The following is a 72,089-nucleotide window of genomic DNA, read 5'->3' as shown; positions in this document are numbered from 1 at the left end:
TCGCAGAGCCTCTTGTCTGAAGGCCCAAAGACCTCGCCGTAGCCCGGCTGTCCTTGAATCTCTCCAGGGCTACGTCAGCTTTCTTACCAAAGAGGCCTGTCCCATCAAATGGCAAGTCCAGCAAGGTAGACTGAACATCAGAAGAAAAATCGGAAGACTTAAGCCATGCGGCCCTTCTTGTTGCAACAGTAGAGCCCATAATCCTGGCAACAGAGTCCACCGTGTCCATACCACTCTGTATAACCATACGAGCTGCAGCCTGAGTATCAGAGACCACTTCGTTAAAGTTCTTCCTATCGTCCTCTGGAAGCTTAGATGAAAGTTGTTTCACAGAGTCCATCAACGCATGAACATATCTCCCCAATAGGCAAGTAGCATTGGTGGATTTCAAGGCCATGCTACCCGAGGAGAAAATCTTTTTAGCAGACTGGTCCAATTTTTTAGAGTCCTTGTCTGCCGGCACATGAGGGAAAGAGCCCGCAGCCCTGCTGGAACAGGCGGCCTGCACTACCAGACTCTCCGGAGCAGGATGCGAGGAAAGAAAATCAGGGTCATCAGGAGCCACCCTGTAACGCCTTGCCACTGACCTGGAAACCGCAGGAGCAGTCAAAGGTCTCTTCCAAACCTCCTTTATCGGCTCAGTCAACGCATCAGTAAAAGGAAGTGTAGGCTCCACAATAGAAGAAGGCGAATGCAAAACTTCCGTAAGGATGTTGGGCTTGTATTCAACTGTGGGCAAGGTCAAGCCTAGCAAATCAGCAGCCTTCCTAATAACAACGTGATAGGGTGCTATGTCCTTAAATGGAGTATCTGAAACGGATGGCAAACCCCACTCAGGAGAAAGTTCCAGGCCACTTGCGCTTTGGAGGTCCTCAAAACAATCACCCTGATCTTGCAACTCTCCTTCCTCAACCTCGGAGTCCATATACTCCTTCTCCTCCAAGAGGCGTTGTGCTCTGCGCCTCGACCATTCCATGCGGACCGAAGTCGACGGATCCGGCAACGACTCCGACGGTGCCGGAGCCGACGTCGAGCGAGGAACTTGAGGACGGGAAGCACCACGATCCGAATCACCACGAAGCCGATCCGGAGTCGGCGAAGCCGCAATGCGAAGTCGACGACCTCGGCGGCGCCGTACCCAGCCAAGGAGTACAAGGCGTCGGCATAAACGGCATAAAGGGGGCCGGGGCATAAGCCTGGGGCACACCTAAATTAAAAGACAAAGGACCCATGGGACCAACAGGCGCACCAGTGGGGTGCATAGCCCTCGAATAAACACCAAACATGGCATTTAAGAACTGCGAGGGATCCTGACCTGGACCTGGAAAGGGAGGGTACGAGCCCAACGGCCGCTCCGAAGGAGGCTGATCCGGCAAAGGTGCACCCTGGCCTTCCTGATCTTCAGCCTCCTCAACTGGAGTCGGTGCTCGAGGAACCTCTTCTTCATGCACCGAAGAGTGGTGCGACTCCAGATCCTGTTCCTGCTCTTGAACTGGAGAACCCACATGAGACTGAGCTGGAGAAGGAGACACGAAGTCCTTGTGATGTTTACGTGACTTCTTCCTCGAATCCGAAGACTCCTTGCCAGAGTGATGTCTGGAGTGATGTTTACTCCTCTTATGCTTCTTTCTCGAGGAGCTCGAAGCATGGCCCGAGGCCGACTTGGATCCGGACCTCGACCGCCCTCTGGACCTCGACCTCTCTCTGGACCTCGATCTCTCACCGGACCTCGACCTCGCCTTGGTCCTCGAAGCCGACCTCGACTTCGACTGCGACAACTGCCTCGACTTCGAGCGTCTGGACACCGACCTCGAAGACCTTCCGGCTTCTCTTTCCTTCACCTTCGCGAGTAGAAGCTTCGCCTCCCGCTCTCGCAAAGCTTTGGGGTTCATCTTGAAACAGGAACAACAGTTCTTAACATCGTGATCCGATCCAAGACACCACAGACAGTCGGAATGCGGATCGGTGATCGACATCATACGGGTACAGGAACCACATTGTTTGAAACCCGTCTTCCTCGACGACATCCTCGGCGAAGAAGTAAATCTCAACAGAGAAACTGTAACAGCTAAACAGTGATAAGATACAAAAGTATCGCAGAAGATCCCAGAAACCGTTAGCGTCGACGACGCGGAAAAAAGGGAACTGACGTCATCACGCCGACGTGGGCCTTATGAGGAGTCGGTGACGTCAGACGGAGTCGCGCGCGATGCCGTGCTCCTATGACGTCGTCCACGCCGGCGTGCCACGAAGAATTTTCCGAACGTTGCTGGCGCAAGGGGGATATTCACAAGGTGAGGAATCCACACGGCAGATGTATCTATCAGAAAAATAAAAACAGATGCACACATGCATATATGCATGCACACACATGCACAACGCGGAGAGAACCACAGATGGCCATTAGCACACTTAGGTAGACACAGACATACTTGCACAGGTACACACACCCACAGGCACAGGCAGAAAGAACACATAAAGATACACACAACAAACATACTGGTACACACATACCCCAAATAGCCCCTTCCACACAGAGATACCCATAGACACGTCTTCAAGGTAGTGTGCCGGCGCTGGGGTGGCACCTCAGCTGGAGAGCTAAACATAAAAAAAACATGCAAAGACAGTAGCAGTGCATTGAAGGCGCGGAACGGCATTGCATACAGTCAGTAGCAGTGCAGCGAGAGCATGGAATTACGTTTCTGAGCTAATTCTAATTTCCTAAATGTTCGTTATTTATGAAGAAGCTTTTAGGTCACGTTGATTAGTCATGCAAATGGACATATTTGTATGTATTCTGATATACGCCTGGTAAATCACTGGCTGCAAATGAATTCTCAGTGCTGCGAAGCCATCCTAATAATCCATACAAAAAAACTATCAACATAACATGATATCAACAATTAGGACTAAAAATACTTACAAACCAATGAAGAGAATATGAAAAACAGCAATTTATAGGGAAAACATACCAGATATGGCACTATGCAGAGTATAGTGATGAAGGCTGTGTAGTGTGGTCCCTAAGCCACTTTTGGGTTCTTACGACAGGTGTGGAAAATGTGCGTAGTTCGTTTTTGAATAATTACATGAAATTTTGAAATTTCGAGCTGAATATCGTTTAAAAAAACACACACAAATGCTGTCAACAACCAACCTCTTGTGCCCCTGCGTATTGTTCCTGTGCGCCTGTCATAGGAATTTTTTTCCAGAACAGGCTAAGACTTACACATGTTGCATAATGACACAATTTTAGGAATTTTGCGTAACAAATGTAACCAAATATGGAAATGTAAGCAAGATTAAACTGGTGTAACAAATATTTTACTCAGGACAAATTCCTACTGATTTAGCAGACAAATATTTCTACCAGATATTGCCTTGTGTTCTTAGTTCTGAAATGCATCTTTCTAAATATTCAACTGGGACAAGTAGGGCACTGTGCAGGAGGACATTTTCAACAATAACTAACACTGAACTTAAAAACACCTGCATATATATAACACTATGGTATAATAAAATTAACGATTGTGACAGGCATATGCACGGCGTTGGCCGTACACACAAAATAGCTCATCGAAGTAAAGCCGGGAGCTCCTATTCAATATGTTCCTTTGAGCGGAATAACATCCTGCAGCTGTAACAAAGATAGCGAAATAAACACTTCTCACGCGACCCCTCGAAAGTGGGGGCTAATGCGAGCTAATCCGGGTCACTTCGCACTCCATTACCACAAAGTACTATTTTCGTGACCGTGAGGCTAACACGACCAGAGGATTTGCTGTTTTTGATGCTTTTCTCGACTCAGGAACAAACAATACACAGCACCTTGTATCTAAAAGTTCCAGTGCAGAGTACATGGCAGTGGTTACCCCCTGGCACCGAACACTGCTTTTCCATTTCTGCTGGTAAAGGCCAACCTGTGCTCGGGTACGAATCACGGCAGTAGCGGGCCAAAGAAATTCACTCAGTCTTTCCAGCAAGAGGCTATTTAATTTCAAAAACACTCACAATATTCAGGAGAGAATTAGCTGCGCAGACTTCAATGCCTTCCAGCTCATACAATTGTCACTTGGGAGCACGTGCAAGTGTCACACGCTGTCCACAAACACAGCATTGTGTTGTATCACAATATTTCAGAGGAAGTCGGAACTGGAAGCCAGCCTTTTGGCTCTCAGGCACCTATTAGCTGTTTCCAATTGGGTTGTTTAATGGATACAACCAGCCAGTGAGGTTCCAAGTTCTTATTCAGGAATAGGAGAACAAGCATTGGCTGCGCGTCTGGGCCGCAAAATAAAATATTAATTAAAAAAAAAATTAGAGTTGTGCGCATGCGCACGCACGACGAAAAAAGTGCTGTGCACGTCGTGCGCGTGCTTGTGCACGTGCAGGTAAGCTGATCGCCGCTTTGGAAGCACTTCCAAAAGCCAGCTACTAAATATCTCGCTGACAGCGTATGCACGCTGGATCAGCGATACCTAAAATGGCAAGGTTGGATACAAGGTATATAAGGGAATATAATGGGTTTCAACCCTTCCGAGCAGATACATAGGGGCAGTGCTGTAAATGGGAGAAAATAGGTGCAGTTACTCAACAAATTAGGCTGCTGGTGTGGGGGTGCGGCAGGTGGGTGTGGCTAGGAGACGGAGCTAGGGGCAAACATCTAATGAGATCCACATGAATTAAAAATGTTTCAAGTCTGAAAATATGTATTAGACATTGTAAGATCTGTAGTGGTTTTTAGTATTTTCATGTAATCTCTTTCTCCATTGTACATCATTTTATTGTGGGACACATGCATCATTTTTCTCCTCTCTGATAGCCTTAATTTCTCACATTATCTCAATCTTAGTGGCAGACTTTTAGCTCTCACATTATCTCCATCTATGTGACAGTCTTGATTCACCTTCTCTTCACCCTGCCCTCTCACATGCACAAACATGTACATGTTCACTCTCTCTTCTCACTTATAAATGCAAATTTTTCTTTTCCTGTTGACAACATTTCATCTGCTGTATGCCTCCTACACACACTTACCTACAGAATCATAATTAAAATTGCCACATATGGAACTATTGCTCTGTACACTCCGCTGAGAGGCCAAGGATTGGATGTGCATGTTGTCTGAACACCTTTGTGACCCACTGGCAGGCACAATTAGACTCTCACACTTCCTTTATCAAGTCCAAATGCTCCTGAGGATGCGCGCCATTCTCTCATCTTACTCTGCTTTCTATAAGTCTTTTGTTCCCTGCCCTTAATTTACCTGTTTTCACTTTATCCCCCACTCCTCACCTCCAAACTAAGAAAAGGCAGGTCCTCCTTTAGCGTGGGAGCCACCTCCAGTGGACATGAATATAGGGCCCCCTATTGAACCCATTTCAGGCCCCTCAAACCCCTGGCCACACAGGATTTGGAGGAATCGTTGTGTGCATTGTACATTTCAAGGCTATGTCAATAAGGGTTGCCACCAGGCTGATTTTTTACTGTCAGGGCCAATGCCTAGCCAGTGCAAACATTATGAAACTCGCTTAAAGTCGATATTTTACCCTTTTACCATTGCATGCTTAAAACAGAAAATAAAGAAAGCTTTTTAAAGCTTGTGCTCGAACTGTATTAGCTATCCTTTACTGATATATATGGGGCGGGAAACAGAAAAGACATTTTAAAAATGAATTCGGGCAAGTAGAGCCCTAATTTTAAATATCATGAGCAGGCTTTTGCAGATTCTTAAAATATAAACCCATGTCCAGTATTTGTGTCTCTGTCCTGTCTGGCGCTCAATGGAAGGCAGATTCCGCTGCTGGCTGCCTTATGGTGGCCTTTTTTAGCTGGGTCCTCGATCTGGCTGTGGTACTGCAGGGTACAACGACGATAGTCTTTTATGTCCCTTTCTGGGCTTAGCAAGATGTATATGGTCCTCTTCGTTTTGTGGCGGTTTGGGTGCTCACAGCTGCAGTGGAAAAGAATGAAGGGAACGCCATTTGAAACCGCTTCCTTTGAAGGGATTCTGTGGGTTTGCATCCCATCCTCGTCGCCATTGTAAGGATCCACTAGATACCAAAAGTATTATGGATAAAATACTGTATTCAAGCTGGACTTGTCACCCCAGCATGCTAGTCTCAGGTGTGGCACTGGCTTCAATGTAACTGCTACTCCAATCAAATACATACATTCCACAGTAAACCTTGGTAACTACTAAGTTCCAGCATTCTGATGTCACAGCTGTGATGCTGAAGCAGGATCATCAGAGCCACAACACAATGACTAAAGTAACATAACAAACATAAGATACAGAATACCACACATTCCCTTCCTTCCTGCCACACTAACATCTAGGAAGATGCACGTGAGCCATGTTAAATAGAGAAAGTTTGTGAGTACCCATGGTCTAGAGAATTCCGGTTGACGTAATTTATAAGCAAGCAATCTCGCAGCTTTCTCACCACATTCATAATAACGTTGACAAATCCGAAAAATAATATTTCTTGGCATGGGAAGCGTAATGGTTATTGAGAGAAAATTTAGCTGAAAGCAGATTTTTCAATTCTACAGGGGACAACAATTGCGAATATGCGGTCGTAAGAGTTCAAATGTCCTCTTGAGATTGGTTCGAGCAGTGTTTATATGTTTTTTTAGTAAAGGCGGTATCTCTCATTAAAAGACCCCACAAAAGAACAATTGTTACTTACCTGTAAACAGTGGTTCTCCAGTATTGGTGTCTTTCATAGATTCACATGCTTGAATATTCCCCGTCGTCAAAGTGGGAGCCCCAAGGTAAATAAAATAGCAATAAAACCAATAATATATGTTTATAAAAACATAATTACATACATTCCAAAACCATAAATACTTATAAGTACCAAGGTTAGCATTAACACATAGGAATACATTAGAAGAAAAAGAACACTTTTATAGCATATCCATGTCATTATGTTAGTCCAAACTACAGCTAATCAGGCGCAAGCACTCCCCTAGAACCTTCTCCTCAGAGGCTCAGGCCCTCAGATTTTCATAGCACAAGAGTGACAAAACAGTCTAGAAGGAGAAGCGGGCCTCTGAGTGGAGGTGGGTGGGTCGCTTGTGAGAACCACCATTTACAGGTAAGTAACAATTGTTCTTCTCCAGTATTGGGGTGTCTTTCATAGATTCACATGCTTGAATAGAATAGTGAGCAGTAATAGCTAGCCGCAAGAAAAAATAGCAGTGCATTAGCATGAAAATGCAATGAAATTACATAAAGCGGTCAGACAGATAATAGTAGAAAGCATACGGGCGGAGGGAAGGAAAGAGGCTCACCTTATTTAAAAAGATTGCGAAGCACCGCTTGGCCTACTGCTGTATCAGCTTCGTTGATCGTCTCAAGGCAGTAGTGCTTTGTGAAAGTGTGTCTGCTGGACCACGTGGCTGCTCGACATATTTGGTGAATCGGCATACCAGCAAACAGGGCAGTAGAGGATGGCATCGCCCTGGTGGAATGAGCTCTCACTGAAGATCGAAGAGGCTTGCCGGCCTTCTGATGACAGAATGAAATTGTTGAGGAAATCCAACGTGCAATAGTTGGCTTGGTAACAGAACGCCCCTTGCGCATGCGTCCGTAAGCAACGAACAGTTGATCAGACCTACGAAAGGACGCTGTCCTGTCGATGTAGAATTTAAGGCATCTTTTAACGTCCAATGAATGCAAACGTTGCTCCGCCGGAGATTGGGGATTAGGGAAGAAAGTCTTTAAGAATACTGGTTCATTGAGGTGAAAATCAGTTGGCACCTTAGGCATGAATGCCGGGTTGGTGCGAAGTACAACACAGTCCGATTTGAATTGAAGGAAAGGAGGCTGAATGGTAAAGGCGTCGATATCACTCACGCGGCGTGAGGAGACCAAAGCAGGAAGAAGGGCCACCTTCCAGGTCAAACATTTCAAATCCGCTTTGTGGATGGGCTCAAAAGGCGCCTTCATCAAGTGCTCCAAAACAACATTGAGATGCCAGGTAGGAGCAGGACGCCGAATGGGCGGGAACATCCTGAACTGCCCCTTGAAAAACTGTCGAATGACTCTGGAAGAGTAGAGAGAGGAAGACCCATCCTGCCGAAAACAAGATATTGCCGCTAGGAAGACCTTCAAAGTGGAGTGGGAAAGTCCTGATTGAGCCAACTGCAGAAAGAATGGCAGAAGCTGAGCAGGAGAGGAGTGCACGGGATGGATGTTGGCAGATGCACACCAGTGACAGAACCTTTTACACTTTAGCTTGTAAGTCTTTACTGTGGACGGAGCTCTCGCATTGGCAAGAACATCTCTACATGCTGGCGAAATATTCAAGTGGGAAAATTCAAGGTGCTCAGGTTCCAGGCCGACAATTTGAGAGAGGAGGGGTCCGGGTTACAGATCTGACCCTTGTCCATTGTGAGGAGATCCGCTCGAGGACAAAGGAGGATGGGTTCACACTGTGAGAGAAGCAGCAGTTCGGAGAACCACGCTTGTCGAGGCCATCTGGGAGCGATCAGGAGAATGTGGCATGGCTGTCTCTGCATTTTCCACAACACTCGAGAAACCAACGGAATCGGCAAAAAAGCGTAGGCAAATAGATTGCACCAGTCCATCAAAAGGGCATTCCGGCATGACCCTTGATGGGGAAGCCATCTTGCATAAGACTGGCATTTCCGGTTCACAGGGCTCGCAAAAAGATCCATGTCAGGGCGACCCCACAGCCGAAAGATGAAGTCCAGAGTCGGCTGATGCAACTCCAACTCATGGGTCGAGGACGCGGACATGCTGAGGGAATCCGCTAGGATGTTTGAGATGCCTGGTAGGTGAACCGCTGTCAGGGTAATTTGGCGACGGAGTGCCCAGTCCCAGATGCTCTGTGCCAGCTGAGAAAGGAGCTGTGACTTGGTGCCGCCCTGTTTGTTTACATCGTGCATACTGGTGGTATTATCGGTTTGAATGAGCACTGATTCTCCCTGGAGTAGAAGATGGAAAGACTTGAGCACCAGGAAAATGGCCATTAGCTCCAGTCTGTTGATGTGCCAGTAACGTTGAGACAGGGTCCACTTGCCCTTTATGGATAGCCCTAAAAATATGCACCCCAGCCTTCCAGGGAGGCATCCGTGGTAAGGACGAGCTCTGGAGCGATGGTTAGGAAAGAAGTACCGGCAGCGATGTTTGCTGTTGAGCACACCATTGGAGAGCGGACCTCATCCGAGTGGTCACCAGGACCAGATCGTTGAAAGAGCCGGTGACCTGATACCACTGTTTGTCCAGTTACTCCTGAATTGGGCAACTCTTGAGCCTGCAATTTGGGATCAGGGAGATGCAGGAGGATGCCATCCCAAGGAAGGACTTCAATACATGAACTGAAACGGACCCTTTTCAACGGATGAGAGCCACTAGGCGTAGAATCCGCAGCTGACGCTCGTGAGACACGAATGCGAAGTATTCAGAGTGGCGCCTAGAAAGGTCCTGCAGGGAGCTAGATCGCCCTGAGACTTCTCGTTGTTGATGGAGAGACCGAGGGAGTGGAATAGAGTCTGACAGAATCGAGTGTCCAGAGACGCCTGATGGCGAGATTGCGACTTGATGCGACAGTCGTCCAGGTAGGGAAAGATTTGAATGCCCTTCAAACGTATATATGCCACCACCGGGGCCAGGACTTTTGTGAAGACGCGAGGGGCGGAGCGAAGGCCGAAAGGCAGAACCTTGAATTGAAAGTCTCTGCGCCCTACCCGGAAGCGCAAGTACTTCCAGTGTTTTGGAAGTATCGGCACGTTGAAATAAGCGTCTTGGAGGCGGAAAATTTCCGTGAGCATGAACATGCGGAAGACTTAGGAACCACTTCGATGGCACCTTTCTGAATCATGAGTCGAATTTGTTGAAAGAGCTCTTTGAGGTAATCCAGAGGTGGACCAGTTGGAGGAGTGTTTGGAGGGAACTTGACAAACTCCAAAGCATGGCCTTTTGATACAACGTCCAGCACCCAACAGTCCGAGGTGACTGAAGACCAATCGGAAAAGAAAAGGGAGATTCGACCTCCAACTTTGAGCGGGGAAGGCAAGTCATTGCTGCTTAGAAGCGGAGCCTCTGTAGGAAGACTTTCCTCTGTAAGACTTGGTAGACTGTTGCTGATAGGACTAGGAGGAATATCTCTGATTTCCTTGGCCGTAGGAGGGGTACTGGTTGGATCCGCCGCGAAAAGAAGAGGAGGTGCCACGTCCGCGCGCACCACGAAAAGGCTGCTTGCGAAACTGCAAAGTGCCTAGGGCACGAGCTGTATTGGTGTCCTTTTTGATGGTTTGAAATGCGTAGTCCACATGCTGGGCAAAGAGCGATTCGCCGTAATAGGGCATGTCGAGGATTTTGCCTGAACCTCCTGACGAAAAGAGATGGAACGAAGCCAGCCCTGACGACGAAAAAAGTCTGCCCCCTCAAGCTGACGAAAACCAGTGCACGCAAAGTCCACAGAGCAGTCAATAATCTCTGATGACGGTCTCTCTCCATCCTGAAGAATCTTGAGAGCCTCTGCTCTGGAGGGCTCAGGAATGAGGTTGATAAAAGAAGACATATCTGACCACATCTGGCGGTCGTAGCGCCCCAGAATGGCCAGAGAATTCGCAGCCCTCACGGTGGTAGAAGCCATAGGGGAAAATGTTCTTCCAATGGCATCAAGACAACGTCCCTCACAGTCAGGAGGAGCGGTAATAGGTGAAGACAGATTCCTGGAATGGCGCTGTGCGGCCTGGGTGATCACGGAATCAGGTTTAGGCTGCGCTACCAGGCAAGCTGGAGAACCCTGGGGAGCCCTATATTTCTTCTCCAAAAGAGGAAGAAGCGCCAGAATAGAATTTGCCATCTGCATCAGTTTGATACCCTCGTTCCAAAAGAAGTTAATTATGGGCACTGTCCGGACCTGTTTAAAAGGTTAACTCTTGAAATCATAAAGAAAACAGTCCTCATTATTCAGAACCATAGGAAGCTTAACGCGCACTGCCGCTCGTTCCATAAGTTGGTGAAAACCAGCTATATCCACAGGAGGGGAATCCCCTGGACCCGAAGGTGGCAGAGACGGTGTCTGGATCTGATAATCGTCCCAATCCGCCATGTTCCCATCATCATCATCATCATCAACTTCGCCGTCTTCCCGATCTGGGTGAACGTCATCATCCTCATAAACCGTTGCATGGACCTGAAAAGAGGTTGTAGATGGTGCAGAAGGCGCGGCTGGCTCTGGCAGTGTAGTAGAGGGAGGAGCTGCTGTAGTTGCAGGTACCCTATGTTGAGGAGACTCCTGGTAAGATGGTGGAAATCATCTATTATAATCCTCTAACATTTATTGGAGATTAGAAATGAGGGAGAGCGGTATTTGTGCTGTGGGAACCTGAGCAGAAGGTTCCTCCTCATGGAAGTAAGGATCTTCCTGATCATCTCATAGTCCTGACATTTAATGACCAGCTCCGAAGAGCTTGGAGCTGCCCGGAATCTATCATCTTCCTCCTCATCAGAACCAGAGTCCTGCTCCGAACCCGTGGCAAAAAGAGGTGATGGAGGCTGAGAGTGACGTGGAATCGGAAGCTGATCCAAAGGCACATGTCGATGTTAGTGCAGAGGGTCAACAGCAGGAGCCCCAGAACCGGATGAAGAAATTGGCACCAGAGGCAATCATGCAAAGGTAGGCGTCGACAACAGTAACACCGTCGACGGGACAACCACCGTCGACGAAGCCGTCGACAGCATGACCACAGCCGTTGACGAAGCAGCCGTTGATGAAGCCCTCGACAGCAAGACCACAACCGGCGATGGAGCCGTCTTCAATGGAGCACCCACCGACGAAGAGGCTCTCTTCACAGCAAGCGTCGACGAGACTCCCTTTTTAGACATCGACGAGGAGATTAGAATCGTCGACGAGACAGATGTGAAGCTCACACACACCATCAGCGACACTGACGACGTCGACGCAGCCGCCGTCGACAACCGGCTGGCACAAGTCGTCATCACTGTCGTTGTCAGAGAGCTGGAGACGGCAGGTTTCGTCGTTGGAACGAACGTCGACGCTCCCGTTGACGATTTAGCACGTTTTTTAGTGGAAACATGCGTAGAAGGAGCCATGGACGACTGAGAGTCAGATCTCGGGGGCATAGGCGTAGCAGGAGAAACAGGAGAAGGTGGAGACACAGAAGTTTCCTCTTCTTTAGGAAAGGAGATGGCAAATCCTGCACACTGCTACGTTTAGAGGTGGCTCTAGACACACCTGATGCAAGGCTTTCTGCATCAGAAAGAGGTGAATCCTTATCCTTCAACCTCTGCAACCACAGGAAAGAGGCGCCCTTCCCTGTCCTTAAGGGTCTTGGTTGAAAAAGTCCTGCAAATTTTTAATTTTCCTACGTCATGCTCTGGATAGAGGCAGTAAATTCACTTCTGGTGAGGGTCCTCTGAGAAGAGCCGCAATTTCCCACAAGAAGCACATGGTCGAAACAAAGACTTCTTACTTGAAGACATCCCAGAAAACTGTAGAAATCCAGAAAGAAGTTGAAAACTGAGCAGAGCTCAGGGAGTCTCCCTTCACACGACGTGCAGTAGAAAATTTGAGGGCCTGAGCCTCTGAGGAGAAGGTTCTAGAGGGGTGCTTGCACCTTATTGGCTTTAGTTAAAAAACACACCTGTTCAGCATGATCTACTAACTCGTTTTCTGCTCCGACCATTGCTCTTTCTCGCGCCAGGACACTCCAGAGTAACAGTGCGCGCTACAAATCCAATATATATAACATATATAACTAACATAATGTCATGGCTATGCTATAAAAGCGTTCTTTTTCTTCTAACGTATTCTTATGTGTTAATGCTAACCTTGGTACTTATAAGTATTTATGGTTTTGGAATGTATGTAAATATGCTTTTATAAACATATATTATTGGTTTTATTGCTATTTTATTTACCGTGGGGTTCCCACTTCGACGACGGGAAATATTCAAGCATGTGAATCTATGAAAGACACCTCAATACTGGAGAACTGCTTTTCTGGCACCCTAAAGGATATGCATGTTAGAGACTGAATGTTCATAATCTTTTAAAAATTGTTCCACATACGAACAAAGTACCTGTTTTTCTTGAGGAGACATAAAAAAAGATTGATCATGATCAGATATGCTGCAGGGAACTATATTTGTGTGGGTCACTAATTGTAGAACAGAGGATGATGTCAAGAAATAATCAATTCTAGTACGTATGGAATGGGGACAGGAGGTGAAAGTATAATCTCTCTCATTTGGATATACCAGTCTCCAAGGTTCCTGTAATGAAAAGTCATCAATAAGATCTTAAAGCACATACCTATCTTTGGCATGATGAATGTCACCTTTGCCAGTTCTAACTATGAATGGAGTAATAGTGACATTCCAATCTCCCTCAATTAACACACGTTTGGACCCAAATGCTGTTAATAATCTATTACGGTGAGATATGAAAGTGAGTCTGGAGTCTGTGGGGACATACACTGATCCCACTATTAGACAAGTATTGCAGATTTGAAGTTTCAAGAAAACATATTGTCCCTCAATGCCCTCCCAAGTCTGCAATCTTTTGTAGGTTGGTGTCTATTGAAGAGATAGGCTAAATTACATTTCCTGAATGTTTCTGAGGTGGTAGCAAGTATCTTAGAGGTGGCACTCGCATGTATCACTAGGCCTACCTAATCTCGTTTAACTTATCACTTTCTTGTGGAGTAAGGTGGGTTTCTTGCAATAATGCAATATTTGTTTTATTATTATCAATATAGGTAAGAATCTTTTTCCGTTTGATAAAATATGTCAAACATTCAAAGGGACGATGTTGGACTGCATAGGTGGATGTGATAATGAAAACAATTATCAATGGGGAGAGGATGTAGCCTTATGGCTAGAGCGGTCAACCTTGAAGCTGGGGAACCGAGTTTGAGTCTTGGCAACGACGCTCAACATCCTGTGATTCTGAGAAAATCACTTAATCTCCCCATGCCCAACAAAAATAAATGCGTCCATCTGTAACGAGACTGGTGCTCATGTAAAGCGCTCTGATACTCGATATCTTCGGATCTAGTTCGCACTATATAAAACAAAAACAAAAAAGATGAAATAGAGTTGCAAATCAAAATACACTGAATACAAATGTAATACAATAACAATAACAAATGTAATTGGAACTCCTGAAGATGGCCGACGGATAAGGAGCTCTGTTCGGGGGCTCCTGGGCGAGGGATCGCCTTTTGGCAATTTCCCGCAACATACCCCCTTTTGATCCTACTCCACCCCTGGGTTTTGAAGGCTTTGGTTTTCTGCGGTCGTCCAGATGAAGTGACCTCCGAATTAGAGGCTGCCTTTCACAACAACAAGAAAATTACATATCCAGCTGACTCCCAGTAAAATGGCTGATCGTTCGGTTGAGCTGCCTAACGTAGCTGAGAGGTGACAGGCTCAGGTTTTATTTCCTTGGCTATCACCTACCTTCCGGACTCGGCCATTATCGCTTCGCTGCCCGCCATGACTGCTTCTAGCACGCAATTGATCACTTGATTTCCTTTGAGACAGCTGCCCTGCATGTTTTTCCGGCTGCGGCTGTTCGAGGTCCCTGAGATGATTTTCCCCGGTCGGAGCGGGAAGAGAGCTCTGAGTTCCAGTCTTCAGCCCTTATCACTCCCTTGCAGTTCAGTAGTCGGGACTGTCTTTCTTCCTCCGGTGAGTCATTTGTGGTAGTAGGGGTCTTCACCTCTGCTGTTGAACAACTGAGGTTTTTCTTTTTCTTTTTTTTATCTTTCTTTGGTCTGGCAATCACTAAAGGAATTCTCCAGCTTGGAGGTGGAGGTTCTTCTACGGGAGCACCGTTTGCAGCCTATCTCGCCCATCTTTTGATCTCGGCGGCACAGTCCCTGCCCTGCGCTTGACTGCAAAGACCCCCTTTTGCTCCCCCACCCCGTTTCACCTGCCCCCTGTCAGTTGGAGATGGTGGGTGCGAGGCTGCCATTTTACCCCATCTGTTGGCTTTCCCGGTGGTCTCCTAGTTCTCGGCACGACGTGCGAATCCGTCCCTCTACGTTTCTGTTCCATGACCAAAACCCTCCTGTGGTCTCTTCCCCTGACTCTAATTGGTCTGCCTTTACTCAGGCCCGGTGGGATGGACTGACTCCAGGTGCATCCTAGCTGGTGCAGGTCCGCTGAACATGTTCTTTTTCATACGTCCGTCTGCCTTATTCCCAATCCCCCGCTCCTCTTTGCTACGCTTACCTGTTAATATCCCTTGCTCCTCTTCACTTCTCAAGTGTTGGACATTGATGTTTTTGTCATTTTTTATGTAACTTAAGTATTGTTCATGTTTCTCCCATATGTAAAGCGCTCTGATACCTCCGGGTCTAGCTAGCGCTATATACAACTCCAAATAAAAATACTAAATATGATATTGATGCATAACAACAAAATCAAAAGTCAGGCTAGTTTGTTAGAGGGTGCTTACAAAGCATATAATATGGCACTAAGAAAAAGGGAAAGTAGAACATAGAAGAAAGGGAAAAAAACAAAAAGCGAAAACAAATATGCAAAAAAGGATCAAAAATATGTCCAATAATAAATGTTCAGACAATAACATACAAACTTTCAAACTTCAATTTGCAACTTTTAACCGAGAGAAAGAGTATGTAGCTGCATAAAATGGAGGGCGCAAAACCATCAGGCTAACATAGATCAAAGATCAATGCCTAGTATATGAACAGGTGCATTGATCGGGTATGGTGAAGGGAGGGATGTGGCAAGTGAAGCATTCTATATCAGAAAGCAGAATTGCATTAAGAAAAGTAGTTATCACAAAGAATATCATAATAAAGTTCAAGGAAAGAAAAATAGCAAGCAGAAAGAGATAGAAAAATGAGAAAAAGAGAGAGGATACTAAATGACATTGCAGACCAAAAAAAGAACCATAATACTCTTAGAGAAAGATAAAAGGATATCAGACAGGAACATTGTTTTTCAGCTGGGATCTTAATTTGTCCCTTGGCTGTGAGTTCTTCCAAGATTTCGATCTCCCACCAGTTGAAAGTTCCCATTTGCCCTGATCATTTGAGTCTGGAGAAGTATGTCTGGACAGGTCTTGTGTAGCTGAAGAAGAGGCAGATTTATGTTCCAACTCTGGGTCATTTTCTTTCATCTCATTCAGAAGAGATTCCAAATCATGAAAGGCAAAGTACTCCTTAGTTTGTCCTTGATGTGTGATGATCATGGTCGCTGGTTCCAAAAGGCCACATTTGATATCTTCTATCGTTAACCTAGGATGAAGAGCAAAGAATTGTTTCCTTTTAAGGTTAGTAGGAGCAGAAAAATCAACAGTAATAATAATGTGTGCCATCGTAGGTACATGGACCATGTTTCCTTGGTGAGTTGGCAAGCCTGTTGATGACGAAGGTAGCACACCAAGATATGTCGAGGTTGGGAGGTAAGAGTAGAATTTTTTAAAACGTACGCAGTGGGCACGTTGAAATTGAAGTGGGGGAGATGGTTAGCTTCATCAGATCAGGGATCATAGTAGTGATAAATTGCATGATATCCTCCTTCTCCAATTGTTCTGGTAGACCAGTGATTCCAATATTTTCCCTTCTGCTGTGATCTTCCAAGTCAGTAATCTTCTGTTGGTGATGCAAAATATTTCGACCATGTTCATGAATTTTATCAAGTTATGATTCAACCTCAGTGAGGCGGTCATCTACCAATTGCTTATGTGAGTGAAACTGGGCTACCTCTCCCCTTAGGGACTGTACTTCCTGAGTATTTGTAATCGCTCCATTATTTACTGAAGCAATTGAGGCTTTAATATCCAAATGTTCTTTAAGTAAGGTGTCTATTGCCGTTGCTGGGATGTTTTGTGAGGATGCCATATCGGAAGATGGGGGGCTACTGGGTGGAACTGTCAATAAAGCCTTGCTGTATGATATATGCTTATCATGCTTAAATTTCGACTTGGGATTGTAACTGGTTATACAGGAAGAGAGTACCTTATGCTGAATCCAGGTCAAAAGAGGTTAGTTTCATGGAAAATTATGCAGGTATTGTGTAATTATAAGACATGGTGGAGTAACAGTATTGCAGCATGAACCCCCTTATTTTTTTCTCCATATTAACCCCTTCGAAGCTAATGACGAGCTGGGCTCGTCATGGCGCTTACCTGCCGTGCGCTGATGACAAGGCCAGCTCGTCATGAAATAAAGAGAAACAACAAATTGCAGCGCAGGACGGGAAAACGCCTAGCAGCCATGTGGTTAATAATTGAAGAAGTGAGGTAGTCAGTGTTGCAGTAGACAGCAACAAAATGGAGAAAATAAAATAAAGAATCTGTTCATGACCTGGCAGCATTACAGTCTTTAATGGCAAAGGGGAGCCCTCGACAACACAGGCAGCAACATGATCCAGTCTGAAGTATGGAAGGCATACAGCATGGAACCAAACGTTCATAGAGCAGTAAAAACTAGTGAAGATGCTGCAGCAGTGCTCTCGTGATTCAAGAGTCTCAGGGGTTGTAAAAGGAAAGGAAAATCACACCTCCATAAATGCTGGTAATATTTCTTAAAAAAGATGAAAGCAGGGAGTAGCTCAGGACTAGAAACTAAAGAAATCAACAGAGCACAACTCCATTGAGTCTGTTCCGATGTGTATAACTCAAGCCCGATAGCAGCAGCTTGCAATCATCTCACCAGGGCCTCTGCAACATCCGGCAGAGGTTTCAGGAGCCTGCAGGCACGTAGGTGCCAAGTCGTACAGGTGGAAGCACTTTGGCTCATCATGGCCTGGCACCAAAGTAAAGATTAGATTTCCCAGGAATGGCGCGCTCCTCAATAAACATAGAATTTGCTGAAGGTGCGATATCCAGATGAAGAATTCTGCTTCATTATGTATGTAATCAAATGAATAGTAGATTGAAAGAATCGGCTAAGGTCTCACATCCCTCCTCATAGCCTTAGAGGAGAGCCGCTATTGCCGTTGACGTCAAGCTCCACCCCAAGAGAATGGAATTTGCAGGAATATATTCAGCCTTCTTATGCTCTAAAGAACTTAGTTTGCACCAAGGGCCCTATCATGAATAACTACGTTGGATAGTGCTGAGCTGAATTATTTTTTAATTAGCCTGGTTTTATGCGCCTATAGTGTGTAAACTGAATTAATTTACTCTGGTATTTCTCCAAGCCAGAGCTTGAATTTCAGGCAGGACAGCTAGGAAACAGTGAGCAGGATTGTCTTGATGTTTCTGAGCTGTGCTGTCTACAATAGTCCACTAGGGGGTGTGGCCAAGATGGCGGATGGGTGGGAAGCACTCTCTGGTCCCTCGGCCCAGACCTCGCTGACTGCCTGCATGCCAGCCTTCCTAATGCCCCAAAAGAGCCTCTGTGTCTGATGAGACCAACCGGACATCTGAGGCGGCTTGGCAACGGGAGAGATCCCTGGGATATGTGCACAAAGATTCATGGTGCCGCGCCGATGGCAACAGTCATGATGACGGTAGCAGCTGCAGGCAAGCACTGAGGGGGACCGTGGAAAGGCTTCCACACCTGACCCTATGGCATTCCCACAAGGCGATGAGGTGGAGAAGTGATGATGGGAAACACCCACTAGGCACCACAGTGGTAGCAAGATGTGGAAATTGGGGCCCGCCCGCGCTTCCCAGGATGGCAGCCGCTGCGAGGCCACAACAATACGTCAGTGATGAGGGATAGAGGTGGCCTCCTGCAGTGACTCACAGGTGTCTTGAGCGGGGCTGCCAGAGAAGAGAGGCACACTGGTGGTGACTGCTAGTGGGCCCGGCACAGCGCTGGAGTGGTACTGTGGACATATCTCAAGCACGGGGAGCCTGGAAAAACCCTTGGGAGACTCTAGTCTTACCCAGGAGCATGGGCATGCCACATTTCATTCTTGTCCCCCACCCACTGCATACTTGTGTTGGCTGATCCCTTGGAGCAGTGAAGTGAAGGACCAGGGGCATGCCTGTGCTTCCCAGGCTGGTGGCCGCCACAAGGCCACAGAGATAGTGCGGCAGTGAGGAGGTGGGTGCAGCCTTCTGGAGTGAAGTGTCCCTGCTCTGAGTGGGGACTGTCAGAGGAGCGTGGAGCATGACTGGCGACCGATGGGGGAGCTGCAAACAGCCCTGGTGTGGCACTTTAGACCCATTTCAGCTGCAGGGAGCCTGAAGCAGCCTTGTACGGTGAAAGCACAGACAGACATGGGCCTGCCTGCTTGTCCCTCACCCTCTACACACATGTGTTGGCTGGCTCCTGAGGTGTGCCAGCCCAGGAAGAGAGCCTTGGGGGACCCTCCTTTACAACGACTGCCCTGCCAGAGGGCGAGGTGAAGGGGGCCCTGCATGGTTGAGCGATGAGCCGGCTGGCAATTTGAAGGGCGGTTTTGAATTGAGCGTGGCCTGTGACCGAATGCAGGGCCTACTGAGTTGCCCCCCTCTCTGGATCAGCCGTGCCAAGCAGTGGCATACACCATGAGGCCAGGGGCTCAGTGAAGTGCATGCTCCTTCGGTGCACTATGGAGCAAGGTACCAGTGACTGTGGGGGAGCAGTGCATGAGGTGATGCTTCCCCTGGCATAGCAGAGGCCCTCGGCGGCACAACCTACTGCAGCCTAGGCACCATAACATTAGCACATCGTGTCGCAACTGATCGCGAAAGCCAAGATGGCAGTGGCTGCGCGGTAGAGATAATAGTGGGCCCAAGAGCATAATAAAAAGCATGCTCTAGTGGTACAGCAACAGACAGCACCAGGGTGAAGTGGAGGCGGGCCTGGTTGAACTTGGAAGTGCAGCGCAAGGGCACTTGGGGCTCCCCCTTGCCAGACCCTCAGAGAGTGGCATCTGCAGTCTCCCAACTGGATGACCGACATGAACCAGGGAATGGCCATGGCTAGCACACAGGTTAACAAAGACCGCTCCTAAAAAGAAATGCTGACCAATCCAACTAGGAGCCAGATAGGGGAAAAACCTCCTCCTGCCTGCATGGAGCACCATACTGACAGCGATGACAATGAAGGCCCATTTCTCGTAGTCACTGTTTTCCCTCCTTACTAGGTACCTTGACATAAATGATACGGCTGCTATCCCAATCTCTCTCCTCTGGGAGAGTCTTAACATATGTTTAAACCAATAAGGACTAGCTACTTTTAGGGAAAAAGGAGGGGAAAGAGAGACTCAGGTACGTCAGTCAATGGTAATAAGGAAAAACACTGTTTTCCTTATAAAGCCCTCACCCACCGACCTAGTCGGTGGCATGCTTCATCATCGGGCCCACCACAGTGGCACCGAATGTGCCCCGGGTGTGCTACAACGCCAGGTGACTGCGGAGCTGGTATGTTGCTGAGTGTGCAGTGAAGGGGTGAGATAAGTTCCGGGTGCCGCAGAAGGACGAATAGGTCCAAGGAGGAACCAGACCGCACTACTCGGTCTCTTTCTCTGCCAGGCGACCCATGAGGCTTTCTACAGAAATTAACAGACTAAGCCAGAGGGCATCCCCCTCTACCAGTTATAGCGCCTTAGCGTGCGCAACACATAAACAAAAAATAAACACAAACACTTAATATAGTTTTTTATTGTTTAACTTGCACATTTCACTTATCCTATCGGTCCTGAGGAAAGCCAGCTTAGAATATAAAGGCACTGGCTGAAACATGTAGACCACACTGGACGTTGGAGGTCATCATAACACTCCTATTCACGTCCCTTTGCCTTTTTAACCTGCTAACAGAGGCCCAGTTTATTAAAAATGTGTTAACCCTCGGGTGCTGGGACCACTTGTATAGCATTTTAAACTTCACTTATCTCACCCCTTCACTGCACACTCAGCAACATACCAGCTCCGCAGTCACCTGGCGTTGTAGCACACCCGGGGCACATTCGGTGCCACTGTGGTGGGCCCGATGATGAAGCATGCCACCGACTAGGTCGGTGGGTGAGGGCTTTATAAGGAAAACAGTGTTTTTCCTTATTACCATTGACTGACGTACCTGAGTCTCTCTTTCCCCTCCTTTTTCCCTAAAAGTAGCTAGTCCTTATTGATTTAAACATATAAACCCGGGGGATCCGGGCTAGCCTATCTAGTCCTCTCTCTCTCTTTGATCTGCGTAATAGTCTTAACATAGTCATCCTGGGGGAGTTCATAGCCATATCTGCGATGGACAGGAAAATACGACGTAAAAAGAGGGAACTCCTGACTTAACAGGTACAAGAGATCGAGCACATACATAAGCGCACTGACGCTCCCCAGGTACGGCGGCATCAGGTAGCCAAGAGGGCCCAACTGGCAGTTCTTGTCCTCGATAAGACCGAGTACAAGCTGCTTCAACTTCAGCATTCTTTTTACATTGAGGGAACAAATGCAGGAGTTTGCTTTCCAGCCGCCTGAGGGCGCAACAACCAGCTACTGGAATAGAGTAATTAGGTCGCATAACTGCACAGAGATCAAGGGAGATGTTGCCATCTCATCTGCCTTCTGTGAATATTATGCGAAACTCTATTCACGGCAAACCCTCACTGCCGAGGGCCCAGACCTTTACCTGAGCGAAGTACACACTTTGGGGCTGAGGGCTGTCCAAGTCATTTCGCAGGACCATGAAATTCATATTGAGGAGGTGATCTCCACCATTGCAATGAACAATTGTTACTTACCTGTAAACAGGTGGTTCTCCAGTATTGGTGTCTTTCATAGATTCACATGCTTGAATATCCCCCGTCGTCGGAGTGGGAGTCCCACGGTAAATAAAATAGCAATAATATACTATATATATATATATGTAACAACATAAAACCTGAAATATGTAATAGAAAAAAGGCATAGCAAGCCTACACATATTTCTACATAGGAATGCATGGAAAAGGAAAAAACCATTTGCAGTCTATCATTGTCATTATGTTGGTCCAAACCACAGCCAATCAGGCGCCAGCAACCCTCTAGAACCTTCTCCTCAGAGCTCAGCACCTCAGATTTTCGTAGCACAAGAGTGACCACAGAGTCTATGAGGAGAAAAGAGCCTCTGAGGGGAGGAGGGTGGGTCGCATGTGAATCTATGAAAGACACCAATACTGGAGAACCACCTGTTTACAGGTAAGTAACAATTGTTCTTCTCCAGTATTAGGGTGTCTTTCATAGATTCACATGCTTGAATATAGAATAGAAAGCAGTACAGTAACAAGGTAAACCATAATGGAGGAGGGAAGACAGAGGCTCACCTTATTGAAAAAGATAGCAAAGCCTAGCCTGTCCCACTGCAGTGTCTGCTTTGTTAATGGCACACAGGCAGTAGTATTTCGTAAACGTGTGCCTGCATGAGCACAGGGCTGCTCTGCAGATCTGATGCAGCGGCACACCGGCAAACAGGGCAGTTAAAGACGATATCGCCCTGGTAGGATGGGTCCTCAATGAAGACTGTAGAGGCTTGCCTGCCTGTTGATGGCAGAAAGCAATGGCAGAAGAAACCCCACGAGCAATAGTAGGATGGGAACTGGACGCCCTTAGTGGAAACGTCCATAAGCTATGAAGATGGCAAATGTCAGCAGCTGCATAAATCCATCTAGCTATGGTGCCTTTAGACTCTGCTTGTCTTTGCCGTATATATCCATAGGCAATAAACAGTCGATCGGATTTGAGAATGACAGAGGTCCTTTGTAAATAGAATTTTAAAACATCTTCTGATGCCAAGGGTAAGTAATGCCCTCTCCGCAGGGGATTGGGGATTAGGAAAAAACTTCTTTAAGATAACTAGTTCATTCAGGTGAAAATCCGAAGGCACTTTAGGCATAAACCTTGGGTTTGTACGTAGCACCACAGAATTGGACGTGAATTGTAAGAAAGGTGAATTGACAGTGAGAGCTTGAACATCACAGACTCTTCAGATGAAGTTAATGCTAGCAAAGAGAAAAAACGTTGCATGTTAGGAAACTGAAATACATCCTGAAAATTGGCTCAAATGGGTGACGCATGAGCTGCGCTAATACTACATTAAAATGCCATGATGGAGGCGGACGACGTACAGGAGGAAACATTTTTAGTTCCTTAATGAACTGTTGTATTCTTGAAGAATAAAGAGAGATGGACCCATCCTGACGTTACCTTGAAAAGGCTGCCAAAAAGACCTTCAACCTTGTATGAGATAAGCCTGATCTTGCCAGGTGCAAGAAAAAAGGTAATATCTAGTCCGGCGTTGCATGAAATGGGTGAACCCCAGCAGATTAACACCAAATGCAGATTTATTTATATATATATATATATATATATATATATATATATATATATATATATATATATATATATATATATATATATATATATATTTTTTTTTTTTTCTTTCAAAGACTGTATGTCTTTATTTTAGTAGGTGCTCTCGTGTAAGCCAGTACCTCCTTACAATCCGCCGAGATAGTCAGATAAGCTAAGTCAAGGCGCTTCAGGAGCCAAGCTGCTAATTTTAGAGAAGCCGGATCGGATGGCAAATTTGACCATACTGAATGGAGAGGAGATTTGGTATTGGTCGAAACTGTATTGGATCGTACTCTGAGAGGACAAGAAGTTTGGTGAACCAGTATTGGGGAGGCCACCTGTGGGCGATGAGAATCAAACAACACGGCTCTTTTTTTTTTTTTTTTTTTATCTTCCGGAGACCTCTCGGAACCAACGATATCGGAGGAAAAGGCGTAAGCATATAATTGAGACCAGTTTATCGAAAAACGCCTTCCCCTGCGAGTCCTTGTGGGGATGCCAGCTTGCAAAGAAACAGGCATTTACTGTTCTTTTTTGTCGCAAAGAGGTCTAGATTGGGATGACCCCACAGCTGGAAGATTCGATCCGCCGTTGGCTGATGCAGTTCCTATTCGTGGTTGGACACCTGTTGACCTGTTGAGGTTGTCCGCCAGCACATTTGCAACTCCCTGCACATGAACAGCCAAGAGTTTGATCCTGTGCCATATTGCCCTGGATTCTCCTGGGCGATCTGAGATAGAAGAACCGACCTTGTTCTTCCCTGTTTGTTTAAGTAACGCATACTTGAAGTATTGTCTGTGCGAACCAATACTATGGCCCCTTGAATGATAACACGAAAGGATTTGAGGGCTAAGAAGATGGCACCTAGCTCTAGCAGATTGATGTGCCAAGCCTTTTGTTGAGGGTTCCATTCCCTGCTGACCTTCAGCCTTTGAAGATATGCTCCCCAACCCTCGAGGGATGAGTCTGTGGTGATTGTGTAATTTGGCGCTTTTTGAAGGAAAAAACGCACAGCCCTTCTACAAATTTCTTTCTTGGGCCCACCAAACAAAAAGGCCTCTTGCATCCGAGGATTGATTTGAATGAGATCTTCGAATGAACTGGAGAAACGTTGATATCGGAGCTAGTACTAGTTGGGACTTGTCATGATTTATTCAAAATCATGTCTTGAAACAGTGAATGATAAGTCTGGGTGTGCTGGACTGCTTGTAAATAAGAGCGAGCCCTTATTATACAGTTGTCTCAGTAATGATAAATTTAAATGCCTTGCAGACGTAGATAGGCTGCCACTGGTGCCAGCATCTACATAAAGACACGTGAAACGGACCTAAATACAAGAGGTAAGACTTTAATTGAATAAGTTCTGTACCTATTGTAAAGCGTAGCCACTTCCTGTGCTTAAGAAGGATTGGTACATGAAAATAGACATCCTGGAGGTTGAGAGTAGTTATAAAGTCGTTCTGGCATAAGAACTTTAGGACTGTCTTGAGGGACCACATTTGTAAAGTTTGCGCAAAGATCAAAATCATGAGCTACTTCCCTCATTTGCTTGTTGATCAGGAACTGAGAGTAAACCCTAACGCTGTTGGAGATTCGGAACCACTCCGACGGTCCCTGATTGTATCCATATAGACACTTGCGCAAACGACACCCGTAGAAGAGAAGGTGGAGGTCCCTTTGGAGGTGTAGAAAGAGGGAATGTGACTAATTGGAATAAAAGTGAGATATTAGACCTCTGACGTTTTTGGAGGGAATAAAGGTGTGTTCCAGGTAATCCATTGTTTCTAGAAGAGTTGCCTCGGCTGTACGATGATGTCTATGTAGGACCTGTTGGTACTGTGCCTATATGACTGCGTTTGATTTGCGTAACGCAGTTGGTTCTGTTTGCAGGAGCCAATACCCGATGGAACTCCCTTGAAACAAAGGACGTGGAGCTACGTTCTCGGCACTACGAAAAGGCTGTGATTCTATATCCCAAAGGTGCGGGCAGTATTTGTGTCCTTTAAGATGGTCTGCTGTGCCTCATCAACATGCTGGCCAGAAGGGATCCTCAATCAATAGAACAAGTGAAGTATTGAAATCTGAAAACTCCCTGCGAAAGGCGTAGCATTGAAGCAAAATTGTCTTTGCCAGACTGCCCCTACAGCGAGCTGTGGAAAAAAACCTGTACACGCAATGTCCGCTTCACAGTGTATCATTTCTGATGCACTTCTCTCTCTCTCTCTCCCTCCTGCAGGATCTTCAAAGCGTGAGGCTTGAAGGATTCTGGAATAAGTTCTACTAGCGTCAACATGTCAGAGCACATCTGGCGGCATACCTGCCCAACTGGCTTGCATGATAATCGCTGTGCCGCCTGAGTAATGACTGAGTCAGGGTAGGCTGAATAGTGGGGAGCTTCACATTTCTTGTAGAGGCGTGGAAAACAAACCGCCGGCACAAAGTTTGGCCTCTGTATGAGTCTAACACCTTCTTGCTAAATACAATCTATGATAGGAACTGAACGAACTTGTTTCTGTAGTTACCCCAGGACGATGGAAAAAAGGGAAAACGATTCGTCGCTCTCTTCATAAGGAGGGGAAACCTCCAATATTCACCGGAGGTGAATGCAATAGAACTCTAGTTATAAGAGAAGACGTAATCCCACCATGGTACAGGCTGTGGCAGCCTTGCTGTCAGAAATACATATTTCTGATCTGAAGAAAAAAACATCCTCATACGGCTATGTGCTGCCCAAGAAGAATAATGGCAGGAGTAAAAAGCCATCATGCCATCACGTGGATGTAGCAGAAAGCTGCAGTCGACAAGATAAATCGTCTACCGAAAAACATTGTGCATAAAAGCCAACAGTGTGTGAAACCAACTGTCAACGGACTCAACCGTCGACGAATCCAACAGTTGACAGGGTCATCCGTCAACGAAGCTGAATGTTGACGAAGCTCACCGTCTACAGAGCTCACCGTCTACAGAGCTCACCGTCTACAGAGCTCACCGTCTACAGAGCTCACCGTCTACAGAGCTCACCGTTACAGAGCTCACCGTTACAGAGCTCACCGTTACAGAGCTCACCGTCTACGGAGCTCACCGTCTACAGAGCTCACCGTCTACGGAGCTCACCGTCTACGGAGCTCACCGTCTACGGAGCTCATCGTCTACGGAGCTCACCGTCTACGGAGCTCACCGTCTACGGAGCTCACCGTCTACGGAGCTCACCGTCTACGGAGCTCATCATCTACGGAGCTCATCGTCTACGGAGCTCACCGTCTACGGAGCTCATCGTCTACGGAGCTCATCGTCTACATCGTCTACGGAGCTCATCGTCTACGGAGTTCATCGTCTACAGAGCTCACCGTCTACGGAGCTCACCGTCTACGGAGCTCACCGTCTACGGAGCTCACCGTCTACGGAGCTCATCGTCTACGGAGCTCATCTTCTACGGAGCTCATCGTCTACGGAGCTCATCGTCTACGGTGCTCACCGTCGACGGAGCTCACCGTCTACGGAGCTCATCTTCTACGGAGCTCATCTTCTACGGAGCTCACCGTCGACGAGCCTACCGTCGACGAGCCTACCGTCGACGAGCCTACCATCGACGAGCCTACCGTCGACAAGGCCACCGTCGACGGGCCTACCGTCGACGGGCCTACCGTCGACTGGCCTACCGTGGACGAGGCCAACTGCCGAAGAAATTTACCATCGACCAAACACTCCCAGTGGTCTATGAGCCTGTAGACTACAAGAGGGCACTGTCATCATTGTCGTCGACGCATGCCTGGAGGCGTTGTCAGAGGGTACATTGACCGTATCGTCGACAAGCTGGCACATTTTCACGTAGAAAAGTGCGCAGAGTGAGTCTAGACGCCTGAGAGTAAATCTCGTGGGCGTAGATGTGGGAGGCAGACTCAAAGAAGGCCAGAGACCCCTTAATTGTGATGTAACTTCAGCTGGTGAAGTACATGAGAAGCATCACTAAAATCTTAATGTGCAGGACACACAAAAAAAAAATCCTCCCACATCAGAAGGGGGGTACAGTCTAAGCACAAGAACAACCCCTTCTCCCCTTACCATGTCAGAGACCAGCAAAGTGTTGTCCATATACTGTTCATGAGGGTTCACAGGAAAAGGTCTCAGCTTCCCACAAGTGACACAGGGTCTGAAGGAAGACTTCATGTAAGAAGACATACAAAACTGTGATATTAAGAAGAAAAATTGAAGAAAATTTGAAGAAAATTGAAGAAAACTGAGCAGAGCTCAGGGAGACTCCCTTCACACGACGTGCGGTAGAAAATCTGAGGTGCTGAGCTCTGAGGAGAAGGTTCTAGAGGGTTGCTGCCGCCTGATTGGCTGTGGTTTGGACCAACATAATGACAATGATAGATTGCAAATGGTTTTTTCCTTTTCCATGCATTCCTATGTAGAAATATGTGTAGGCTTGTTATGCCTTTTTTCTATTACATATTTCAGGTTTTATGTTGTTACATATATATATATATAGTATATTATTGCTATTTTATTTACCGTGGGACTCCCACTCCGACGACGGGGGATATTCAAGCATGTGAATCTATGAAAGACACCAATACTGGAGAACCACCTGTTTACAGGTAAGTAACAATTGTTCATTGCAATGGTGGAGATCACCTCCTCAATATGAATTTCATGGTCCTGCGAAATGACTTGGACAGCCCTCAGCCCCAAAGTGTGTACTTGGCTCAGGTAAAGGTCTGGGCCCTCGGCAGTGAGGGTTTGCCGTGAATAGAGTTTCGCATAATATTCACAGAAGGCAGATGAGATGGCAACATCTCCCTTGATCTCTGTGCAGTTATGCGACCTAATTACTCTATTCCAGTAGCTGGTTGTTGCGCCCTCAGGCGGCTGGAAAGCAAACTCCTGCATTTGTTCCCTCAATGTAAAAAGAATGCTGAAGTTGAAGCAGCTTGTACTCAGTCTTATCGAGGACAAGAACTGCCAGTTGGGCCCTCTTGGCTACCTGATGCCGCCGTACCTAGGGAGCGTCAGTGCGCTTATGTATGTGCTCGATCTCTTGTACCTGTTAAGTCAGGAGTTCCCTCTTTTTACGTCGTATTTTCCTGTCCATCGCAGATATGGCTATGAACTCCCCCAGGATGACTATGTTAAGACTATTACGCAGATCAAAGAGAGAGAGAGGACTAGATAGGCTAGCCCGGATCCCCCGGGTTTATATGTTTAAATCAATAAGGACTAGCTACTTTTAGGGAAAAAGGAGGGGAAAGAGAGACTCAGGTACGTCAGTCAATGGTAATAAGGAAAAACACTGTTTTCCTTATAAAGCCCTCACCCACCGACCTAGTCGGTGGCATGCTTCATCATCGGGCCCACCACAGTGGCACCGAATGTGCCCCGGGTGTGCTACAACGCCAGGTGACTGCGGAGCTGGTATGTTGCTGAGTGTGCAGTGAAGGGGTGAGATAAGTGAAGTTTAAAATGCTATACAAGTGGTCCCAGGACCCGAGGTTTAACACATTTTTAATAAACTGGGCCTCTGTTAGCAGGTTAAAAAGGCAAAGGGACGTGAATAGGAGTGTTATGATGACCTCCAACGTCCAGTGTGGTCTACATGTTTCAGCCAGTGCCTTTATATTCTAAGCTGGCTTTCCTCAGGACCGATAGGATAAGTGAAATGTGCAAGTTAAACAATAAAAAACTATATTAAGTGTTTGTGTTTATTTTTTGTTTATGTGTTGCGCACGCTAAGGCGCTATAACTGGTAGAGGGGGATGCCCTCTGGCTTAGTCTGTTAATTTCTGTAGAAAGCCTCATGGGTCGCCTGGCAGAGAAAGACACCGAGTAATGCGGTCTGGTTCCTCCTTGGACCTATTCGTCCTTCTGCGGCACCCGGAACTTATCTCACCCCTTCACTGCACACTCAGCAACATACCAGCTCCGCAGTCACCTGGCGTTGTAGCACACCCGGGGCACATTCGGTGCCACTGTGGTGGGCCCGATGATGAAGCATGCCACCGACTAGGTCGGTGGGTGAGGGCTTTATAAGGAAAACAGTGTTTTTCCTTATTACCATTGACTGACGTACCTGAGTCTCTCTTTCCCCTCCTTTTTCCCTAAAAGTAGCTAGTCCTTATTGGTTTAAACATATGTTAAGACTCTCCCAGAGGAGAGAGATTGGGATAGCAGCCGTATCATTTATGTCAAGGTACCTAGTAAGGAGGGAAAACAGTGACTACGAGAAATGGGCCTTCATTGTCATCGCTGTCAGTATGGTGCTCCATGCAGGCAGGAGGAGGTTTTTCCCCTATCTGGCTCCTAGTTGGATTGGTCAGCATTTCTTTTTAGGAGCGGTCTTTGTTAACCTGTGTGCTAGCCATGGCCATTCCCTGGTTCATGTCGGTCATCCAGTTGGGAGACTGCAGATGCCACTCTCTGAGGGTCTGGCAAGGGGGAGCCCCAAGTGCCCTTGCGCTGCACTTCCAAGTTCAACCAGGCCCGCCTCCACTTCACCCTGGTGCTGTCTGTTGCTGTACCACTAGAGCATGCTTTTTATTATGCTCTTGGGCCCACTATTATCTCTACCGCGCAGCCACTGCCATCTTGGCTTTCGCGATCAGTTGCGACACGATGTGCTAATGTTATGGTGCCTAGGCTGCAGTAGGTTGTGCCGCCGAGGGCCTCTGCTATGCCAGGGGAAGCATCACCTCATGCACTGCTCCCCCACAGTCACTGGTACCTTGCTCCATAGTGCACCGAAGGAGCATGCACTTCACTGAGCCCCTGGCCTCATGGTGTATGCCACTGCTTGGCACGGCTGATCCAGAGAGGGGGGCAACTCAGTAGGCCCTGCATTCGGTCACAGGCCACGCTCAATTCAAAACCGCCCTTCAAATTGCCAGCCGGCTCATCGCTCAACCATGCAGGGCCCCCTTCACCTCGCCCTCTGGCAGGGCAGTCGTTGTAAAGGAGGGTCCCCCAAGGCTCTCTTCCTGGGCTGGCACACCTCAGGAGCCTTCGGTGCACTATGGAGCAAGGTACCAGTGACTGTGGGGGAGCAGTGCATGAGGTGATGCTTCCCCTGGCATAGCAGAGGCCCTCGGCGGCACAACCTACTGCAGCCTAGGCACCATAACATTAGCACATCGTGTCGCAACTGATCGCGAAAGCCAAGATGGCAGTGGCTGCGCGGTAGAGATAATAGTGGGCCCAAGAGCATAATAAAAAGCATGCTCTAGTGGTACAGCAACAGACAGCACCAGGGTGAAGTGGAGGCGGGCCTGGTTGAACTTGGAAGTGCAGCGCAAGGGCACTTGGGGCTCCCCCTTGCCAGACCCTCAGAGAGTGGCATCTGCAGTCTCCCAACTGGATGACCGACATGAACCAGGGAATGGCCATGGCTAGCACACAGGTTAACAAAGACCGCTCCTAAAAAGAAATGCTGACCAATCCAACTAGGAGCCAGATAGGGGAAAAACCTCCTCCTGCCTGCATGGAGCACCATACTGACAGCGATGACAATGAAGGCCCATTTCTCGTAGTCACTGTTTTCCCTCCTTACTAGGTACCTTGACATAAATGATACGGCTGCTATCCCAATCTCTCTCCTCTGGGAGAGTCTTAACATATGTTTAAACCAATAAGGACTAGCTACTTTTAGGGAAAAAGGAGGGGAAAGAGAGACTCAGGTACGTCAGTCAATGGTAATAAGGAAAAACACTGTTTTCCTTATAAAGCCCTCACCCACCGACCTAGTCGGTGGCATGCTTCATCATCGGGCCCACCACAGTGGCACCGAATGTGCCCCGGGTGTGCTACAACGCCAGGTGACTGCGGAGCTGGTATGTTGCTGAGTGTGCAGTGAAGGGGTGAGATAAGTTCCGGGTGCCGCAGAAGGACGAATAGGTCCAAGGAGGAACCAGACCGCACTACTCGGTCTCTTTCTCTGCCAGGCGACCCATGAGGCTTTCTACAGAAATTAACAGACTAAGCCAGAGGGCATCCCCCTCTACCAGTTATAGCGCCTTAGCGTGCGCAACACATAAACAAAAAATAAACACAAACACTTAATATAGTTTTTTATTGTTTAACTTGCACATTTCACTTATCCTATCAGTCCTGAGGAAAGCCAGCTTAGAATATAAAGGCACTGGCTGAAACATGTAGACCACACTGGACGTTGGAGGTCATCATAACACTCCTATTCACGTCCCTTTGCCTTTTTAACCTGCTAACAGAGGCCCAGTTTATTAAAAATGTGTTAACCCTCGGGTGCTGGGACCACTTGTATAGCATTTTAAACTTCACTTATCTCACCCCTTCACTGCACACTCAGCAACATACCAGCTCCGCAGTCACCTGGCGTTGTAGCACACCCGGGGCACATTCGGTGCCACTGTGGTGGGCCCGATGATGAAGCATGCCACCGACTAGGTCGGTGGGTGAGGGCTTTATAAGGAAAACAGTGTTTTTCCTTATTACCATTGACTGACGTACCTGAGTCTCTCTTTCCCCTCCTTTTTCCCTAAAAGTAGCTAGTCCTTATTGATTTAAACATATAAACCCGGGGGATCCGAGCTAGCCTATCTAGTCCTCTCTCTCTCTTTGATCTGCGTAATAGTCTTAACATAGTCATCCTGGGGGAGTTCATAGCCATATCTGCGATGGACAGGAAAATACGACGTAAAAAGAGGGAACTCCTGACTTAACAGGTACAAGAGATCGAGCACATACATAAGCGCACTGACGCTCCCCAGGTACGGCGGCATCAGGTAGCCAAGAGGGCCCAACTGGCAGTTCTTGTCCTCGATAAGACCGAGTACAAGCTGCTTCAACTTCAGCATTCTTTTTACATTGAGGGAACAAATGCAGGAGTTTGCTTTCCAGCCGCCTGAGGGCGCAACAACCAGCTACTGGAATAGAGTAATTAGGTCGCATAACTGCACAGAGATCAAGGGAGATGTTGCCATCTCATCTGCCTTCTGTGAATATTATGCGAAACTCTATTCACGGCAAACCCTCACTGCCGAGGGCCCAGACCTTTACCTGAGCGAAGTACACACTTTGGGGCTGAGGGCTGTCCAAGTCATTTCGCAGGACCATGAAATTCATATTGAGGAGGTGATCTCCACCATTGCAATACAGATGCTCCTTAAAGTGCCGATGTCCGACAGAGTTCTGGCACTGTTTTATAAAACTTCTGTACAAAATTGGCTCTGATTCTGACCTGCCTTTTTAACTACACGACAGGCCCGATACAGTCTCACCCTCCATGATGGACACCTTCATAGTCGTCATTCCCAAACCAGGCAATGCCCCCAACCAGAGCGGATCATACCACCCTGTATGCCTCGTCAATGTGGATATCAAATTATTTACCAGTATTTTAGCAGCACGCCTATACCTGCTTATGCCCGGGCTTATAGATCACAATCCGGTGGGAGTTGTCCCACATAGACAATGCAGTGATAATACGAAGGGGATTCTACATCTACTCGACAAGGCTTCACACTCCAAATTAATGAATTGGGTACTTGTAGAGAGCACTGCCACTCCTACAGGAGCCTCCTGGTGCTATTGTAAATCCATGCCACTCAATGCATGCAAGATCAAACTTAGGAGAGCAACTACCTTCCACACATGGGTAGCCTGCAACTATGACCAACCCCGGGTGACGGTACCAGTGAACGATCATAGCTCGGCCTCATTTCCTATTCGTAGGCGGCAAGGTAGAGGTGTCTATTTTCAACCTTGCTATTTGCCCTGTACATGGAGCTCTTTGCTCAAAGGGTGCATGGCAATCCCTGCATCACTGGAGTTGCCCTTGGTGGGAAAGGACACATGATCAGCCTCTATGCTAATGATGTCATAGTGGCATTGGACCACCCTGGGAAAGCCTTCCTGGCTTTCGTGTTGAGAAGGAGGCATCAGTGAGGTGGCAGGATTTTGGGTAACAAATTCAGAAATCAAAGGCTCTAAGCCTCTCATTCCCAAGAGAGACGAAAGCTCTCCCAGCCCAATACTACCCGATTCAATTGCAATCCACCTCCATCTCTTACTTAGGTAACCAATTAGCCCAGACTGTTCAGGAGACAGCGAATATGAACTACCAACTTCTCCATCAACAAATTAGAAGATACCTGGCAGAATGGAAGTTGTACCGGCTCTCCTGGTTTGGCCAGGTAGCAGCACAGAAGATGACAGTTCTCCCCTAGAATCCTCTTCCAGGTGCTCCAGCTAGAGCCTCCTCCAGGTTGATATTGGCCCTGCAGGGAGAAATGCATCATTTTGTTTGGGCGGAGGGGCGGCCTCGTATTAGCAGAGATCCGAGTTATTGCCCCAAAGTAGAGGGGAATCTAGGAATACCCAACCTCATGCAGTACTACCAAGCAACGCAGATCCGAAATATGGTTGAATGGTCCAGAGAGGAATCTGAGATGCCTTGGAAATTCTTGGATGAGGTGGTAGGGGGAACTTCTTTGCAGAAGGTTCCCTTCTTGCCTCGCCCACAGAGAGTGAGGGGGCTTTATTCCTCCCCAGTCACTAAATCCATTTTGCATGTGTGTGATCTAGTTGCCACACGTAAGGCTCTGGTGTCATTTCACTACCTGCTCATACCAGTGATAGGTATTAATTGGCCAGGCTGCTTTTCAGGTGTGGCGGAGTAGGGGCTGTTGCTCTATTGCCTACTTCTTCAACGCTGTGCATCCCTTCCCCTTAGAGCAACTCCAGGCGACTACGGCCTCCTGAAGATGGAGCGGCTGTGACACCTGCAGGTTAGATATAGGGTGATGCATTTCTCTGTGCACCGGGGGGGGGGGGGGAGGGGGGGGGGGGTGCATGCTTTTCCCCGTGCGTAAGATCTCGGCTGAGACCGAAACACGTAGGAGTTGCTGGCATGCTGTAAATAAACACCCCATGAAAAAGCATAATTGAGTGGACTAAATCATTATGGAATCTGTGAGTGCGGGAAGGATCCCTTACGGGGAATTGCTGTTTGGATTTGTAACGGCGAGGCTCTGCCGTACTACATCGCACCGCCGGAGAGCGCCCGATGGTCGGAAAAGCGGGTCATACTTGAAATTATAGATATATATATCAGTGAGCAAGGACACAGCCTCGTGTCCGAAACGCGTCTGAGGCATGCACCATTTCACCAGCATAAGAAAATAAATTAATTGGAAAGAAGTCTGATTCCGGCTATATTTTGCATCTGTGTTCCTGTCTGTGCACCAGCACACTGGGGAAGTTTGGAGTCTATATATATATCACTGTGAGTGCACTGGCGTGCTTTTTGAACATTAGTGTTTGTTATTTAATGGTTACCATGTCCACTTTCTCGCTGACAGTGAGCAAGGGCGTCCGCGCCCGAAACGCGTCTGTTTGATGATTTCTGCACCCTGCACTTTAATGGCAAAATAAAAGAAGCTATTTGACAAGCCTGACTCTGGACGATCATTGTTGTTTGCGCGCTGGGAAAATAGGCAGAGGCGCTGCCGTTTTTCAAGTCGGAGAGTAATAATATATATATATATATATATATATATATATATATATATATATATATATATATATATATATATATATATATATATATATATATATATATTTATATATTTATATCACAGGCCGTGTATGACAAACAACATATTTTTTTTCCTATTTCTGAACCAATAAAGGAACCATTTTTTGAATATTTTATTCAATTTTTACCTTTTAAGTAACGTTTCCCCTGATTAGCTACCATCTGGTTCTTTTGAGTAGTGCCACTGTGCTTGCAAACAGATATTATTTTACAGGATTCAAGACAACATAGTCTATTTTGCCAATGCATTGCTCAGGGTCTGTCTGTTAGGCTTTAAGGAAATCCATTGGAAATGTATCTCCAGAGACACATTTTCTTTAGATTTCCTTAAAACGTCAACACAAACTTGGCATCAAGAAGGCCTCATGGTTCAACGATGACCTCAAGAAGTCCAAGAAACTGTGCCGCTCCCTTGAAAAGGCCTGGAAAAAAGACCCATCCACCAGCAACAAGGATGCCTTCAAAAGCGCCATCCGTACTCACCACCAACTGATCCGAAAAGCCAAGAAAACAGCATTCAAGGATAGACTTGACAACAACGCCCACAACAGCAAGGAACTTTTCAACATCGTCAAGGAATTTTCCAATCCCTCGGCCAACTCCAACGACATCACCCCCTCTCAAACCCTCTGCGATTCCCTAGCCTCTTTTTTCCACAACAAGATTGCTGACATCCACAACAGCTTTGACAACCAACCCGGAGACCAACCCACCCAACCATTTGCTGAACATTCTCCCCCCGTGAACACCCTCAACGACTGGAACCCAATCTCCACTGAGGACACCATCCGCCTGATGAATTCCATCCACTCTGGATCCCCCACAGACCCATGCCCTCACCACATTTTCAACAAAGCTGACTCCGTCATAGCTCCGCACCTCCGAGACGTCATCAACTGCTCCTTCAACTCCGCTACCTTCCCAGAAGACTGGAAACACGCTGAACTCACCGCCCTTCTGAAAAAACCAACAGCAGACCCCACCGAACTCAAAAACTACCGCCCCATCTCGCTTCTTCCATTCCCGACCAAAGTCATCGAGAAAGCTGTCAACAACCAGCTCGCCGCCTTCCTCGAAGCCAACAAATCACTCGACCCCTCACAATCTGGCTTCCGAGCCAAACACAGCACTGAGACCGCCCTCATCGCAGCAACAGACGACATTCGAACTCTACTGGACAATGGAGACACAGTCGCCCTCATCCTCCTCGACCTCTCTGCAGCCTTCGACACAGTCTGCCACAGCACCCTTTTACAACGCCTCAGAAACATCGGAATCCAAGGAAAGGCACTGGAATGGATCACCTCGTTCCTCACCGGAAGAACCCAGAGAGTCCGCCTCCCACCATTCAAGTCCGAGGCCTCTGAAATCATCTGCGGCGTACCACAAGGATCCTCACTTAGTCCCACCCTCTTCAACGTATACATGAGCCCCCTCGCGGCCATCGCCCGCCAACACAACCTCAACATCATCTCTTACGCGGATGACACTCAACTGATCCTATCTCTCACCAAAGACCCCAGCACCGCCAAAACTAACCTACACGAAGGAATGAAAGAAGTCGCCGAATGGATGAAACAAAGCCGTCTGAAACTGAACTCAGACAAAACAGAAGTCCTCATCTTAGGTAAATCCCCCTCTGCATGGGACGACTCCTGGTGGCCGGAAGCCCTCGGAAATGCACCCATCCCGACAGACCACGCACGGAACCTAGGCGTCATCCTGGATTCTTCTCTCTCAATGAACAGACAAGTCAGCGCCGTATCCTCTTCCTGCTTTAACATTCTTCGCATGCTCAGAAAAACATTTCGCTGGATCCCCTCCGAAACAAGGAAAACAGTCACCCACGCTCTAGTCACGAGCCGACTGGACTACGGAAACTCCCTCTACGCAGGTACCACCGCTAAACTCCAGAAGAAACTACAACGAATCCAAAACGCCTCAGCCAGGCTCATATTAGACATCCCACGCAACGAACACATCTCTGGTCACCTTAAAGACCTCCACTGGCTACCCGTCAATAAGAGGATTACTTTCCGACTGCTTACCCATGCACACAAATCACTCTACGACATCGGCCCAGATTGCCTCAACTCTCGACTGTCCTTCTACACCCCCTCCCGCCAACTTCGCTCTTCCAGCCAAGCCTTCGCCACTGTACCTCGCATCAACAAGACCACCATGGGAGGCAGATCCTTCTCTTACCTGGCTGCCAAAACATGGAACTCACTCCCCGCTTACCTTCGCCTCACCCAGAATCACCTAGCGTTCAGAAAGCAGCTTAAAACGTGGATATTTGACAAATAATCCTCCTCCCCTTCCTAAGCGCCTTGAAACCCTCTGGGTATGTAGTGCGCTATATAAATGTTATGACTTGACTTGACTTGACCATATATGTTGGAGGACATTGTCTAATGTTGATGTTCCCTGCTCTTATTGCCTTCTCATTTTAGCAGCACTGAACCAGCGGTAATGTTATGCATTGGGATGCTTATGTATCCCACAAGTGCCAAAGAGAACTCTTTCCTCATTCCTCTGCACAACTCCATGTCAAAGATTTTGAACGTGGCTTTCCTTACAGAGATCTTCTTCCCACCAGGTGGAATTTTGAGGAACCCCCAAACTATTGACCTAGAAGCCCCTACTGTTCTCCATATCTTCAGAGATGTGAGGTTCAGGGTGATGTCCTCCTGATGCCATTCTCTAAAGTAATTTTTGGTTTTGTACCACACAAAAGAGGCAAGTTAAAAATTATAAGGACAGATGGCACAAGAAGTGAAGCAAGTAATATAAATGCCTAATGCAGGAAATGGGTCTGGAACTCCTTCAAATTGCATCAATCCAGTCACACCAACCAATCAGATGTGGTTTTACTTGGCATAATTGGTACTGTAGTTCCATTTTGAAGTGCTCCGGTACAGTGACAACTACAAGCAGGTATTCCAAACTTAGTTGGGCATGTCAGGAAACCCTTAGGCTCAAACGTAAAAAAATGACCACTTCCTAATGAGCTTTTATTTATTTCAAATGCTGGGGTCCAGGGTAATTTTTTTTAGTACAGTGGAACCCAGAAACGGAAGTAAAGACCTTGCAAGAGTGATCCAGCACTCTGTGATTGTCTCTAATGGTATTATAGTAGCACCATGGTATGCAAAGAACTTTAAAAAAAAAAAGAATAAAAACGGAAACAGTCATTTGATTGGCCACTCATGGTAAACTACTCAAAAAACAAGTGCACGGCCTTTAGATAAAAGCACAAAGCAATTTCTTTAACACAATTTACACATTGTACTGAAGCCATGATGGGATTGGATCGCTGGACAGCAATCTCCCTTTGCAAAATAACAAAACCCAGAGCAGCAGCCACCTACAACACGATTCACAGTCCGTACACATATAATAATGCCTTCAACTTCACCCGCAGCATATTCCAATAAGGACCTGTAATCCCTATGGAATAGTTCCAGCTTTAACAGCTTACAAAAGAAAATAACATGTAGTTCAGTTCTTATTTGCTTTTCCTTAAGTTGCACTAGTTTTTAAGCTTTATTTTGTTGCTTAGCAGAAATAATTAGAGTGACAGATGTAACAGGGGAATGGGTAGAAATTAATTTTGGAATATGCTCCTCAGTATATGATAAGAACAAAAGGGGTTCTCCAGTATTGGAATCTTTCATAGACTCACAAGCTTGAATCATTCCCCGTCATCGGAGTGGGAGTCCCACGGCACATAAAAATAGCAATAAATATGCATAACATAGCCATATCATAGGTAGATTAGAACCAGGAAGTAAAATAGCTAGAAGTTTATAGGAAAAAATCTTCCACTTTCATGACTTGTCCAAGTCAATATATATAGTCCAAACTACAGCCAATCAGGCGACAGCACCCTCCAAAATGTTCTCCCCATAGGCTCAGGCTCTCAGATTTTCCAGCACAAGTGTGATCTAAGAGTAAAAGAGCCTAGCAGAGCCTCTGAGAGGAGTTGGATGTGTTGCATGTGAATCTATGAAACATACCAATATTCGAGAACCACAGTTTACAGGTATGTAACTTTTGTTCATCTCCAGAATTGGGGTATCTTTCATAGATTCACAGCCTTGAATCAAAGTAGAGAGCAGTAATTCCATAAGGATGTTTGTGAAACTATCAAAGAAATATATATATATATATATATATATATATATATATATATATATATATATATATATATATATATATATATATATATATATATATATATATATATATATATATATATATATATATACATAACCATAAATCAACTTCAGATAAAATACGTAAATATATATCTGCATCAACATAAAGATATATATATATTCATAAACAATATGTATATAAGAAGGCATCAAAGAGGAGGAGGGAAGACAGAGGCTCACCTTATTTAAAAAGATTACGGAGAACCGATTGTCCCACAGGCGTATCCGCATTGCTGGCAGCTTACAGACAGTAGAGCTTGGTAAAAGTGAGTGTGCTGGACCATGTTTCAGCTCTGCAGATTTGATGAAGAGGCACACCAGCAAAGAGAGCAGTAGTCAAAGAGATTGCTCTAGTAGAATGTGCTCTCGGAGTTGCCTGTAGCAGTCTACCCACCTGCTGATGACAAAAAGAGATTGCAGCAGAAATACAACGAGCTATGGTCTGTTTGGTGATTGAGTGCCCTTTATGCATCTTTCCATATGCAATGAAAAGCTGATCAGATTTTCGGATTGAGGATGTCTTTTGCAAGTACAATTTTAGACATCTTTTGACATCAAGGGTATGTAAAACCTTTTCTGCAGGTGATTGAGGATTAGGAAAGAAAGTCTTTTAAATAACTGGTTAATTGAGGTGGAAATCAGAAGTCACTTAAAGCGCAAAAATGGGGTTAGTGTGGAGCACTACTGAATCCCTGGTGAACTGAAGGAAGGGCGGTGTGATAGTGAAGGCTTGAATGTCACTGACACGCCTGGCTGATGTGAGAGCTAACAGCAGAGACATCTTCCACAATACAAACTTCAAATCAGCTCTATGAATAGGTTTGAAGGGGTGTTGCATGAGTTGTGACAGAACAATGTTGAGATGCCAGTGCCGAGGCGGACGGCGGATGGGAGGAAACATACGAAACAGTCCTTTGAAGAATTGTTGAATGATCCGAGAAGAGTAAAGAGAATGTGTACAATCTTGTCAGAATCTTGAGATAGCTGCTAAGAATACTTTAAGAGTAGAATGGGAAAGGCCTGACTTTGCCAAATGTAAAAAGAAAGGCAATAGTTTTTCCGGTTTTGCTCGTATTGGATGAATGTTGGCGCCTTGACACCAGAGGCAAAAACGCTTCCATTGGAGCATATAGGTTTTAACTGTGGAGGGCGCTCTAGCACTAGCCAAGACCTCCCTACACTCCGAAGGAATGTCTAGGTGGGCAAATTCAAGATGTTCAGGCACCAGGCTGCTAAACGCAGAGATGCCGGATGGCAGATCTGCCCATTATGGATGGATTGGAGATTCGGTATTGGCTGCAACTGAATGGGATTGCATTCGGACAGGAAGAGGAGTTCGGTAAACCAGAACTGGCGAGGCCCCCTGGGAGCTATTAGGAGCAGACGGCAAGGCTCCTTCTTCATTTTCCGGAGAACCCTGGGAACCAACAGTATCAGTGGAAAACCGTAGGCATAGATCTGCGACCAATTCATCAAAAAAGCATTCCCGCACACGTCTTGTTGGAGAAGCCAACGTTCTTAGACCGGGCATTTGCGGTTCGGACTGGTCGCGAACAAGTGCAGATCGGGTCGACCCCACTTCTGAAATATCCGATCCAATGTTGGTTGTTGGAGCTCCCACTCGTGATTGGACACTGTGGACCTGCTGAGGGAGTTCGCTAGGATGTTGGACACTCCCGGAACATGGACTGCTGACAGAGTAATTTAGGGTTGGATTGCCCAATCCCAAATTTGCTGGGCTTGCTGGGACAGTAGAGCAGTTCTTGTCCCTCCCTCTTTGTTTAGGTAATGCATACTCGTTGTATTGTCCGTCCGGATCAACACTGATGCTCCTAGAACGATGGTGCGATTTTAGGGCCAGGAAGAGCGCTAGCAACTCTAAAAGGTTGATATGCCAAGTCCTTTGGTGAGCATCCCATTTGCCATCGACTGTTAACCCTTGAAGGTGCGCTCCCTACCCTTCGAGGAAGGCGTCCGTGGTGATGACGAAACTTGGAGCTTCCACCAGGAATAAAAGGCCTGCTGCGATGTTCCTCTTTCAAGTCCACCAGAGCAACGCCTTCTGCATTTGAGGAGTGATGCGGATGAGATTGTCGAAGGACCCTGAGACCTGTAGCCATTGGTTGCTGAGCTCGTCTTGCAGGGGTCTCATTTTGAGATGACAGTTGGGGACTAAGGAAATGCAGGATGATAGCATCCCTAGAAGTGACTTGAACTGTCAGACAGAAACAAACTTTTTAGATTGAAGTAGTTGGGCCAGCTTGCACAGCTTTTGCTGCCTTTCATTTGCGACAAAGGCTTCAGTCTGTAGAGTGTCTATGGTGGCTCCTAAGAATGTTCTTGTTTGTGATGGGACGAGTTGAGACTTGTCCAGATTGATGGAGACACCCAGAGACTGGAAAAGTGATAGACATTTCTGAGTATGGACGTTTGCGACTGCTAAGGAATTTGCCTTGATAAGGCAGTTGTCTAAATAAGGAAAAATTTGGATTCCTTCTAATCGAAGGTGTGCAGCCACCGATGCCAAAACTTTGGTGAAAACACAGGGTACGGAACATAGTCCGAAGGGAAGGACCTTGAACTGAAAGTCCCTGCCAGCCACTCTGAATCTCAAGAACTTCCTGTGTCTGGGTAAAATTGGTACAGGAAAGTAAGCGTCTTGGAGGTCGAGGGTGGTCATGGTATCACCCGCTGAGAGGAGTTGAAGGACGTCTTGTAAAGTCAACATCCGGAAGGATTATTTTTTTAGATATTTGTTTAGGGAATGAAGATCTAAGATGGGGCGCCATTATCCCAATTTCTTTTTTATTAGAACAAATCTGGAATAGAAACCGGTGCCTCTTTGAAGTTTTGGAACCACTTCGATTGCTCCCTCTTTTATCATTAAATTTATTTGGGAGAAAAGCCCAGTAAGATGAGCTGGAGGCGGGCCTTTGGGAGGAGAATTTGGAGGAAGTTTGGTAAACTCCAGAACGTGGCCTCTGGCCACAATGTCCAAAACCCATTTGTCTGTTGTTATAGCATGCCAGGTTGAGTAAAAACGGGAGATCCTTCTTCTAACTTTTGTAGGATTGAGCGGTAGAGCAGGTGGCAGGTGGCAGTTGTTACTGCTTCTTGGACGAATTCCGTCCGCGGTAAAACGACTTATTTCTGTTTTGTGCATAAGACGTAGTTGGCTGCTGCCTGTAGGATTGTTGTCGTTGTGAGGAGTAACGTTGGTTACCCTGGTAGAACTGGTATTGCCTTGACTTTTTATAGCATCCTCGACTGGAGAAGGATCCACGGCCTCTAGCGCCACGAAAAGGCGGCTTCCGAAACTGAAGAGTACCGAGAGATCTTGCCGTCTCAGTATCTTTTTTAATGGCTTGTAGGGCCTCATCAAAATGCTGACCAAAAAGAGACCTGCAGTCAAAAGGCATGTCGATTATTTTCGTCTGAACTTCCTGACGAAATGATGTGTATTTCAACCAGCCCTGTCGCCTCAAGACAGCTGCCCCTGCCAGTTGCAGGAAGCCCGTAGATGCAACATCCACAGCAGAATCGATAATCTCAGCAGAGATTCGTTCTCTCCTGGAGGATCTTGAGTGCTTCTGACTTGGAGGGTTCAGGTAACATGTCAATGTACGGGCAGATGTCGGACAACATCTGCCTATCATAGCGGCCTAAGATGGCCAGTGAGTTAGCTGCACGGACATTAGTGGCCACCATGATTGAAACCTTTTTTACAATTGCGTCTAGATGTCTACCATCCCGATCCGGGGGAGCTGACAATGGAGAGGAGGGATTCCGTGCTCGTCGTTGTGCTGCTTGGGCAATAACTGAATCTGGCTTAGGTGGACCTATTAGACAAGCTGGTGAGTTATCCGGCGCCTTGTATTTCTTTTCAAGGCAAGGCAGGACCGCAGGAATGGAGGCAGGAGTCTGCATGACTTTCAGTCCTTCCTGCCAAATAAAGTAAATAATAGGGATAGTCCGCACTTACTTCCTTGGCTGGTCTTTAAAATCTTAAAGGAAACAATCATCTTTCTTTGTTTCCATGGGAAAAAGGAAACGTTGTGCTGCTCTTTCCATCAGAGCAAAAGAAAGTAGTATGCAGTTCCTACAGGGTTGATGAAGTGACTAAAACGTGGAAAACAACAGAGTGATTTGTCCAAAAAGGAGATGGGCAATTCCTCCTTTCAGATAGAGTGCCCTCACACACCCAGCCCGCTGGGTGTCATGCTTCATCATTGGGCATGCTCCTCTGCGGTGTAATACCTGACGGGCACCCTCAGTGGGGGCTCTTTTGGCAGAGATCTTTTATCCTTGTCGTATGGTGAGTGCGTGTGAGGGGCCTGAAGAACCGTTTATACCCACTTACTGGGTCTCAGCGGCGGGGGAACCGCCCAAGTCTTCCATACCCTCCTTATATAGAAAAAGGAGACACAGGAGCCTTCGCCTGCAGGAGGAACCAAGTTTTATTCGAATAGCCCGGGCTATGGAACAGAGTCCCAAGCTCGTCGGAGACAAGACAGAGGAGGCTGCTGCTTCACTCTACAGCTTCCAGGCCTTATATACACATTTCCTACTTTAAGAAACCAGTTTGGGTGGGGGCCTTGTGCCCCCAAATCAAAATACAGTTACACCATTCTTTGTTCAGGCAGGACGGGGGCTGCAACAGATGGTACAAAAGATTACGAACAGGTCCTTCAAAACAGGATATGTACGTGAGAGAACAGACAGATCTTGAACAACAGGACATGTGAAAGCAACAAGTTCTGGGACGGTGGCGTGATCAAGTCTTGCGAAACAAAGGGAAGGCCGTCTGCGCCCGTCCGCGCCCTGACGGGCCCCGGGACTCGCCGTGCTGTTGGCCCTATCACCTATACCCGTGACGAGCTGCTTTCTTACAACACCGGCCACAGCCTCCTTAATGATCCATCACGCCACCGAGCCCAAAGACTGAGGATCCCTGACCACAGCTCCCCAACCACGGACACCACCACTACGTCCACGGTGGGTCATGACAGTCACATAGTGCCCGTCCCCCCTCCCCCTCTTCTGTCCATTGCTTATTTAAACACTTGTTCCATGGTCAAACATAACTTAGACCTCTTCCTCTTATTGGATGAGGATAAGCCCGACCTACTTCTACTTACCGAGACGTGGCTAACTCAAGACTCTGCCCCAGACATCATCTCGGCCTTACCACCAAATTACCGGATTATTCACTCTGACCGGGGTCCCTCTAAACCGGGCGGGGGAGTGGCAGCAATCTTCCGCCACGACCTAAAAATCACAGCTCTGACTAATCTGAAGCTACCAGACTCTGAAAACCTAGTATTCAAAATTGATACGCCCCATTCTCCCATAGTATGTGTCCTTCTCTACAGACCGCCCAACAATATGCCATCATTCCCCCTAACGCTTAGTGAACAAATCGCCAACCTGGCTATCGAACATGCCAGGATTTTACTGGTAGGGGATTTCAATTACTGGTTCAACGACCCTAGGGAAAGCCCTCAGTCGCAGGAACTCACCGAGCTCCTTACAAACCTTAACTTTAACCAACAAGTTCAAACACCAACCCATAGCAAGGGTCACATACTGGACCAAGTTTGGACAAACTCCCCCTTAGTGACATCCCTGGCAATATTGCCATGTCTATGGTCTGACCATTTTCTGCTTAAATTTAGTTTAGCCCAACCAGCTAAAAACAACGCCGCTACAGCTACCGGCGGCCGCGCCAGGAAATGGAACTCTTTAGCCAAACCTGACTTTATACAAACCTTGGCCACTTCCATCCCTCTCCACCACCATGATGTCAATGTAGCTGAAAGCAATCTTGCTCACTGGCTGCAAGAAGCCAGCGATGTACATGCCCGTACAAAATAATCAAACTAGCCCGAAGAGCTGATGCCCAAAAATGGTTCTCTTCAGACCTGAAGGCAAAGAAATTAGCCCTTCGCCAACTCGAACGTCTTTGGCGCCGCAACTACGCCCCTGACGCTAAAACCCGATACATTAGCGCCAGGAAGGAATACATGAAATCCATCTTAGAAGCTAAAACCATCTACTTCTCTGCCCGAATCACCAATTCGACTAATAAATCCAAAGATATATTTTCAATCCTTAACGATCTAACCAATCTGGATAAAGTTCGGCCCCGTCTGCCCCCAACCCAGGCTCTGTGTGACTCATTGAACCTTTTCTTCACTGAGAAAATCGCCACCATTAAATCCAGTATCCCCCGATGCTCAAACCCCTCCCTTCTAGACTCAGACTCTTCTACTTTGGATTCAGAACCTAAAGCAACCAGCTCACTGTGTGAATTCACCCTTATCACCCCAGAAATATTCCAGGAACTGCTGATAAGAGTGAAATCAGGCGCTCCTTCTGATAAATGCCCCCCCTACATCTTAAAAGAATGCTTATCAGCGATTCCGGCACCTGCCTGTTCCCTTTTAAATGGCTCACTGACTACCGGACAAGTCCCACGTACCTTCAAAGAGGCAACAGTAATACCCCTTTTGAAAAAACTGGGCGCAGACCCCACTTGCAACTTAAATTACCGACCCATCTCCCTCCTCCCCTTCCTGGCAAAGGTTTTGGAAGCACATGTCGCCAATTGCTTGTCCAATTTTATCGAAACATCTAACTGCCTTGATATCCATCAAGCAGGCTTCCGCCCTGCGCACTCAACCGAGGCTGTGGTAGTGGCTGTCCTGGACACACTTAGGGACTGTGCTGACAATCGCACCCCGCAGGCCTTAGTGCTCCTGGATTTATCAGCCGCTTTTGACACGGTCGGCCACACCATCTTGATCGACCGTGTCACACAGGCTGGCATCCAGGGCACGGCAGCGGCCTGGCTAAAGTCCTTCCTGTCGAACCGCTCCCAAGCAGTTCGACTAGGTAACTTAGTGGGCACTAAACAAGCTATCACCTGCGGCGTACCTCAGGGCTCGTCCCTATCACCACACCTGTTCAACCTCTACATCTCCCCCTTAATTCAGGCCCTCAGGAAAAAACAGGTTACGGTGTTAAACTATGCGGACGACCTACAGCTTCTATTTACAATTGACAACTCAGCCACGTCCATCGCTTTTTTCCAGTCTACAATGAGGTTCATCCAAGCCTGGATGAACCAGAATCATCTTAAATTGAACCCTGGGAAAACGGAGCTGGTCCTTACTGGGGACAGTGCTAAACACTGGGGCCCACACTATTGGCCATCAGACATGGGCCCAGCCCCGTACCCCTCTCCATCGGCAAAAACGCTCGGCATCACCTTAAACAGTGACCTCTCGCTCAAAACGCAAGTTGGTCAGGTAGTTTCTAAATGCCTTTTTCAACTAAGGAAAATCCGGAAGGTTCGCCGACTTCTGACCCGCGAAGCCTTGATACAGGTGGTGCTTGCCACTGTGATTTCCCACTTAGATTATGCCAACTCAATCTACCTGGGTTTCCCTCAGTTCCTCCTTAAACGTCTACAGATGGTGCAGAACCACGCTGCAAGACTGATTCTAAGCCAGCCCAGATGGCACCCAGCAACCCCCCTTCTGAAATCACTCCACTGGCTCCCGGTAACTCAACGCTGCATTTTTAAAGCCAGCTGCTTGATGTTTAAAGCACTCTACGGCAAAAGACCCAAATTCATCTCCAAACTGATCATAAAATACAACCCGCCTCGAAGTTTACGCTCAGCACACCTTTGTCTTCTACAAACACCCTCCTTCAAACGCAAAAGGCTGGGTGGCTGTAGATTTGGCATCCTGGCACCTCGCCTATGGAATTCCCTCCCCCTCGAGATCAGATCATGTCCTGACCTCCTGTCATTCAGGAAGCTACTAAAGACCTGGCTCTTTTTACAAGCTTATCACTAATCCCTAACCTCCTCCTCTGACCTCATTCTGTCCTCACAGCGCCAGGAAACCAACCGGTGGCAGCGCGCTATACAAACCTTTGTTAACATAACATAACATAACATCATATACTGTGGGTGCGTGATCTGGAATATACACACAGCCGCTGGAGCCAATCAATTTACACACACCACCACGATCAGTGAGGATGATGTCAAGGACCATACGATTTTGAAGTGTTACAAGACGGTTTGCCTGCAGCACTGTAGTGATGTTGGAGAGGGCACCAGCTGTTTCTGTGATGGTGGCCTCAAGGACCCTGGTCAGTCCTCATATAGCCCAACTGTTTGCCATGGGGCCCCAGAGTGGGAGGAAACCCTTAAAGAAGTCCCTGGCTTCCTGGCCTACTGTATCCTCAGCCGATACGACACCCCTACGTGAGCGGCACAAAGTGCCCTTCATCAACAGGTGGTAATCTCCATGGGTAGAATACGTTGGTGGAAGGAGGAAGGCCAGATAGCAGGTACCAGACCAGTTATGGGGAGCCAAGTGTAGGCTGCTGTGCCACAGACAAAATAAGTGTTGGGGACGCCACCAACTTTGGAGGAGACGTAGAGTTTAAAGTTTTAATGATGTCACAGATACTAGTACCAACTTTCTTAGTTCCCAAGCCATGGATGCAGACACGGCCCAACACATTTATAACATTCAGAGTGTTTCGTACATCAGGTAGTAGCCTTCTGGCACGAGATTTGGTAAATGTTTGTCGAGAAGTTGAGTTAAATACCACCATGTCACCGAGTTCATCCATTGGTAATAGCAATGTTGATGAGCCGGTCGAGCAAAAAGGGCTGTTGGTATTTCCAGACCTATTTCACCAGAAGTCATCTCGAAATGTTCCAAGGATAGAATTGGCAGTACCATTGATAGTATAGGCCTCCTGCATCAACATCCACCATGCAAGACAGAACCCAGAAATGGAAAAAGGATAAGGAAAGAATGGGACAGGTTGTGTCATAGCATGTGGCATCAGTCCACTTACCCAACAGTTGGAAGTATTTATGATCAGCTGATGATGACGTAACATCTGGACAAAGGTGTTATTGAAATATTCTGCACATCGGGGTAATTTTTGGGTCGGTAACGTGAAATACTGATGCTGTGTAGGAGTCAGGGTAGGAGTTGGTGAGGTAACAGGATAGTAGATCAGTAACATCCAACCGATAATAAACAAGATGATTGAGACAAACAGCGTCACCACGGGGGCCATGAAGCACTTGCCATGTAGGAGACTGACATATTGTTTCTGGACTTAGGTGTATTGGACAGCTGCCATTGTACTAAGCCAGGGACCTGTAGCGGCTGTCATACCAGCACCGGTCTTAGCCGGGAGATCACAGCCCTACAGCCTATAGGTACCTGAGCAAAGTCAAGAGCAAGCCTTCCTTCTGGAACACAAGTTATATCGGGTAGAAGTAGGATCAGTATGGTCAGGGAATAATTGTTCCTGATGCTGAGCAGAGTGAGGGGGATGGGGGGCTCCACCTTTCCCTTTAGTATACTGTCACTCTCTGTGTCCGTAGATGTGAAATGTAATCTTACGTTGCTGAATGAAACAAAAGCCGGGACTCTTTCTGTCTCAGAGTCTCCTCGTCCTTCTCTCACCCACTGATCATAGGGGAGAGGCAGAGGCACTCGTCTGCAGTGCGTCGCATGGATACAGTTCTCCCAACCTTCAATTTTCACGGCAGTGCGAGTGGCTAGTAACACCTGACGGGGCTGTGTCCAGTGGGGCTGGAAGCTCTTAGTACGTTGAAAGTTGCGAATCAGAACCCAGTCGCCAGGTTGGATGGTCGCTTTTATCAGGTATGGCCTCATGCACTTGGTGGTAAAGAGTACGAAAGGTGTTAGTCAAACTGTACAGATAATCAGTCAACACAGGGTATTCAACATCAGACAGTTTCTGGGGCCGTGGAAGACCCCACATATTGGCAGGCCTCCCAAACACAATTTCATGAGGAGATAGTCCTATCCAGGTATGGGCCGTTGTCCTGACAGACAGCAGAGCCAGGGGCAGAGCATCAACCCAAGTGACACCTGTCTCAGCTACAATCTTGGCCATTTTAGTCTTTAGGATGCCATTGTACACCTCCACTAGACCTGCTGACTGGGGGTGGTTAGCTGCATGAAATGTTTGTTTCACACCCAATGCTGAACATACATACTCCATTATTTGAGCCGTGAAGTGTGTCCTGTTGTCACTCCAGACCAAACAGGGCAAACCAAATCCTGGGAAGTGTTCTTTCAATAGTATTTTGGCTGTAGTGATAGCGGTGCAGTCTGTGACAGGGTAGGCCTCCCCCCATCGGCTGAAGGTACAGACCACCACGAGGACGTATTTTAAATTGTTACATCTGTCCATCTAGATATAATCCATCTGGAGGTCTTCGAAAGGAAAGGTAGGGGGGGGAGAATCCTCCTCCAGGGGTCACTGTACCTTTTCCCGGGTTGTACATAAGGCAAATCATGCATGTTTTGACCATCCTCTCAGCATATGCTGGTATCTTTGAGTTATACCATGTGGGTTCCAGCAACTTACATATCCCTTTAGCACTAATGTGAGCAGGGCCATGGGCCATTGTTACTACCGGTAGCACATGACTGTCGGGCAACATCCATTGTCTCTCCATAGTGATACGGGCCCAACAACCATCTATTCCCTTTACCGCTAAATGCTCCGTCCACATCCTCAGCTCCTCAGGTGTAGTAATGGACTGAATATTGATCAAACTCTGTACTATATCTTCAACCATACCCCCCTCTGCCACCCACCTGGCGGGACCTCCCACATACATTCCTTCCTTTTTCTTAAGAGCTGTCCGTCTGGCTGTCTGGTCAGCCAGGCATTGCCTTTTCCAACATCATCCGTCACTTTCTTATGCGCCTTACATTTTATAATAGCTACCTTTCTGGGAAATGTCAGGGAGTCTAATAAACAGTGAATTAGGGGGCCATGTTGAATTTTCGTCCCATGTGAAGTAAGGAAATTCCTTTCTTTCCACAATCTCCTAAAGTTGTGAGCGACTCCAAAGGCATACTGACTGTCAGTGTAGATATTAACTGTTATTCCTTTGCTAGCTTAACTCACAGGCTCTAGTGAGGGCCACTAATTCTGCAGCCTGAGCACACTGCAGAATCTGAGCTGTTTCTACTACTTGCTTCAATGTCGTGAGGGCTTAGGTGGCTGATGTGTTACCATCTGGCCCTCTGAGACATGATCCTGGGTCTGCTATCGGGGTATCCTGTAAGTTAACCCGTCCCTTTGTCTCCTCCTCTGTTCTCAATATACAGTCACGTGGATCTAAACAAGCATCCCGAGTGTCCAGTGGGAGTAAGGTGGGGGGATTCAGTACAGTGCATCTCTTGATGTTAATGTGGCTGGAAAAGAGTGTCAAATCATATCCTGTGAGTCGTGCGCTAGTGAGCTACTGTGTCTTAGTGTTATTAAGGAGGGTATCCACAGAATGGGGAACCATCAGAGTCAAGGGGGAGTTCATGACGATCCCCGCACTCTGACGGACCATGAATGCGGCCGCAGCTGTCGCCCGTAGGCATTCTGGGAGAACACTCGCAACAGGATCTAAGGTGGCTGAAAAATGGGTACACGGCCGATGGTGACCTCCGAATATCCGGGTAAAGACAGCGCATGCACAGCCGTCTGTCTCATGTACAAAAAGAAAAAATTGTTTGTTATAATCAAGAGTACCTACGACTGGAGCAGTAGACAGAGCTCTTTTTAAATCCTGGAATGCCTGCGTATGCTTTCTAGTCCATGGAAAGGAACTGTCTGATATGTCTTTAGTGGTGAGGGCAAGAAGAGGTTTGATCATGGCCGAAAAATTGGAAATCCACTGTCTGCAGTATGAAGACTCGCATCTGCTTTTGTGTCCGTGGGGCCGCCATAGCATTGATAACGGCTTCACGATCAGTGGTGAGCTGCCTTCCCTCCTTTGAGAGGAGATGACCTAAATAGGTCACCTTCTCTTGACAAAATTGAAGCTTTTTTAAAGAGACCTTGTGATTATGGAGGGCAAGGTGGTGTAACAAATAGAGAGTAGCCTCTTTACATGTCGGGGTGGAATTTGCAGTAATGAGGAGATCATCAACATACTGCAGCAGTGTGGAATTATCAGGGAGTTCCAAGGAATCTAGTTGACTTTTGAGAGCTTGACTATAGATACTGGAGCTCTCGGTGAAGCCTTGAGGGGCACGGCAAAATCTAAAGCTCCGCCCACCAAGGGAGAAACCAAACAAAAAAATCTCTGTTGTCAGGATATATTGGAAAATTGAAAAAGGCATTCTTCAGGTCTATGACAGAAAAGTGTGTGGCGTCAGAAGGGACCATCGTCAAGAGGGCTGTAATGTCAGGGACAACAGGATATTGGGAGATCGTTATTTTGTATGGGCTCTCAGGTCAATCACAAATCTGTAAATTTTAGGGGAGAGAGCATCTCCATTGGTCTTTTTAAGAACCGGAATAATGGGAATGTTATAGATATTACCACATGTCTCCTCCACTACGCCCTGGTTCATCAATTCAGATATTATTGTTAAAAGGGCCGCTTCTCCTTCCACGGGCAGTCGACACTGTCGAAGGCGGGGAAGGATGGTGCTGGGCTGAATACGTACCACATGAGGGGGGAATATTGAGACAGCCGACATCACTGTCTGATGATGCCCAGAGGGAGGAAGGTAAAGACTGCAACTCTGGTGGGAGGGGGCCGGACAGATACATATAGGAGGCTGTGGTGGGGGAAATTGTTAGGGATTCACCTTGGGGCCTACATGATATGGTCGCATACAGAGCTTTCAGTAGATCCAGGCCTAATAAGTTTTCACTGCAACCTGTAGTGAGGACCAAGGGAGTGTTAACATGTGCGGGACAATATCAAGAGGGAGGGGTTCAGTGACAGGGCTCGTCATGGGTGTTCCTGCAAAACCCACGGAGGTATTCATGTTGCCGAAAAGGGGTGCCTCTGGGACTGAGAGACGTGCAATAGAAGACCTGGTGGCCCCAGTATCCAGAAGAAAATTCTGATTGTTCCCCATAACTGACATTTGAACATACGGGCCCCTTTGATCCACTAGTAATACCCCTTTCCTGGCTGTCCTATGCTTGATAGAACCCTGTCTCATCAACTTCATCAATGTAATAAGTGTATGTTGCTTCATATCCATCACACCTATTGGCGTTGCCGGATAGGGGCGTCATCCCTGGATCTATGCTCTTTGTCCTGCGGACGGGGTGGGCCATGCTCCCTAGTTGGCCTCCCCTCCCTAGGAGCACGAGGCCTAGTCTTCCCTGTTTGGATGTTTTCAGTATCCAATGGCCGTACCCTTTACAATAAGCACACTGATCAAGTTGGAGGGCCCCTGTGCATTGAGGGCCTGAGGGGGTAGACTGGTGAGCCCTCGGAAGGGGTTGGAGCTGTGGCCTGAAATTCCCGCGGGCATCAGGACCCCGGGGAGGGTAAGCCTGCTGTAGAAGTACCTTAGTCTTAAGATCCCTAGCCCTCTTACTTTCCTTTTCTCTATCTTCATTCTCCCTATTCTTGTGATATTGTGCCATAGCCAGGATACCAGTCATAGTCTGGGCAGACCATGTACTCTCAACCTTCTTGAGCCTGGCGGAAATATCATGAAGCAAGTTGCTGACAAACTTATCTGCAAATACTGGGCTAGAGCCTGGGATCTGGGGGTTCAAGCCACTATGTCCCTTGTATTCTTTTTCAAAACGGGTAAAGAAGTCAGCCACACTTTCATCTTTTCGCTGCCTACAGGCATTTATCTTACCCCAGTTAATGACTGTTTCTTGCAAAAATGTTTTCATAAGTGTTATTATTTTACCGGGCAAAGTCAGGATGGCAGCTTCTGGCTTAGTCCCCCCTGCCCTTGCTCTTCCATAGCTTCAAGATTAGCCCATTTACCTCCCAGCTCTACTTCATGGTCAGTATGTTGAATCTTATCCCAAATTTCAGTAGGAACGACGGTAACAAAGAGCAAGTCGATGTCTTCAAGATTAAGTGTACCAGCAGATATTATCTGGCCTAATTCTTTGTAAAAGGCAGCTGGATGTTTTCGAGGATCTGGTAACTGCCCTTTCAACTGCATTACCTCTGACCTTTTCCAAGGGACATGAACCCATAGTCTATGCCAGTGAGCTTCAACAGGTCTTCGTCCTTTATTTTGGGCATCGGTGAGTGCGTTAACAAAGACAGGGGGGGGGTCAGTGTGACGGGGGAACAGTAGGAGGGGTAGTGGGGGCAGGAGTGTGCAGCACAGCTGGTGCAGCTGCATGCGGGGCAGGCGGTTTCAGCGCAGGGTACATGGGGGCATAAGCAGGAGGACTTTCCAACATGGTATCGAGCAGGGAATCGCCCTCTTCTCCCCCTTCCAAAAAGCCTTTTCCTTTCTCTTCACGGGCCGGGTAGCATATCTGCACCAGCGCCCTATGTTCCCTATCAGCTATCTCAGATTTTTCCATTCGGTCCTGTAAGTGCTCCCTAGCATGGTCAGCCATTGACATCCGTTCCCGCTTCCTTTCTAGTGCCTTTTCCTTCTTTGCACTCTGCTCAATTTCCTTCCTCCACAACCTGACAGACTCAAACATCGAGGGACGAATCTTCTGTTTTAATAGCTGTTCCTCTAGATTTGCCAGAACTTGCGGCTTAAAAGACCCATATGGCGGCCATTGTAATTCTGAGTTACTTCGTTTAGTATATTTGGTCCAAAAAGGAGAAAAAACTTTATAGCAGAAAGACCATGTTTAGTGTGACCAGGGGTCCCCAGTGGAGGAAGCGGACAACCCGCCTCCAGCTGGGAGTCCTGCGCACACATACAACAACATCATTTCTTAAACTTACTACTGGCCGGCATGCTTGCAACCAGATAACAGACAACAGAGGGTTTAAAAAAACTCCCCTCGCTGGCTCGGCTTTTGGAAAAGTAAATAACAGCAGAATCATACAGACTCGGTGGGTGATCAGTCCACCCTTACCTGACAGGGGTAGTTCTCTTCTGCAGATGTAGGGCTGTGTCCTGTTCCAGAAATCGCTTTGTTAGAGGACTCCAGTGAGAACACAGTCACGTGGCCCAGACCGGGTGGGAGAAAGAGCGGGTGAGCCGTTCGGCTACTGGACTGCAAGAATCCCTTGGGTAGGGTACCTCCGTCGGAGTCTCTCCATGCACCTCCTCACATCCACCGGGCCTAACCTTCGTGCTCGTGGAGTTCCTATTCGGGTGCCATTTGAAGAACCGCTTATACCCACTGACTGGATCTCTGCAGCGGCGGAACCGCCCAAGTCTTCCATACCCTCCTTATATAGAAAAAGGAGACACAGGAGCCTTCGTCTGCAGGAGGAACCAAGTTTTATTCGAATAGCCCGGGCTAAGCTCGCCGAAGACAAGACAGGAGGCTGCTGCTTCACTCTGCAGCTTACAGGCCTTATATACACATTTCCCACCTTAAGAAACCAGTTTGCGCGGGGGCCTGGCGCCCCCGAATCAAAATGCAGTTACACCATTCTTTGTTCAGGCAGGACGGGGGTTGCAACAGATGGTACTAAAGATTACGAACAGGTCTTGCAAAACAGGATATGTATGTGAAATAACAGACAGATCTTGAACAACAGTTTTGTGACGGTGGCTTGATCAAGTCTTGCAAAACAGGATAGATGTGTGCAGGAGTTCAGTCCGAGGGTGGTGAGGCCAATTCTTTCTTTGAAATGCTGACAAGAAGGACACTTTTCCTCATGCCCTAAAGTGTAAAAGTGTGGTGTATGGTAAGAACTAGGTGAATTAAAACAGGGGACGGTGGTCAGGGCCACTACTTTAATAATCCTGCCTCCTACCCTGATTTAAAAAGGTGATGGCGACTCTCTACAATAATGTTGTAGGTAGTTGCTCTTATGTGGTCAACATGTTTCTTGCCTTTTAGTCTGAAAAAATTGAATCAAGCGACCATTCTTCAGGACCAAAAAAACAATAAAGTTAATTTGAAATCTACACTGATGTCTGGTGGTATGGTGCAATGACCTAGGTATTACCAGTTTGTGTGCACCGTCGGTGTAAGGTGTCCGTCGGTGCTGTAACCAATCTGAAAATCAAACGAAGAAATGTAGAAACACGTTGTCACTTGCCAACAGGTTAATTGGGAGTATTTTTAATGCCAAATACGTTGAACATGTTAAAAGGAATTGGTTTGTTAAAAACTGTAGCCATGCATGATCATATTAGCTCCAGGGTAGGTGGCTGATCATGCATGTGCATCAATTATAATAAAATGTGATGTCAGTGGAAATCAATCAACCCTATGTGATATCCAAACAACTCAGCAGCATAAAGTAGTGAGTGGTGCTCACCTGGAGCACATAGTGTTAGCACTCATCTAAATTGCATTAGTGACTCGCCTCGTCGGTCAGCGGCAACGAATGAGCACGTTTAATCAACGTGTGGTTTCCTGAGTGGACAATGTGGGAGTACATTTTTCGGGTTAAAATAGTGGTTGCCATGCCACGGGGGACTTAGGAGAACCCAGCGTTTGACCGGTAGCATATGCAGTGAATCACCCCACTTACTTGGAGTGTAAGTTAGTTGCCGCTTTGATCGAGGAGCAAGTGATCAAGGAGGGCGAGCGACACAGGACAGACGGGGCGCGATCCGTACTGTAAATGACGTGCCATCCAGCTCAGTAATGTCGCAACGCCACCAGCATACAGATCAGTTTTGGCTCAGTCACAAAAGGCGGCAATGCAAAACACTTATAATCCCCAATGGTTATTTACCGGAGTGGGCGTAATGGCCGCTAGTATGCCCCTTACAAAACGTTGGTGAGTCTTACCTTGGTCGTGGTTTGAGAAGAGGTAGAGTCCATACTTACAAAAGCTTGTACCCACTCAGCGGAGGACCTAACCAGTGTTACTGGTTCCGGAAGGTAACTGCAAGCCCGGCTCATGCTGCAGTTAAACTGACCGGATTGGGGCACGTAGAAGAAGTCAGCGTGGGAGCAGGAGCTACAGAGTAAAGTACCACGGTTCTCAGTGGAGCGAATTGGTGGCCATGTTGGAAGTAGTCTGAGCCCACTGAGATATAGGAGCCATCTTGGAAAGGTGATGGTTGTTAGTAAAAACTCAGCAGACCCAGGACCGACTTTGGCTAATGACCCAAAGGGGTTGCAAGTGTTGGTCCCCAACAGAAATAGTTACAAGGAATGTTCCCTCTAATTTTTTTCCTCTGTGTGCGGCAGTGTGAGGTCTCTGTGCGCTCCAGCCACAGCAATGTGCGCCAAGAAACCAATATGTGTGGATGCAGTGACAGGGGTCTGACACAGGGGTTCCTGCTTGAGTGTGCAGTTAAATGGTTGTTCGAAATTAGAAAGTGCAGTGCAGAGCTTCTGCAACCATGACAAAGCAACACTAATATATATTAGGAAACCAGGGCAACCGGCCTCCTTCCACAGCACCAGTGAACCTCTTCTTTCCTAACTAACTACACATCGGCGGCTCAGGGACATCTTAATGATTTTGAGCGCCCTCTGCCAAATGTATTTTGGGGGCCTCTGTGCGGATCAGCTTTGAATTTATGATCCAGTTTCAACTTTCTATTGTCCTTTTAGCCAGATCACAAACAGTGCACGGACACACTGGTTCAAATTCCAAATGTGTTTATAGTTAATATTTAAGGATAGTGATGTATTTTTCCAATATTGTAACACAGTAGAAACCCACTAATTCTACTGCAAAAAATCACTCTGATATCCTCCCATTTTTCATATCTGAGTACCTGTTTGGATATAAAATATTTTTTTTTATAGATGTTGCATGAAACAAAAACACATTTGTCATAAAATATCTGTAATACAATCTCACTCATTACCCAGATCAAAAATAAATGAGAGGAAAATGCTATTTGCGATAATCTGTTTGAGAATTATTCAAGGTCATCAGGGCAAGACTCTCTGCAGTACAGATCTGGCTCTACCAATGCGGGGGTATGCCACTCTTTAAAACTGATAATCATTAGTTTACTTATCAGCTCTAAAGATGGTTTCCTGGATACGCATGTGTGCATTCAAAGTCACTAATATATGTCAGAGATTCTGAAAGCACACGTGGTGCTTTTAGGCTTGCTCAGGGCTTTAAGTTGGATGAAAAACTTGGGGGGTCTCTCAAAGGGGCGTGCCTGATGTAATTAAGGGTAAGGCTTAAAAACATGTAAGCTAAAAATCTGTGCTTAGCATAGTGTGCCACCCGGCTGTTATTGTGCTGCCTCTGTCATTGCATTGCATCCAGATATATAATACAAGTAACTTTATACCTACAACATGCCAGGACTATTGACTTTGTCAATCGTTGTTAGTTGCATAAGATAAACAAGCAAAAACTATGGCTTTGTTGAATATAATATTGAAAATGCCTCAGTTCTGAAATGATCAGACTGTGGAAAAAGTACAAAAAGTCCTCTGAAGTTACACCTAAGGCTTTGAGCAGTTGCACTGCTGCACTGTCTGATGCTTGGAGAGAGTTACTCGAATTATCTTTCCATATATTTTTTCACCATTAAGATGACTCATTGCAAGTTGAGATTGGTTTGCATCAGCCATCTGTATGAACGAACTGTCTTTCTTATTTTATAAAATCTCTACACGCTGCACATCCCCATAAATACTAAAGAGGGTAACAGACTTTGGGGCGAAACCATCTCTTCATTTAGATTGCTAACCAAGAGTACAGTGTAGACTCCAGGTGTCATTCCACCCATACCAGCACGACCAGCAGCATGAGCTGCCACAGCAACATTAGGAATACCCATGGGACTTGGAGTTCCTGAAACAGCTGTAACTGGAAGCCCTAAAAGAGACGTATATGTAATCCTTTCAGTGTTCAAAACCTTCCCTCAGATAAGTTACTATTGTTTACACGTCTTTCAAGTATGAAAGGCTCGAACATTTATAAACTAATAAGCTATTAATGAGTATAATCTCAGATTCTTCTAGAAACACAAAAACCTGCACTGAAATATGCTGACATTAATCTTGCTCTTCAGAATAAAATGAAAAGCTGGCTTCATGGTTAAGAAAAAAATCACCCTGTGTAGTTCCTAGAGTGGTTCTCTTTATGGCAGTGATTGAGGGACGCTTGGCAGAAACTGGCAGATGGCTGCGGGGCTGGCGGTGACTCTGCAGCATTGCTAAAAGGGGAGTAAAAAAGTATGTCAGTTGCCCGCTGCCACAGAAAACTAGTTAAGTGGCCCTGTCCACATACATCGGAATTATCCAGAAGCCAGTTGTAGAGGGGAGACGGTGGCAGCGCGAGCATGCCCTGTGGAGAGGGGGCGAAAGACACTGCACTATTGAAGGTGCAATGGGTTAATATTTTTGGCGCAGGACGGTGGTTTCATTCAGGTGAACACTGGGAATGAAGCGATGAAATAGGATAACTGCCGAGGGTACAGAGGTGGTGACATGGGAATAACATCTTTTTCATTCTTTTTCCTAAGAAAATAACCTATGAGAACTGACATGCTTGCGGTGTATTTCGGACTAACACTTCGGAGGAGCAATTCAACAATTGGTCGTAGTGATAGCTAGCTAGTAGCTAAGGATGTAAAACTCTGTGATCACGTGATAAAGGTTCATCTATAGGTGCAAGGTGCATAGCTGCTAGCGATCCTCTGCCTACGCGTCTCAAAAGCACACTTCCTGAAAGCAGTTCTCTTCACACCAACTGCAACATCAGAGACAATGCCGTCCATTGAATTTAGTCTCTTAAAGGAGCACGGCTGGGGTCTATTGTGGACCATTGTGAAAATAATTGTTAATTGCAGCATTGACGATGCTGCAATTAACAAATATTTTCACAAGGGCTGACAAACAGCCCCCAGCCGTGCTTCATTAGGAAGTAAGTACAGCAGTAAGTGCAGGAGCCAGGAAATTACCGTTTTTCATGCCGCTAGCGTTACAAAAGCGGCGGCGAAAATGCTCTCCAGGATGTGTTGTCAGTGAGCGCTCCACACGCAGCACTGCGCGCTCGGGAGGACAGATGTGGGCGCGCGCCCAGGCGCGCACGTTACGGGGAACACTGGTTACAAGGCATATAATAACAACACTGCTGTAGTGTTAATGGTGGTCTCTGACGTGGGAGCCGTAGTGTGCACCCCACACAGTACTAGCGGGATGATGTTAGCAATGTTAAAGATACCCAAAGTGCCTAGGAGGTTGTAATAGTGGTGGTTGTAAGTGTTACACTAAGATGCAGAGTGTACAATCTTGGTGCGCCCTGCTAGAGTTACACTCTAAAAAGCTGCAGGGTTACAGATAGTCATTACCAATAAGTGAAAAACAGTAGTCGTTTGATATGAAAAGTAATGTCAAATGTTGCTACACACAACATCACTTTCATTGTTGGCTATTCAGTAAACTCCAGGGAATATCTTCATTGAGGCCATTTTTATCCAAACCGGTATACCCAGCGTTGTTCAATTTTAAAGAGCGCAGAAGGGGTGATCGAGGCGTGTGCTTCCAAGATTACCCACCTGAGCATGTCACAGGTTTGATTGCTTGTCAGGAAATGAGTGTATAACCTTGTTGTGGTTCTTTGGCACCTGATGTTACTCTTATGCTCGGTTATGTGGGTGTTGACTGGTCTGGTGGTCATCCCCACGTATTTGAGGTCACACAGGCAGGATAGTAGGTAAATGCAGTTAGCAGTATTACAATTGGTGTGTTTACTCATGCACCAAGTGAAATTGTTGCACAGAGTTATCTCCTTTGTGTGTTTAGTCTGTGGACAAACCGCACAGGAACCGCATGGGTAGTGACTTGTGACTGGTGGTAAATCCCATAAACTTCTTTGAGTTTGGGCCATCTTTGACCTAGGCCTGGTGTGGATCAGTAGGTCTTTCAAGTTGTTGGTACTTTTGAATGCAAATCTCGGAGCTGGTATTGTGAGGTCCCCTGTGTTCAAGATTGCCTAATGCTTGCGTACAATGTTCCTAATCTAGTTAGAAGCAGGGGTGTAGGAAGTCACGCATGTGATTGCCTCTGTGGGATTTTTGTTGCTTTTGTCCAACAATGCTTCTCTGTGGTTATTTCTAGCCCTTTTCATGGCCACAGAAGTAGACTGTTGTGGGTAATCTCTTTTATGTAGGTCTGATGCTAATTTAGCTGCCTCCACTTTATAGTCCTCTATTGTGGTAAAATTCCTCCTGATGCAGATGAATTTGCCAAATGGTAGATTGTTTTTAGGGCCCAGGGATGATGGCTGCCAAAGAGTAGGAGACTATTGCAGTCAGTCAATTTCTTGTGTAATGTTGTAGTTCTAGTACCTGAGGATAAATTAATATTCAGGTCTATGAAGGGGACGGTGGATTCAGAGATATTTTGGGTAAATTTCAGGTAAGGGTTCAAGGTGTTAATCCAGTGGCAACTGCCCCTGTCACCTTTCCAAAAGACCAAAATGTCATCAATGTACCTCTTCCATATGATCAGGTTGGTAATGTAGGGGTTAGAATGATGGAGTATGTACCTGGATTGGAAAGCTGCCACATACAGGCAGGCCACACTTGGAGTGAATGTGCCACCCATAGACGTGCCCTGGGTCTAGTGGTAGAGCTTCTGGTTGTATTCGAAGAAATTCTCAGTCAGGGCCAGGGTAGCACATTCCATCACAAATGGTATTGGCATTGGTGATGTCCAGTTAGATGTACTTAATACATCTTCAATGACCTCTAGGGTTGTGCGCTGGGGTATGTTGGTGTGAAGCGCTTCCACATCTAGGGTGAATAGGAAGTCAATTTCATTTTAGTGTGGATAGTCATTGATGAGCTGTAGTACCGACATGGTGTCAAGCAGGAAGGATGGTGTTTGTTTCACTAATGGCTGTAGGAAATGATCATAGAACTTGGATAATGGTTCCAACAGTGACCCTATCCCGGAGACAATTGGTCTCCCTGGCACCGGGCTGATACCTTTGTGTACCTTGGGCAGGATGTAAAAGTATGGTGTTTTAGGGTTTTTTGTTACCAGAAACTCAGACTCATTCTTAGAAATCTGCCCTTCTGTTTCTGCAGTATAAATCATGGTTGAAATTAAAGTGGAGAGTCTTTTGGTAGGATTCTCACTAATGGGTGTGTAGTATTTGTCGTTGTTGAGTTGAAGTAGACAATCAGTGTCATAGTCACAAGTGGCCATTATTACTATTGCTCCCCCTTTGTCTGCCTGTTTTATGGTTTTTGAAAAGTCGTCAGCTAAGGTTATTGAACGGGACAGTAGGGGTGATGCTTTAAGTCCCTTGAGCACAGCCTGCTAAAAAGTTAGGACCTCACTAGGTACCATGCTACTATTTGATGTAAAGGTAGATGGGTTACGTAGTCCTGTGTCGTTATTCTCAGGTGTAGGTCTGTCATGGAAGAAGGCGTTTAGTCTGACTGCGAAAAAGATTTTAAAATTTGCAATGATCTCTGAATTTGTCTAGTTTTGGTGTTGGCACATAGCCAAGCCCTTTCCTTAGGACGTTGTGTTCAATCTCTTTCAAATTTCTGTGTGAGAGATTGATTATCAATTTCTTTTCCCCTTCGTCATGCTCCGGGTTTCCACTTTTGTCGCTGGCTGTTCTTGCCAGTTCACCTGTTTGTTGATGCCTCTTCGCCGCCCTCTTCCTCTGCCCCAGCCTCTTCCCAAAAAAGGCTGGTTATTACCAGGGAAAAGGGACTGAGGTCCCTGCAGGTATCCTTGAGGACCTGTGGGGAAACCAGGGTAATTCCAAATGGGTGATCCCTGATGAGGTGGTAGGGTATCCATAGTAGTGAGGGCGTGTACGTCTCATTGAGTTCCTGCCCCAGCTGCCTGTACTAGAGTCACTGTTAGACGAGGAGGAGCCCCTCCTCTCTTTGGTTCCATTTCGTCAGAGGAATAGCTAGTTTTGTTAGAGGTAAAGTCTGCCTTGAGATAAGGGTAGACTTTTTCCTTGTCAAACCGATTGATATCCTTCTGTAGTTTGCTGATTTTTTGTTTCATCAAAAACTCTCTGCTCTCACTAATTTCATGGTTTATTTCAGTCAGCTTGCATTTAAATATGGTGTTTTGGATAGCAGATTTGAGAGTCCCTCAGCATTTGTATACGGGCCAAGATGGCATCAGCTATTCTTTTTGCTGTATTTATGATCAAGATGAGGAGATCCCTGGTACACAGGATACCAACAACCATTCTTTCTTGAACACAGGATCATCCAAGAAAAGGCGAGGGAAGTTGTTTACAATTAGGCCATTAGGGACAATGTTAGCCCTAAGATACTCCATCATGAGTGCCCCTTGCAGGGTAGTCTTGAGCCATTCTTTTTTAAGTGCGCTCAAGAGAGCCCAATCTTCCGATTAGCTGCCTGTTTCTGAGCTGCCTTCAGAACCCAGGATTGAAGGTGTTTTGAGGATTTCTGCTGCAACATCCTCACCGAAACTCAGACCCTGAGTTTCCTCCATTATGGGGAAATTGTGGATCTTCTGGTCCATGTCACGCAGTTCGTGTGCCTGGTATCCTGAAGTCTTACGGTCAAGGAAACCGTGCTTATAATGTTAACAAAAAAGGAGATGGGAGGGCAATTTTTAACACATGTCCAGCAAACGGGCCCGAATGTTGAGAGCAAAAGAAAGTAGTATGCGGTTCCTACAGGGTTGATGAAGTGACTACAATGTGGAAAACTACAGAGTGATTTGTCCATAAAGGAGATGGGGAATTCCTCCTTTTGGATAGAGTGCACTCACACACCCAGCCCACTGAGTGTCATGCTTCATCATTGGGCATGCTCCTCGTCGGGTCGGCAGTGCAATACCCGACAGGCACCCTCAGTGGGGGCTCTTTGGCAGAGATCTTTTATCCTTGGCGTATGGTGAGTGCGTGTGAGGGGCCCTAAAGTGTAGAAGTGTGGTGTATGGTATGAACTAGGTGAATTAAAACAGGGGACGGTGGTCAGGGACACTAATTTAATAATCCTGCTTCCTACCCTGATTAAAAAAGGTGACGGCGACTCTCTACAATAATGTTGTAGGTAGTTGCTCTTATGTGGTCAACATGTTTCTTGCCTTTTAGTCCCAAAAATTTGAATCAAGCGGCAATTCTTCAAGACCGAAAAAACAATAAAGTTAATTTCAAATCTACACTGATGACTGGTGGTATGGTGCAATGACCTTTCCATAAGAACATGAAACCTCCGATGTCTACTGGAGGTGGGTCAACACGAGCCGGAGTCGAATGAGACAGTGTTTGTATATGATAGTCATCCCATTCAGAAAGGAGTGATCTATCATTCAATTCTCCTTCTTCCTGTCATCATCCGTGGTGTGTGCTTCCTGATGGTGCGACATAGAAGGTCTGGGCGACCTCAACACTACGGAAGATTGAGGAACGGGTGTTGGTGGAACAGAAGAAGCCGATTCAGATGGAGGAAAACAGCAGTAATAATCATCTAACATGTACTGCAGATTGTTGAGACGTGATAGAGGAAATTGTGCTGTAGGGGTTGGCTCTGGGGCTGGAGGATCAGGGTAGTAGTCCTCTTCTTGATCCACATCTTGATACTTAATGAAGAGTTCTTAAGGGCTCTTTGCAGTACGAAATCTGTCATCCTCTTCCGATAATCCAGTAATTGCTTTGGCAACCCAAGAGGAATGCTACTGAGAGATGTGTGAACTGGAGAGAGAACCTCCAAAGAAGATCTGTGCCTTTGAAGCAAGGAAGTAAAAAAAATATATAAATTGATACTTGCATAGCGCACTACTCACCCGCAAGGGTCTCAAGGCACTTGTACGAATACCGCTGTGGAACCCATCCTGGCTTTTCCTGTGAGGTGTCCACTCCTGGGCACCCCCAAGGTGGAGGCCAGGCATTCTTAGCGTTGTGGGGGCCGTTGTGGAGATTAAGCAAGCTATTGCCCAGAGTTGCAGAGTGGGACTCCATGATTGGAATAGGCACTGAGGCGAGAATTATCAGGTCCGTGGAATTTTGAGCCCAAGACCCGCTGAGGCAGGGAATTGAACTCTGGTCCAGGGCTAGAACTCTGCATCAGGGTCTGCCGCTCTAATCATTGAGCCACACTTCTCCGCTGTCATTGACGGTGGCAATGGTATAGACAGCACCTTAGATGTCTTTGAGGATGCTATGACAGTAGGTGACGACCAAACTTGAAGATAAGTGAAGGAAGATAGTAGCGTCAACAAAGCATCCGTCGACGAAGTAGCCACTGACGAGGTGGGCGTAGACGAGGCAACCGTTGACGAGGCAACTGTCGACGATGGATCCGTCGACGAGGCAATTGTCGACGAGGTGGCCGTCAATGAGGCAATCATCGACGATGCAATCACCCTCGACGAGGTCTTCTTGCTCTTCGGCGACGGAGGGACTTCGATGGTAGACTTCAATCTCTTCCTCAACAAGAAGGTAGTGACTGACGTGGTTGGTCTTACTGAGACGCTTTTTTCTATCCAGGAGCACATCAAACTCCCACGACAGCCGAAAGCAGGCGCTTCAAATTCTAATATCAGGGCATCCATCCTTGTCCATGCGACGTACTTTCCGATTTTTGAATCCTCCAAAGCCATAGATGATACACTTGCTGTAAGATTGTCGATCTTATCAAACAAGATTTTTTATCCACACATCCCTTATGTTTACATATCATTAAAAGACTACCCGTTCTTACTTCAGGACCTGATGAACCTAGAGCTTCTTTGAATTCTTAGGTCCACAATATCAAACAAGATTTCTTAAACCTCATATCCTTGAAATTTATTTACCATCAAAAGACCACTCTTTTTCACTTCAGGAACTGATGAACCAAGAGCTTTATTGATATCTAAAGTCCTTGATATCCACTCTTACTCCTAATACCCCATAAGAATATCCAAGATTCTCATAAATAGGAGTATTATTTGCCCTACGATCATCCAGGCTTCCTGTCTTCATGTATACAGGAATTTGTGGCCTAATTTCCTGACGAAAGCGTCCCCACATGCCGAAACACGCGTCGAATTACACACAAGTTCTGCCACACTGTTAATCATTGGATTATATAAAAAATCTTTTTTAAGTAATTTTTGCACTTATGTACTGTATATTCTCTTTTTTTTTAAAAGATAACTGTTTTATTAACAATGAATATTATATGTTGATTGCATATTTTTTTTTACTTTCTATATTTTAAATATTAAATAAAACAGACTATTTTGTATTGCCCTTATTTGCTTGACAATTTTTGTATATAATTTTTGGAATACACATACTGCATTTACCTATAGCGATTCACTACTGTCTAGGATGATACCTACATTGTGCTTAGTGAGACGGACACCAGCGTCGACGGCGAAGAAGCCGAAGAAAGTATCATCTGAGGCTTCAGAGACAAGAAGGTTGCATTAGACGTCATCGTCGCGGCTATGGCAGGCTTCATCGACGAAGACATCGTCATCGAGCTCGTCGACGAGGTCCCCGTTTTTTAGATAAATCTCTGTCGGAAACAGGTTTAGAAACCTGATATTTTACAGTCTTTCTCGGGGGTGTAAAGGGCAGAGTTTTACCCTTAGTAGGTGGAGGAGCCTTTTTGGAAGTGGAAGGAAACTCAGCACTCTTAGAGTTGGCCTGTTTTTTCATCACCTTAGCCCCAGCAGACTTTAATTCCATATAGCTAGTCCTCTTCCTAGAGGCAGCAGTCCTGACAGAGGAAACACTTCCCATCTCAGATCCTAAATCTTCTGTAGCCACAGAACTAGGTGTCCTTCGCTGTCCCTCAGAGTTTTTTGAGGTAAAGTTCTACACATTTTGCAGTCTCTCACCTGGTGGTCTGGATACAAACAATACATGCATTTCTTGTGGGGGTCTTCAGAAACAGCCGGAGCTTCCCACAAGACTCACAATGTCTAAAGAGAGATTTCTTAGAAGAAGACATCATGAATGAAGAAAATTCTGATCAAACCTGAGAAGTACTGAGCAGAGCTCAGGGAGACTCCCTTCACACGACGTGCAGTAGAAAATCTGAGAGCCTGAGTTTCTGGGGAAAACATTCTGGAGGGTGCTCTCACCTGATTGGCTGTAGTTTGGACTATATATAATGACTTGGATGAGTCATGAAAGTGGACAATTTTTTCCTATTAACTTCTAGCTATTTTACTTCCTGGTTCTAATCTACCTTTGATATGGCTATGTAATGCATATTTATTGCTGTTTTCATGTACTGTGGGACTCCCACTCCGACGACGGGGAATGATTCAAGCATGTGAATCTATGAAAGATACCCCAATACTGGAGAATGTCTTACTTCTTTGACATATTTTTGCAAGTGGTCCCCTTCTATGGAACTGAACCAACCTGCTCGTCGACCAATTAATGGTGACTCTCTACCTGATCTTTCTAAATCCTATTTTGTCAAAGCAAAATTTGCGCCTGACAGTAAATACTACCATTTACAATATTGAGTCCCTCTTTTCAGCAGGTTAGACCACATAAAAATAAACACTGGAACTATGTACCTTGTCTGAATCAATTTCAAGCCCAAACAATTATTACATGATAAAGAATTTTTATTTGCATGATCACATTTTTTTTTCACAATTCATCTACATTATTTTTTAGGATATTTTACATTTCATATCATATACATGAATAGCATACACTTCAATTAGTGTCTGATATAATTAGTAATCCCAAATCACATGTTGGTCTCATACCAAAATTCAAATTATAGATGTGCAAAACAAGGAATTCAAAATAAATCAACAGTACTTGTAATTCAACAGTTTCCATCACTAAACATAAGGAGTAACATATTTTCTGTTGTCGACGTGTTTCAAACCCCATGGGTTTGGGGTCCTCCTCGGAACCTAGAACTGGGAAGGGCTGTGAATAGCCTAAAAATGGTAACAAAACTATTAACCTCTCATTAATCTTATGGTATATTTTATATAAATTAGTCCCTTCTCATTTGTTTTTACCTTATTTATATAGTGTCCAGTTTTTAGTTTTTGGACCATTTATTAACCTTTTTTAAAAAAAAAGGAAGAGTACAGTACCATTTGATGAGATTCTGGTATAAAGGGAAGATGGGATTTAAACTGCAGTTAATGTTCATTATTTGGGAAATCGAAAACTGACTTACATGGTGCATTGCCTGAACGTTAGCATTGGTCTTCAGCTTGTGGCTTTTGGTATTGGTATTTTCGTTGCCGTCTTAGCTATCAAGACGTAAAATGCAAGAAAAAGAAATGGCATTTTAATCCTAAATTCTTATGCTCTTTGTGGCTTAAGATCTCAGTTATTGGCTGTGTGTTTTGAAGGATTATCGTGAACTTAATAGCATTGTTTCATTTTCTTATTTATTCACACACACCCTTTCCCAGTTCTTGGTCCTGAGATAATCCCAAACCCATGGGGTTCGAAATGTGTTGACAACTGAAAATATATGTTACTCCTTATGGTTAGTGCTGAGAACTGGGGATTTTTAATGTATCACAAGTACTGTTGAATTGTTTTGAATTCTTTGTTTTGCACAAATATAATTTGATTTTTGGTACAATGCCAATATGTGCTGTGGGATTAATAAGCATATCAGACACTAATTGAAGTGTATGCTATTCGTACTTGACATATGTAACATATCCTAAAAAATGATGATGAATTGTGAAAAACAATGTGCTCCTGGTAATTAACATTCTCCAGTATTTGGGGTGTCTTTCCTAGATTCACATGCCTGACTCATTCCCCGTCGTCGGAGTGGGAGTCCCACGGTATATAAAAAAGCAATAATATGCCTATAATAACCAAAAAACCTTGGCAATAACCAACCAGGAAGTAAAGTAGCCCTAGCTACAGGAGCTAAAGCACCCACACACTCATGACTATCCTAGTCATTATGTTAGACCAACCTGCAGCCAATCAGGCGACAGCACCCACCAGAATGCTCTCCCCAGAGGCTCAATCTCTCAGATTTTCTACCGCACGTCGTGTGAAGGGAGTCTCCCTGAGCTCTGCTCAGTTTCTTCTTACTTTGGTTGGTTTTTTAAGCTTCAAAGGATGTCTACTTCTAAATCCCTTTTTAGGGCTTGTGATTCCTGTGGAAAGCTGAGGCTGTTCAAGGAGGATCCTCACAAGAAATGCATATACTGTCTGTATCCAGATCATGAGGCGAAGGAATGTAAAATCTGTAGAACCTTCCCTCAAAAGACCCTCAGGGACAGAGAGGGTCGTCTGCTCCTGTGGCTTCAGAGGATAAAGGACAAGGATAACCCTGTTTCAGAGGTAGGGAGCATTGCCTCAGGGTCTTCTGTCTCCTCAAGGAAGAGAAAATCTGAGGTTGAGTTGGCTTCTCCTAGGGCTAAAACTTCGAAAAAGGCCCAATCCTCTCAGGATTCTGGTTTGCCTACTACCTCCAAGAAGGTGTCTCCACCTGTGACATCTGCGCCCTCAGGAAAATCTGGAAAATCTACAGTTTCCAAAGCACCTGCCCATAAGGTTTCACCTCAGGCCATGGCAGACTCAAGAGCAGCCTCTTCATCGCCATCTCTTCATGTGGTCACTTCTTCCACTTCAACGGTGACTTTCTCCTCATCAAAACCATCTATGGTGATGTCTTCAGCCTCCTCACCGTCGACGTTAGTTTACGTCCAGGTTAGACCCATCTCGTCAACGAAGATAGTCTCATCGATCGTCGACGCTCCACCGTCGACGGGAATCCTGAAGGTACCGTCGATGAGCGCTTTTCGACGTCGACTCAGGCGTCGACGACTCTCTTGCCGTCGACGAAGACGACCTTACCGTCGACGACATCCCCGTCGACGAAGCTTCCGTCGACGTCGTCATCGACAACGAAGTTACCGTCGACGACACCCTCGACGACGAAGTTGCCGTTGACGACACCCTCGTCGATGAAGTTACCGTCGACGAAGAAAATGGATCCGTCGACGACCTCCTTGTCGACGAAGAAAATGGATTTGCCGACGACTTCCTCGTCGACGAAGAAAATGAATCCGTCGACGACCTCCTCGTCGACGAAGCAGCTGCCGTCGACATGCGCGCCGTCGACGACGGATCTAACAACGCAGAGGGAACCAAGCTTGTCATCAACATCGGTGGCTCCATCGACACCCCCACTGTCAACCTGTACGGCAATGCAGGTGTGGTCGGCAGAAGCATCCACAATACCTTTGCCATCACCAGCTACCACTGCTTCGCTCCTACAGAAGCGTGGTTCATCCTCTACAGCTTTGTCTCCTTTAAAACTACCAGATAAATTGTTGGATTCTGAGGAAGAAGAATCCTACGAGGATGACACTTTTTGGGCGGCCAGGAGCCCTTCGGACTTGCTCATAAAAGTTCAAGAACTAGATCAAGAGGAGGAAGAGAATTTCCAGGAGCACGCTAGTCGGGAGACTGCGTCTACACCTGGCATGCAAATGCCTATGGATTTGTTCCAAAACCTCCAATATATGTTAAGCGATTATTATCGCAGGTTTCCACCTTCAGAATCGGGTGATTATCAGGTCTATATGCCTAGGCCAAGAACATCTACTGCAACTGTACCAGTTTTTCAAGTGGCAGCGGAAGAAGCACGATCCGCACTACCCTCTTCTCCAGTACCATCCCATCAGGCAGAAGGTGAAAAATCGTCAGAAGACGAACGAGAAGACGGTGAATTGGACGACAAGTCGGTATCGTCGGAGTGGGACGACTATCAGGCACAAACCCCTTCTCCAGCAGCCCCGCCTACGGCGGATTCTCCGCCGGTGGACATTGCCAGCTTCCAAAAGATTATGGATAGAGCCACAAAAAGGTTCCTCATATCAATGGAGAATAAACAAGAGGAATGCTTCCTCTATGATTTTAAGGGCTTGCCACAAAAACAAAGTTGGTCTATTCCAATCATTGACTTTATATGGAAGGAAGGTCTGAAGAAAATGAAAACACTAAATTCTCTACCCGCAGTACTACCTAGGGTAGATAAAAAATATAGAGCACCTAGTTCATCACCAGCATGCCTGGTTGGTCAGGCTAAGACGGAGTCCGTAGTCACCCAGGCAGCACAAAGAAGAGCCAAGAATCCATCTACACAGGTCTCTACTCCCCCTGATAAAGACGGTAGATGTCTTGACTCAATAGGGAAGAAGGTGTCAACTATTGCGGCAACCACGGTCCGAGCCACAAATTCACTGGCAATACTTGGAAGGTATGATAGGCAGATGTAGTCCGACATATCGCCCTACATCGAGAAGCTTACAGAACCGGATAGAGCTGAAGCAAAAAAGATCCTACTAGAGGGAGAGAGCGTTTCCTCTGAAATAATTGATGCTGCAGTGGACGTGGCAGCCACAGGTTTTAGGCAGCTGGCGGGAGCAGCTGTTCTCCGGAGGCAAGGCTGGTTAAAGGCTACATCTTTTCGTCTAGAGGTCCAGACAAAGATCATGGACATGGCCTATGATGGAGAGTTCCTTTTTGGTCAACATGTTGACGAGGCATTACAATCTATAAAGAAGGACACAGAGACGGCACGGTCACTGGGCTCTCTCCAGTTTCGAAAGTCTTCCTTTCGTGGCGCAAGAGGAAGAGGCAATTTCTCGAACAGAGGAGGTTATTCACAGCAACGCTCCTACAGTAACACCCAAGGAAATCAGAGATACCAGCCATACCGTCAACAAACATATGGCCAAAGGAGAAATAATTATTCTCAACCAAGAGGAAAGACCTCTTATCGAGGGAGAGACAACAAGAGCAAGTGAGAGACACATCCTGCCACCACTTTGTCCCAGCCTGAAACAAATTGGAGGAAGAATATCCCGATATTACTCAAATTGGTCCAAGATTACCACAGATGGGTTCTGGACGTGGTTTCCAGAGGTCACATTCTCGAATTCGTCAAAGCCCCTCCAAATTCTCCCCCAAGAGGACCACCTCCAGCTCATCTCAAGGAGCTGTTTTCTCAAATACACTCTATGATAAGAAAAGGAGCAATAGAAAGGGTACCTCAACATCAAAAGGGAACAGGATTTTATTCAAGATTTTTTCTGATCCGCAAAAAGTCGGGGGAATGGCGCCCAATCCTCGACCTGCGTGCCCTCAACAAGTACCTCAAGAAATTATCTTTCAGAATGTTGACGCTCAAAGAAATCCTCCAGTTTCTCTCAGTAGGGGATCACATTGCAACACTCGACCTTCAGGACGCATACTTCCATGTGCCCATTTTCCCCAGACACCGGACGTTCTTACGGTTCAGAGTGGCTGGCAGGGACTTCCAGTTCAAAGTACTCCCCTTTGGACTACGTTCAGCCCCCAGAGTTTTCACAAAAATGTTAGCCCCGGTGGCCGCACGCCTGAGACTAGAGGGAGTGCAAATGTATCCATATTTGGACGACTGCCTTATAAAGGCCAGTTCCATCGGCTTGGCAAAGACTCACGTTCAGAGATGTCTATCACTGTTCCAGAGCCTGGGTTTTTCGGTGAATTTAAAAAAATCTCACCTAACTCCATCACAGAGGAAGTCGTTCTTGGGAGCCACACTGGACACAAAACTCACCCAAGTGTTCATATCAAAAGAAAGGCAAGTGAAGATTTGCAGGATGTCCACATCACTGCTAAAAAGAAAGTGAGTTTCTGTGCGCAGGTTCAAGTCTTTCCTCGGGATGATCTCGTCCTGTATCCCGCTCACCCCCAACTGTCGCCTGCGAATGAGACCTTTGCAAGAGGAACTCAGTCGTCAGTGGGTACAAATAACGGGCTCATTCGAGGACGTCATCAACATAACTCCTCGAATGAGAAACTCCATCCGGTGGTGGGGGCAAGATGGGAACCTGCAGGTGGGATGCGCTTTCCTGACAGAAGGACCCAGATTCATTGTGATCACGGATGCTTCTCTGGAGGGCTGGGGCGCCCATCTCCAAGGGATGACAGTCAGTGGCAAATGGAACATTCAACAGAAAAAATGGCACATAAATCTGCTGGAACTAAGAGCCATTTTTCTAGCCATGAAATCCTTTCAGGCGATCTTGGAGGGCTCTACCGTGTTGATACGAACGCACAACACAACCAGCATGCATTACCTGAACAAGCAGGGAGGCACAAGATTGGCCCAGTTGTCCCGTCAGGCGCAGGAGATTTGGAATTGGGCCGATGGATCACAACAT

The sequence above is a fragment of the Lissotriton vulgaris genome, chromosome 2_1 (genome assembly GCF_964263255.1).
Source record: "Lissotriton vulgaris chromosome 2_1, aLisVul1.2, whole genome shotgun sequence".
In the NCBI taxonomy this organism is placed as follows: Eukaryota; Metazoa; Chordata; class Amphibia; order Caudata; family Salamandridae; genus Lissotriton; species Lissotriton vulgaris.
The sequence above is the reverse complement of the archived record's forward strand: the minus strand, read 5'-3'. Positions refer to the sequence as shown.